Source organism: Pleurodeles waltl, chromosome 5 (assembly GCF_031143425.1).
Source record: "Pleurodeles waltl isolate 20211129_DDA chromosome 5, aPleWal1.hap1.20221129, whole genome shotgun sequence".
Lineage (NCBI taxonomy): Eukaryota > Metazoa > Chordata > Amphibia > Caudata > Salamandridae > Pleurodeles > Pleurodeles waltl.
Genome location: NC_090444.1, coordinates 246833718 through 246905806, shown reverse-complemented (window position 1 = coordinate 246905806; position 72089 = coordinate 246833718).

The window sequence follows — 72089 nt, the reverse complement described above, 5'->3', positions numbered from 1 at the left end:
AGCCCCCTCATGGATCTGGCGTCGTGCACTCAACCGAGGTTGCCCCCTTCCCTTCCCCCTGAGGTGCCTGTTTTATTTCTATCTGATGCCCCTGCAGTGTTCTCTCTGTCTTGTTCTGGTATCTTGTGTGGGCCTCCCCCATGCCTTTTGGGCCCTGTGATCCACGGACTGTGATGGTGGAATCCCTTGGACTTGTGTTCTTGGTGTATATAATTGTACATAGTATAAATGTATATATTTGTAAATATTTTTGATTTATGTAATTTAATATATCACAATTATTCGACTCATTTCCTTTTGTCCTTGCATTCTTCCAGGTGGGTTTGGGGGGTGTAACTGTAATGTATCAACATGTATTAATGTGTGTGTGTTGTGGTGGGTGAGGGTGGGGGTGTTGCGTGTTGCATGTGTGTGTCACTGTTTTTTTCCCTCCCCCCCTCCCCTGTGTCATAGGTGCAGTACTCACCGTGGTCTTCGCCGCCAGCGTTCGTGCTCCTGATAGAGGAGCAGGAAGAGAATGGCAAGTAGAATTTAGAGTTCGGGCTTTATGGCGTCCTGGTTCCTCGTGGGGTGTCTAGAGGTGAGCGTTTTCCCTTCGAAGTCCTGTTTCCGCCGTGTTTTTGTTCGCAGTGAATTCTCCCCAGAAAAATTGGCGGATTGGTGGGTTGTAATGGTGTGGGTGGTACATTGTCCTCCGCCTGTCTGTTGGCGGTTACTGCTGCGGTGTTTGTTTGTACCGCCGTGGCGGTCGGAGTGTTAAAGTGGCTGTCTATGTTGGCGGTTTCCGCCACAGTCGTGATTCAATTTTTTTTTTACCGCCGGCATGTTGGTGTTGGCGGTTTTACCGCCACTTTAACACCAACCGCCAGGGTTGTAATGACCACCTAAGTCCGAATGTAGGAAGTTGACCAGGACCTCCCAGCCAGCGTATCCGAAGAGGGCTCCACGGACGTCAGATCAAGCTTCAAGTTTGCCCCGGTCAAAAGATTTTCACCTCAAAAAAACTACTAAGTCCGAAGGTAAAAATCTCCACCGAGGGCTCCCGCAACGCGTATCTAAGGAAGAGTTCCAGGACGTCAGATTGGACTGGCAGGTTCGACCCGCTGAAGAAAATCTCCAGAAAAACGACTAAGTCCTAAGGTAAACTTTTGACCGAGGCCTCCTGCGGGCTGTAGCCGAGCCGGGCTCCATCGCAGTCGTCCTTAAACTTTGACTTTGCCCCAGTCGAGGTGTGACCAGATGACCAGATTGGCTCTTTTTGTTTCTATGCACTAGAAAGCAATAATTCTTTAAAAATTCATATCTCCGGTTCCCCTAATCCGATTTGATTCGGTTTGGTGTCATTTTAAAGCTAAAAATATTTACTATTTTTATAAATTGATTACGTATTTTAAACTGTTTCCTATGTTTTACTTAATTACTATTTTGTGATATGTGAATACTTTACGCTTGTCTCCTAAGTTAAGCCTTGTTGCTCGTTGCCAGGCTACCAAGGGTTGGGCCAGGTTTAATTTACTGAGACCTAACTGGACCTAAGTGGAGGTTGGTGGCCTATTGCTAAGTGTAGGTACTTACCTGCCCTTACCAATAACCCATTTTCCAACACCCAGTATTTGGAGCCATTTTGAGGATGCCCTGGCTTCAGTTGCACAATCCCAAAATTGACTGGGCAGCAAGGACAGTGACATTAGACTCTAAACATTGCTGGAACTCCTGTTACCAAGACAAACCATTACTAGTGACACCCTTGCATTGTGAATCCACACATAGTACGGCTATCAAGCCGGAGGACACACTGGCAATTCCTACACCATATAAAGACTTCCATGATGTCTTTAGTGAACAGAAGGCCACCCAGCTGCCCCACATAGGTCATACGATTGTTGTATAGACTTGATTCCGGGGGCAACGCTACCATGTAGTAGGGTGTATGCTCTTTCTGAGCCTGAGAATCAATACTTGCAAGACTACCTGGATGATCTTTTGGCTAAGGGTTTCATTCATCATTCAACATCACCAGTATCGTTGTCTTTGTTCTTCATGCCCAAGAAGAATCGCAAGCTGCACGCCTGTATAGATTATCGCGCAGTGAACAAAGTGACCATAAAAAATCGGTATCCTCTTCCGTTGATCCCGGTACTTTTAGATCAGGTACGTCAGTTGACCATTTATAGTAAACTCGACCTCCGGGCACCTACCACTTCATCCGAGTGATGAAGGGGGATGAGTGGAAGAAGGCGTTCTGAACTAAATTCGGACTCTTTGAGTACACAGTGATGCCCTTCGTGTTGTGTAACGCTCCTGCAGCGTTTCAATTTTTCATCAATGAAGTGCTTCAGGAGTTTCTGGATATCTGTGTAGTGGTATACATAGACGACATTTTGATCTATTCGTCTTCCACTGAGGAACATATAGGGCATGTAAGAGCGGTTTTACCATGGCTTTGTGAGCATCATCTCTTCGGCAAGCTGGAAAAATATGTTTTTCATGCTACAACTGTAGAATTCCTGGTATATGTGATCACTCCCAATGGAACTTCCTTGGATAGGTCCAAGGTACAGGCCAACCTGGTTTGGGTAGCCCCAAGATCCATCAAGGAAGTGCAACAGTTTTTGGATTTCACAAATTTTTATCTGAGATGTATACTCCACTTTGCTACCTTGGTATCTCCCATAACTCGTCTCCTACGAAAGGGGGTTAAGTTCCTCTGGGATGCAGAAGCTGAGAAAGCTTTCCAACATCTTAAAAACACATTCACTGAAGCACCCATTCTCCATCATCCGACCCGGCTCAGCCATTTTTCGTGGAAGCAGATGCTTCCCAAATTGCAGTGGATGGTGTCTTGTCCCAACGACATCTTGAGTCTGGGCATTTCCATCCAGTAGCTTACTTCTCAAAGGAATTGCTACCCGCAAATCAAAATTACACTGTGGCGGAGCGGGAACTTCTGTCCATCAAGCTTGCCTTCCAGGAATGGCGTCACCACCTACTAGGAGCTAGACACACCGTAACTATTTACACAGATCACCGTAATTTACAGTTTTTTCAAGCGACCAAGGCCCTGACACCTTGTCAATTACGCTGGCTTCTATTCTTTAACAAGTTTGACTTCGTAATCACCTATAGGCCCAGTACTACACAACAAAAGGCAGACACGTTGTCTAGGATGGGTTTCTCCTCTGATGTTGCCCTAGAACAGGTCAGAAGCACTATACCCCCAGAAAAAATCGTGGCTGTGTGCACTTCCCAAGAGTTCCTTGAGAAAATACAGGTAGCCCAACACAAGATTCCCTGTTCAACTGATGTGTATGAAAAAGAGGGTTTACTATACCATGCTGATCAGTTGTACGTCGCTACCAAATAATTACGGGATACAGTGTTACATTGGGGACATGATTCTGTCCTTGCAGGTCACCTGGGTGAGAAAAAGATGTTAGATCTCTGTCAAAGATGGTTTTGGTGGCCCACACTTGTACAGGATGTCAGAAGCTACGTCCAGACTTGTTCCACCTGTGTTCGGGCTAAAACCCCACATAATCCAGCCACAGGATTGTTGCATTCCGGTGGCTCTATGGCCTCCCATAAGTATGGATTTTATTTCTGATCTCCCAGCTTCCAATGGACACACTGTCATATGGGTGGTTGTAGATTACCTAACTAAAATGGCTGATTTTGTTCCATTAAAATTCCTCCCTATGGCTTCCAAGCTCTCTGATTTGTTTGTCCAAAACATCGTATGGCTTCATGGGTTGCCCACCGCAATTTATATCATGGTTTTGGCATAGCTTCTGTTCCTCTGTCGGTATGGACTTCCGCTTGTCATCTGCATATCATCCACAAATGGATGGGCAGACGGAATGTGCCAACCAATGGCTGGAGCAAATCCTGAGATGTTACATTGACACATGGTCCACAGAGTAGGATAAGGCTTTACCTCTTGTTGGATTTGTATATAACAACAGTGTCCACATGGCTACAGGAGAGTCCCCATTTTACTGTTTGTTTGGTCTGCACCCAAGAATGCTACCTATAACTGGGTGCCAAACATCCACAAGAGTCCCGTCAGTACATAAACACCATAAAGAGTTACGGGAGATTCAAAAACAAGCACAACACCATTTAAAACTGTACCAAGCTCAAGTAAAAAAACAAGCAGACAAAAGAAGGAGACCTTCTCCCTCTTATCAGATAGGAGATCAGGTGTGGCTCTCATAAAAAAATCGCCATCTTGTAGGATCCAGAAAATAAACCACCCGATTTCTAGGCCCCTTTCCTATTGCCAAAATCATCAATCCTGTGGTAGAAGAACTGACATTGCCGGATGATTTCAAGGTACACCCCGTGTTTCATGTGTTGTTACTCCGACCCTTTTCCCCTGATACCCGCGATGCCCCACCACCTCCCCCGGTAAAAGTACACGGGCAATGGGAATTTGAAGTGGCCAAAATTCTTGAATCCAGGCGCATCCGTGGTGTTCTACACTATTTATTGGCTTGGAAAGGCTATGGGCCTGAGGACAGTTCTTGGGAACCCGCGTCCACAGTTCATGCTCCACGTCTTACTAAAAAATTCCATCTCCTGCACCCTTCCAAGCCCCGCTCTTTGAGAGGGTCCTTGGTGGGGAGGACTGTCAGGAATCCCCAACGTGCCTCCTGCATTATCTGTCAGCATCCCCAGGGATTAGGATTAAATCATATCTCTTTTTTGGTTAAACCTTCATGTTTCTAAGTAAACATAATGTGCTGTGTTACACAATTGGATTTATCAATGCTTGTTTTACCAATGCTTGTTTGCTAATGTGAGCAGGTGTAGACATGTGCTTCTAATTGGGTGTGATGTAGACATGTGCTTCTAATTGGGTGTGGTGACTCATCTACATGTGGAAACTCAACTGCTTTCCTGATTCGCTATAAATAGCAGAGTGAAGCATGCCTCCTTGCTTGGCTTTGTTTTGCTTCCTGATCTCAGCATCTGATTTGGCAGTCAAGCCCCTGCTGTCATCCTCGTATTCAGGGCTTTTGAGGCAATTCCTTTCTTCGTTCCTGTACCAGCTGACACCAGGCATTCCTCCGGCACTCTGGAAAAGACTGCAGCTCAGTGACTAGTATTCTCCAGGGAGTTTGTTCTTTGAGCGCTGCGCTTTCCTAGAACAGCTGGTGTATTTCAGACCTTGTATATTGGCAGAGTGCTTATCTTGAAGAGACATATGCATTTCTGAACATTCTACATTATTATTGTAGTTACTTGCCTAAATGTGCTTCAGGAAATCTGCTTGAGCTCAAGTACTACAAAAAGTGACAGTGCAATTTTAAAAGGGCACTTACGTGACTTTTCTTTCTCTAATAGCATGACTCTTGGATTTAAATTGTGTCAGTCATGCCTGTATTTCAGGTTTGAGGAATTTGCTTTTGAAGGGTTTTTCACACACACACAGTGAAACCAAACCAAACTGTGCCACCCTAACTGTTTAAACCCAGAGTGGACATTTGTATTTCTTGGATTGTTTTTGTTCATTTTAGTTTCACCCTATGCATGCAGGAAAGTTATATGTGATATAATGAATGCCCTTGTTTGTCTTTCTTGTGCATGATAAGTGCAACCACAATTCTAATTGTAATGTGCAACAATGAAACTCTTTGAAGCCAGACCTAGTGTCGCAATACTTATTGTTATGGTACTCAGTTTGGGTTTTTGGTAATGCAGTGTTAGTAATTGTGCCAACAGTTATTATTATCCAAGAAAAGTGCTGGAGCATCCCGGTGTTCTTCTACCGCCCCGTACCCATATCAGAAAGAGAGATTCAGTTTCAAGGAAGTTGAGTGCACTAACTCTACTATCACTCTGTCAACAACGACCTGCCCCCCCCAAGATACAGGGTGCCTGGCTGGACCGGCAAGACGTGGCAGTGTTTTGTCTCTTTCTCTTCCACTCCCCCTTTCCTTTTGGGACACCTGCTGGGGTTTCTGTTTCCACCAGGAAGTGCCAAGAGGTGTTCCAGGAGTTCGGGGGCATACCATCGCCCCTGCAGACATCCTGCTTTTCAGGTGAGTGGCCTGTCTCAACACCGAATCATCAGGCAAAACTAGTCATTTCAAAACAAGTTTGGAAGGCAAGATACCAAATAGTATGCCGAGGCAGGACTGAAGTTGCCTGACACTTAAACCTAAACCTAAACCTAACCTAAATGAAAGCTACCCCTCATTAAAGAGGCGACCCCTGATTCTTCCCCTGCACCTAAATACACCCAGCTTTACAAAATATACATTTCTGTTCATGTTTTACTGAACTACTGCAAGCAACTGATCTGACTTCTGAACATCAACCTTCTCAGGCTGAAGACAATCTACCAACAAGCCCAAATGAGGCCTGCCACTATCTGCAACCCAAAGATTGGGCACACATGAAAGTTGACCAGTAAATGGCATTGCCTCAACCAAGGTGGTAGTGTCTTTTCCAGGTGCTGATAATGAGTACCAAATTAGATATAAAGTTCTGAGAACTGTCCTCTTGTATCCATGCAACCTATTGCAGAGGAACAAAAGAGCCTGAAGAAGGGGGCAGCAAACAAAGAGTCTCTCACATTTGATTGGGAAGAACAGTGCATCTCCATGGCAATTTTATCTCAGAATGTGAAAGAAACATAGGCTTTATTACTATAGAAGAAATAGTTTCCCATTCTTGATCTAGACAGATCCCCCTCCTCATCATTCAACCTAGCCACTGTTGCCCTAGGGTTAGTATGTGAAAAAGGAAATGACAGTATCTAGGTAGGAAGAAATATCACCCAGTGTCTTGCTCTCTCCCTAGCCCTGGCGCACAATCAGGTTGCCAAGCGCCCCAATTACACCTAGTGTAAAGGTATCTGTGTGGGTCTAGCATAGATTATGTACTGGAAGGGTACCCTTCAAGTACAAAATGCCATGCCTATAGAAACTTTAAACCTTTTCCCACTTTTTAATGTGTGCTGTACGGTATAGCACACCCTCAAAGTGGAAAAAATTAAGAGAAATAAAGGCTTTTTCAAATGTTATTATCTGCTTCAAAGTGGCATCTTTTGGTGCAAAACCCTGTGTTCTTTTGTTAGTAGATAGGGTTTTACATCAACGTCCAAGAGTGTGATTGCATGTAAAGGGCCTATGCGCCAACCATGGAATACCCTGTTGATGCAGAGTAATGCTGCTTTCCATATCACAAAGGCAAATTTCCAGTACAAAACAGGTTTTGCAATGGACATTACATTCCAAAACATTTTGTGCACGCTTGTGTCACATTTGCAATGAAAACCTGTTGCACAATATTTGTAAATCTGGGCCTATGCACGAGCAACCAATGAAAATATTTGGCATGTATATTGTGCACAAACATATTGTGAAAATATGATAGTCTCTTCATAATTCAAAATGTGTATTTCTTTAACATGCAGAAGCGTTTCACATTAGTGCATCAGAATATGAACTGCACAGACCGGCTTTTATTAAAAGTGATAGTTTTTAAAACATGAAGTAGAAATATTAAGGGCATTTGTGAACTAAAAGGCAAGTCATTAGTCACAATAAACCCTAAACATGGCCTATATTCTTATTATAGATGGAGCAACATTATAGTCTATTAAGTCAAACATAAGAGGTAAATGTATAGCACACATCCTGAACTCAAATATGTAAAAGTGCTCTGATATGTGATAATAAAGAAAAAGGAGGCTGTTAGACCTGACAGCCTTAGGGTGGTCACCCCTAACTTTTTTGCCTGCCTCCCTCCACTTTTTGGATACTGTTTTCACTGGTTCTTGGACTCGTCAAACTTTATCACTGCTAACCAGTGCTAAAGTGCATATGCTCTCTTCCTTAAAACATGGTGACATTGGTTCATACCCAATTGGCTTATTTAATCTAATTGTAAGTCCCTAGTAAAGTGCACAACATGTGCCCAGGGCCTGTAGATTAAATGCTACTAGTGGACCTGCAGCACTGGTTGTGCCACACACATAAGTAGCCCATTAACCATGCCTCAGGCCTGCCATTACAAGGCCTCAGTGTGCAGTTTCACTGCCAATTGGCATTTAAAAGTACTTGCCAAACCTAAAACTCCCCTTTCTCTACCTATAGGTCACCCCTAAGGTAGGCCTTAGGTAATCCATAGGGCAGGGTGCTGTGTAGACAAAAGGCAGGACATGTACCTGTGTAGGATAATGTAGATGCAAACCAGGTGCTTGGAAGAGCCACTTAGGCCCTCATTATGACACTGGCAGTAAATCCTGCTTACCGCCATGCTGACTGCCGCCAAGATACCGCTGCAATGGCGGATATCCGTTAACCACATTATGACACACACACACACCGATCCAACAGAATACTGCCACACACACAAATCTGCCAGCCCAAAGGTCAGTGCTAAAGTGGCCGTACCAACACCCATACCGTTATGACAACAAAACAACGCCCACCACATTATGACCCACGAATCCCCACAGCAGACATTCAACGGCGGTAAACCATTGGCGGTACATACCGCCACGCTCAGAATGGACACCCACATATAAAACAACACCACATTGGCCATACACACACCACATCTACACACCCACACCACTATAAAACACACACCCACAGTACCCACAACCCTTTGCCAACACCAATATACTGCAAGACTTAGCCACCGACAACACAGAGACAACTACAAACACATCACTGACACTCATACATCCCTCGCGCACCCCACATCACACACCCCACCTCATCACCCAACACACTCTCACCAACACACAACATTCAACACCCATGGCACCACAAAGTCACCCCTGTTTCACTGAGGAGGAGTTAAGAGTTATGGTGGGAGAAATTGTCAGGGTTGAGGCACAGCTGTTTGGAGCACATGTACAGCAGATTTCCATTGCCTGGAAGATGGAGCTATGGTGGAGAATTGTGGACAGGGTGAACGCCGTGGGACAGCACCCAAGAACAAGGGACAACATCAGGAAGAGGTGGAATGACCTACGGGGAAAGATACCTTCCATAGCAGCAAGGCATCAGCACGCCATACAGAGGACTGGCGGTAGACCCCCACTCCCTCCCCCACAACTCACAACATGGGAGGAACATGTCTTGGCATTACTACATCATGAGGGACTTGCTGGAGTAGCAGGATGACTGGACACTGGTAAGTCAACATTTAACACTTATCAGCCCCCATACCTGCATGCCTTCTCACACCCTCACCCTCACTCCCATCACTCCACTACAACCCACACACTGCACCTACACATATGACTAACCCCAATGCCAAATCCTGTATGCTATACCAATGCATGCCATACACAGCATAGGGAAACTACAATCCCACAATAAATTCACCATACACAAACAAAAGGTGTCAGGGCAACAGCAACCATAGAGAGGAGATAGGGATGTACAATATATGTCATACACATAAAGCATAATACATCACTTACATCCCCACAGGTACCCAAGCCAATGTCAGCGGAGAGGAGGTGCCACGACTATCCAGTTCCCCAACAGAAGATGCCCCCAGTGATGACAGTAACTCTGGACTTCTGGATCTGGATGACCTACCTGGCCCATTAGGGACTACTGGACAGCCGGTCACCTAAGCCCACTCACAGACCACCACTGAGCCTCCCCCATCAGGATCCAACACCAGAGCACCCACCCAGCGTACCCACACCTATGTCCCCAGGACATGTCAATCAGCAGTGTGCCCCCCTGTACAGGGACCCCAAGGCCACAACTTGCCCCCAAGACAATTAGGGACCTGGGGTCAGTGGCAGTGGGCACACCGCTCAGAGGCACAGGCAACAGGGACACTGGGAGGACTGCTGTGCGCCAGGGGAGGACAGGACCAGGGAACCTACTCACCAGGAGGCACTCTCCAAGATCCTGGGAGCCTACCAACATTCCCAGGACACGATGGGCCAGATCCTAGGCAATGTGCAGGAGAACAGGTGGCTACAGGAGGGACAGTATCAAGGGACCAGGGAGGACTTGCAGGTCATCAACACTACCCTGATCTCCATAGCAGGGGTGCTGGCAGACATGGCCAGCATCATGAGGGAGGCAACAGCACCCCAGTGGGCCCCTCTCACTAGCCAGTCCATTGACCAGCCCTCCACTTCCACTGCTGCTAGTGGGCAGGAGGCCCAGCCACAGGAACCACAGGCCACCAGCATCCCTACCCCTGCAGAAGGTGAACCACCCCGCAAACATTCCCTGTGACCCAGATAGAAGCCAGAGGCACTTGACCAGACCACCGCCAGGAAATGAGACTCTCCTGACTGTCCACCTTGTGTCCCACACTGTCACCTTATCCACTTTGAACTGCCTTTCCTCCCCTTCCAATGGTCACTTGAATACTGCACCTGTGCTACAAACAGAGTGGAACAATACCCTGGACTTTCCTCCATCATCACCCCATTCCATTGCACTGTCCCTTAATTTTTAGCACTGCAATAAACACCCTTGGACACAACTCGACTACTTGTATGTCATGTATTGAAAATGTATATTCATGGAGACAGTTACATCCATTGCAAATGTACTGTACATTGTGAGAGCATAGAAATAATGACCTGTAGCTGGATTTAGTCAGCACATCAGTACACATTTGTTATATCACCGACATCTGCAATATGACAAGCCATAGGTGACAAGAAGTAGAGGTAAGAGTAAGTGAATGCCATCTTGCCACAGCCACACAGAATACACCAATAGTCATAGAAATGTTAATCCACATGTCTCACCTGTGTGTCACTGGAAGTACTGACGGATTACTGATGTTCTGTTGTCCTCATCCTCAGCATCTTCATCCTCACTGTCCTCAGGGTCCACTGCTGCCACAGGGGCATCTCCAGTCTCCTCCTCCTGTAGAAAAGGTACATGGCGTCTGAGGACCAGGTTGTGCAGCATGCAGCATTCCACTACTATCTGGGAGACCTTCTCAGGTGAGTAGCTCAGGGATCCACCTGTCAGATGGAGGCACCTGAACCTGGCCTTCAGGAGGCCAAAGGTTCTCTCCATGATCTGTCTGGTTCGTCCATGTGCCTCATTATAAAGTTCTTCAGCCCTTGTCCTGGCATTCCTCACAGGAGTCAGCAGCCATGATAGGTTTGGGTAGCCAGAGTCACCTGCAAGTATTGAGAGACAACATTTAGCCACACACAATCCTATGGGGTTGTCACCAGAGGCATACACTAACATACAGTGGGTGGGGACTAGGGCTCACCTATTAGCCACACCCTGTGCCTCTGTAGCTGGGCCATCACATTTGGGATGCTGCTATTCCTCAGAACATCATGCACTGACCCACGATACTTAGCATTGTATTGGTCCGCTAGGCACACCATTTGCACATTCATTGAGTGGAAACTCTTACGATTCCTGAATACCTGTTCATTCTGGCGGGGGGACAAATGCAATATGTGTCCTGTCAATTGCACCAATAATATTGGGGATATGTCCCATTGCATAGAACCCTGCCTTCACTGTGGCCAAATCTTCCACCTGGGGAAAGAAATGTAACTGCACATGTGTTTCACCAGGGCAGACAAAACTCTTGCCGCTTGGAAAGACCTAGTTGACAGGAAATGGAGCACTGATAGCACTTGCACAAGAGGGGGGATCCCAGTGGGATCACTGTAGGAAGGTAGCCTCTTTCTAGCCTTGTTACCCCCACTTTTGGCCTCTTTGTGAGTATATGTCACGGTGTTTTTACTGTCTTACTGGGATCCTGCTAGCCAGGACCCCAGTGCTCATAGTGAAAACCCTATTTGTCAGTGTGTTTTATATGTCTCACTGGGACACTGCTAGCCAGGACCCTAGTGCTCATAATTTGTGGCCTGAATGTGTTCCCTATATGGTGCCTAACTGTGTTACTGAGGCTATGCTAATCAGAACCTCAGTGCTTATGCTCTCTCTGTCTTTAAAACTGACACTGCAGACTAGTGACCATTTTTACCAATTCTTATTGGCACACTGGAACACCTAGTATATGGTACCTAGGTACCCAGGGTATTGGGGTTCCAGGAGATCCCTATGGGCTGCAGCATTTCTTTTGCCACCCGTAGGGAGCTCAGACCATTCTTACACAGGACTGCCACTGCAGCCTGAGTGAAATAACGTCCACGTTATTTCACAGCCATTTTACACTGCACTTAAGTAACTTATAAGTCACCTATATGCCTAACCCTCACTTAGTGAAGGTTAGGTGCAGCGTTACTAAGTGTGAGGGCACCCTGGCACTAGCCAAGGTGCCCCCACATTGTTCAGGGGAATTTCCCCGGACTTTGTGAGTGCAGGGACACCATTACACATGTGCACTACATATAGGTCAATACTTATATGTAGCTTCACAATGGTAACTCCGAATATGGCATTGTAACATTTCTAAGATCATGGAATTGTCCCCCATGCCAAATCTGTTTTTGGGGTGCCAATCCCATGCATCCCCTGGGCTCCAGCATGGACCCCGGGTACTGCCAAACTAGCTCTCAGGGGTTTTCACTGCAGCCACCACTGTTGCCACCCCACAGACAGGCTTCTGCCCCCCTGGGGTCTGGGCAGCCCAGTCCCAGGAAGGCAGAACAAAGGATTTCCTCTGAGAGAGGGTGTTACACCCTCTCCCTTTGGAAATAGGTGTCAAGGGCCTGAGAGAGTAGCCTCTCCTGGCCTCTGGGAATGCTTTGAAGGGCACAGATGGTGCCCTCCTTGCATAAATCAGTCTACACCGGTTCAGGGATCCCCCAGCTCCTGCTCTGGCACGAAACTGGACAAAGGAAAGGGGAGTGATCACTCCCCTGTTCATCACCACCCCAGGGGTGGTGCCCAGAGCTCCTCCAGTGTGTCCCAGACTTCTGCCATCTTGAATGCAGAGGTTTGAGAGCACAATGGAGGCCTGTGAGTGACCCCTCCTGATAGGTGCTTACCTCACTAGGTGGCCAATCCTCCTCTGAGGGCTGTTTAGGGTCTCTCCTGTGGGTTTCTCATCAGATAACGAATGCAAGAGCTCACCAAAGTTCCTCTGCATCTCCCTCTTCGACTTCTGCCAAGGATCGACCGCTGACTGCTCCAGGATGCCTGCAAAACCACAACAAAGTATCAAGAAGACTACTAGCAACATTGTAGCGCCTAGTCCTGCTGGCTTTCTCAACTGTTTCCTGGTGGTGCATGCTCTGAGGGCTGTCTGTCTTCACCCTGCACTGGAAGCCAAGAAGAAATCTCCTGTAAGTCAACAGAATCTTCCCCTTGCTAACGCAGACACCAAACATCTGCTTCATCGTTCCTCTGGGTCCCCTCTCCTCTTGACGAGCATGGTCCCTGGAACACAGGAGATGGATCCAAGTGACCCGACAGTCCAGTGGTCCATCTGTCCAAATTTGGTCGAGGTAAGTCCTTGTCTCCCCACGCCAGACAGTAATCCTGTGTACGGCGCGAACTGCAGCTGCTAGGGCTTATGTGTACTTTTGCAAGGAATCCTTTGTGCACAGCACAGCCCAGGTCCCCAGCACTCCGTCCTACATTGCTCAACTCGCTGAGTTGACCACCGGCTTCATGAGACCCTCCTTTGTAGTGGTGAGATAACCACCGTGCTCAGTTTTGTTGAACCTGTGTTCAAGTACTTCTGCGAGTGCTGCCTACTTCTCCATGGGCTCTCAGTGTTGCTGGGCATCCCCTCTGTCTTCTCTTCCAAGTGGCAACCTCCTGGTCTTTCCTGGGCCCGGGCAGCACCCTTTTTCTTTAACTGCAACCTGTGCAGATAGCAAGGCTTGTTTGCGGTCTTTCTGCATGGAAACAACTCTGCATCCTTCAGGATGCCGTGGGACATTTTCTGTGCAAAGGAGAAGTTCTTGGCATCTTCCGTTGTTGCAGAATCTTCAGCTTCTTCCACCTGGAGGCAGCCATTTTGCACCTTCGTCCGAGGTTAAGTGGGCTTCTGCCCCTCCTGGACACTTTTGTGACTCTTGGACTTATTCTCCTTCTTTTACTGGTCCTCAGGTCCAGGAATCCATCTTCAGTGCTTTGTAGTCAGTTGTGGTCTTTGCATAATCTCCTATCACGACTTAAGTGTGTTTCTGGGGAAGTAGAGTTACTTTACTCCTACTTTTCAGGGTCTTGGAGTGGGGTATCTTGGACACCCTTAGTGTTTTCTTACACTCCCAATGACCCTCTACACACTACACTAGGCCTGGGGTCCCTAAGTGGTTCGCATTCCACTTTCTTAGTATATGGTTTGCATTCTATTGTATTCTACAGTGTTTTCACTACTTTTCTAACTGTTTACTTACCTGATTTTGGTTTGTGTGTATATTTTGTGTATTTTACTTACCTCCTAAGGGAGTATATCCTCTGAGATATTTTTGGCACATTGTCACTAAAATAAAGTTTTTTTTTAGTAACTCTGAGTATTGTGATTCTTATGATATAGTGCTATATGATATAAGTGGTATAGTAGGAGCTTTGCATGTCGCCTAGTTCAGCCTAAGCTGTTCTGCTATAGCTACCTCTATCAGCCTAAGCTGCTAGAACACTACTAATCTACTAATAAGGGATAACTGGACCTGGCACAAGGTGTAAGTACCATCAGGTACCCACTATAAGCCAGGCCAGCCTCCTAAAATGACGGATAGCGGATATCAGGTCAGGCTCCCAAGGGCACACAGCTCTGTGACTGTGCCTGTCCTCCAGTGTAGCCAAGTCCATCAGAGGTCTGTACACAGGGTTATGGCTCCAACTCCTATTCATCCACAACAGTAGGTATCTAAGGGACACAAGAGTGAGGAGGCTGTCACAATTGGAACAACAAAACCACAACTGAAGTCCACATGGTGCACTTATGTATTGGGACAGTGTAAATGTTGAAGTATGTGCCAGTCTAATCTGTGACGTAGTACTTGTCGATAGGCCTGTAACGCCCCCCTGAAATGGCTACCGCCTGTCTTGGATGGAGGGACAGGTGGAAGTGAGGTAATTCCACCGACTTTGGGCGTCATGGTGGAAGGCGGTCTTGCACCACCATGCAATTCCTCATTGGATAATATAGGGCTCTATGGAGTACAGTGGCCAATGGGGATCTACGCCAGCAGTGACATTGTACACCACCGCCGACGTGACTGCCATTTGATTCCTCACTTGTTTCTTGACCTTTAACAGGAGAACACCTACACTGCGTGTGCTGCTGTGACCTGTGTCTGGAACCTACCATGGCCTGTGTGACCGGGGAAAGGGCCCCCTGCCTTCACTTTGCAGGAGTTGGAGCAACTGGTGGATGGGGTCCTACCCCAGTACGGACAGTTGTATGGGCCTCCTGACCAACAGGTGAGTACACTCTGGCCACGATGCATGTGGCAAGGATGCATGGAGATGTGTTTGAAAGTATTGTGTAAGGGGGGTGGGGGATTGTCTGTTGGCAGTGTACATGTTGTGCGCTGGCCTATGTGTGTGCCATTGGTGATGGAATTGGGTATGGTGGGCCATTTGTGTGACAGGCTGGACTGTCTTGCCCCTGCAGGTCAGCACCCATCAAAAGAAGGGATTATGGCGTGCCATCGCCAAGGACGTGCGGACCCTGGGGGTCTATGGCAGGCAGAGCACCCACTGTCAGAAACAGTGGGAGGACCTGAGACGCTGGGCACGGAAGACCACAGAGGCCCAGCTGGGGATGGCCTCCCAACCAGGAAGGGGTGCTTGTCAGATCCTGACCTTCCTAATGGTCTGCATACTGACTATGGCCTACCCTGAGCTGGATGCACGCTTGAGAGAATCACAGTAGCCACAAGGGGAGTAAGTACAGTGGGTATCAGTACATATTTTGGCTGGTGGGGTGGTATCCAGGTGGTGGATGTGTGTTAGTGGGTGCCCCTAAGGCTGGGCCAGACATTGCAGCGTGGGTCAACTAAAGGGTAAAGGTTGGAAGGCAAATACAGGTAACCTAGCTTGTAAGCAGTCCATTTCAGACAGGGCATTGTGGGTCCCAGGTGTGCTGCAGTTGGCGGTGTGTGGTCCTCATCTTGCCTTAGTGACTAGCCATATTACTGGTAGTGCAATGCATAGTGCTTAAGCCTGTTCCCTGTGTGTGACGGTGATGTGCATGCAAATAGTGGTGTTGGTGCAGTCATTGACCAAGTGTATCCTTTGTCTCCCCCCTCTTCTTGTTTTGTCTTCCTGTCCTTGTGTGCATTAGCATCATCTGGCGGAGGAGCAGGGGCACTGGTGACAGAGGGGGCTGCATCCCACAGGACCCTGGAGGCAGAGTCCACCAATGTCGAGGGAACCAGTGGGACGGAGGGCGAGGGGACCACCACAGCGGAGTCTGTAGGAGACAACACAGACTTATATACCTCCTCCGATGGGAGATCCCTGGTGGTGCGGACACCTCTGTGACTACTCCAGCTGCAGGTACAGCTGCCACCCCCGTACCAGCACCGTCCTCCCAGTAGCCCCTCAGCGAGTTGCTCGTGCCCACTCACCTATGAGGGTGGGCATCTCCTTTGCCCCAGGCAACTCAGGCCCTGCCCCAGTGAGCCCTGCTGCCCTGAGTGAGGAGGCTAGTGACCTCTGAGATCCATCTCTGTAGGGCAATCAACCATTGTGAATACCATCCAGGGGCTGGCATCCCAGATGCAGCAATGCAATGCATTCCTGGAGGGCATTCACAGTGAATTGGCGAAACAACAGATATCGATTCAGGCTCTGACCTCCTCTCTGATGGCAGCCATTGTCCCTGTTTCTACCGTCCTCCCTCCAACTACCACTTCCCAGTCCCATTCTCCTCAACCCCAACCCATCCCAGGCACACATACAGATGAGAATGCATATAAGACAACACCCAAGAGTGGCACAGGCAGATACAAACACCACACTTCATCCCACAAGCACTCACGCAAACACCATACAGTTGCAGACACAACCACATCCACTACCTCCACTATCTCCCCCTCCTCCTCCTCCTCCACCTCCCTCCCAGTCACGTCCACACTCACACCTGCATGCACTGCCTCAACATCCAGCACCAGCCTCACCACACCAAGCAGCACACACCTCACTGGCAGACACCTCCACAACATCCATCCACTTGTCCCCTGTGTCCTCTCCCACTGTGTCTGTACCCCCCTCCGAGAGGCCACAAACGCAAGCACTCACACACCCAACAGCCATCCACCTCATACACGCACACTGATCATGCACCTACACCCAAGTCTAGCAGACGTACACCTCCAACAACCACTCCCTCAACCTCCACTCCCATCCCTCCTCCCGCCCTACCGTCCCTAAAAAGCTTTTCTTTGCCAAACTTGACCCCTTCCCTCCCCCCGTCCTGCCCATAGAACCAGGGTGCCAACCAGCCAGCCCAGTACCTCAGTCCACGGGGACAGTTGGTGCACTTCCTAGTCGTGGAGACAGGACTGTGAGGGATTCCATTCCAACAGCCAGAAAAGGGAAGGAGCAAACAACACCTACAGCCAGGAAGGGAAAGAAGCCCACAACACCTACAGCCAGAAGGGGAAGGAGTCCACAACAACTACAGCCAGGAGGGGGAAGGAGTCCACAACAACTACAGCCTGGAAGGGGAAGGACTCCACACCTCCTGCCATGGAGCGAATGAAGCCCTCAACTCCATCAGAGGCTGGGAGGGTGAAACCACCACCAACACCACCACCGCCAACACCTGTGGTCACGAAGCCCTCACCGCCAGCAGAGGCAGGCCAGGAGGCGCCGTCACCTGTTGCCACAGAGCAGCACTCCACACAAGCTGAGGCAGTGCAGCTATCACTGCCAGCAGAGGACATGTAGGCCATCTGCCAGGGACTGCTGCACAAGGGGCCCCCTCCAGAAGCAGTGGGCATGTTCCCCACCCGAGAGATTGTAAACTTGCACTCCCCAGAAAAGAGAAATGGGCATGGAGCCCCCTCCAGAACCAGTGGACATATTCCCCAGCTCAGAGACTGTAACCTTGCACTCCCCAGCACTGAGAAATGGGCATGGAGCCCCCTCCAGAACCAGTGGACATGTTCCCCAGCTCAGAAACTGTAACCTTGCACTCCCCAACACTGAGAAATAGGCATGGAGCCCTCTCCAGAACCAGTGGGCAAGTTCCCCAGCTCAGAGACTGTAACCTTGCACTCCCCAGCACTGAGAAATGGGCATTGAGCCCCCTCCAGAACCAGTGGAAAAGTCACCCACTCCAGATACTGTGGCCTTGCACTCCCCAGCAAAGAGGAATGGGCATGGAGCCACCTGCAGAACCAGTGGGAAAATTCCCGTATTCGGCTAAGGTCCCTCCCCGCATCCCCCTGAGGTGCCTGCCCACCTGCAAAATGATGTCCCTGCAGTGTCCTCTCCAGATGTGTCAGTATGCAAGTTGAACCTTGGACTGTGCCCTGTGGCCTTGTGTGCCCTTATGACTTTGGACTGGGCATTGGCCCTTTATGAACATTTGTATATATTTGGTTCATGTGGTGGGTTTTGCTATGCTGATACATTGTCAGTACTTCCGAAATCTGGTCCTTGTTTTATTATGCCATGTGTTGTGTGCTATTGGTTTATGTGTGTACCTGCTTGTGTGTATGGTGTGTGTGTCGGGTGTGTGTTATGCCTGTGTGTCTCTATCGTTTTTCTCCCTCTCTCCCTTGTGTGCTAGGCGGCTGTACTCACGGTCATCGTCTTCGTTGGCGTTGGTGTTCCAGGTGGAGCATAACGCAGAAAGTCATTGGAAACACTTGCAGTTCGGGTTCCATGGCGGCATAGTTCTACCCTGTGTCTCCAATGGTGAGTATTTTCACTTCTGAGCTCTGTTTCTGCCAGGCTTTTGTTGCCGTTGGTACCGCCCCGGAAAAGGTGGCGGTTTGCAGTGTCTTAATATGCTGGGCGGTACTTTGTCTTCCGCCTGGCTGTTGCCGGCTACTGCCGTGGTGTGTATTGTTTTTGCCCTGGCGGTTGGTGTGGTACATTGGCTATCTATGGGAGTTATCACCGCCATGGTCATAATTTGGCGGAACTTACCGCCAGCCTGTTGGCGGTATTACCGCCACTTTACCACTCACCACCAGGGTCGTAATGAGGGCCTTATTGCTTTTAAGAACTTAAGACTCTTTTTTATCATTTTTTTAAGTGGTATTTCAACGTGTACTTACCAATCCTGATTGTTTTGACCTGCATTTAATCAGAAACATATTCTATATTTTTTCTAAACCTGTTTAGTGTATTTTTGTGGTGCTTATACTGTATTATTGCATGATTTATTGCACAAATACTTTACACATTGCCTTCTAAGTTAAGCCTGACTGCTCAATGCCAAGCTACCAGAGGGTGGGCACAGGATCATTTGGATTGTGTGTGACTTACCCTGACTAGAGTGAGGGTCCTTACTTGGACAGGGGGTGACCTGACTGCCAACCAAAGACCCCATTTCTAACAGAGGTTCTGTCAAATAAAATCTAGGATCACAGAATTTGGACAAGCTGAGAAGCCCGTATTGATTTCAAGTTATTTGGTTTCTCAATTTTATATTCAGCTACTAGATGTACATCTGGCGTTCTCCCTCCTGTTTCACATCAAAGGTCGCTGTTTTAGCTTTCATTCTTGTCTCTCTATGAGAAAAATTGACACAGACATAGCAGACCCAACTCAGAGCCTCCAGACCCAACTACCAAGCCAAGACTGCATTATATGGGGGTTTTCAAACCTCAACGTCCCCAAGCTACACCCTTGCATAAAAGGAGGTACACACATTGATTGTGCTAACAAGTGGCAAACACTCTTCAACTCGGGAGTGAATTAAAGTGACTGTATTAACATTCTGCACGTAGCATAATGCTTCTGGACAAACGCTGGTGCTATTATGTCAAGTAGTGTGATCCCTTCTCCCTATAACTATCATCTTCTTCGATTACCTGCCTAACTTAACATAGGTTAATCATGTAACTTGATTCTAGAAACGTTTGATAACGCTATAAATTGTGTGCTGCCAAAACCTCACAGAGCTCCTCGTGTTGATGACTGCCAGGAAACCTGTGCTTAATTTTCATGATCACAACTTTTAAACAGATACATTTTTCAGTCCCAATCAAAATGCAGAGTACTGAAGTTTTCTTCTATCCACTATTAACTCTTGCATACTTAATTAGTCTTGCAACACGCATGATTTCCCTAAATCACATTTGTTTTCGGGTTTAACTCAGACACACCATTTCTGAAGAGTCCTCATTAGTCAGTCTTTCAAATTCACAATGTTTTCATGGAATATGCCATGAGGAGTTTTACGCTCCAGGTGGAGTCTTGTCACACAGCTGGAAATGGCAAGTTATAAGGAAGGATCTGGAAGAATAAATCGGAGAAACGGGCACTGGTAAACAATCTCGGTGGCCTAGGACCAAAGCAAGTACAGGCTTATAAGCAAACTGTATTCTTTTTCATTCTAAGCCGCTGTGATATAATATGACCATGCCTATCCTGGTTCTTACAGAGAGATTCTCTTCATGTGAAACAACTCATGCATAACCCTTAACAGGGATACACATCCCAAAAATGCAATTTTTATTAGCTTACATTTTCTTTAAATCACAAGTTTTTAATTTGAAAAATATGTTTGTTTGGACCTTAGACTTTAAAACATTACACGATTCAAACAATCGTAATGTGTACACACCATAAAATTATAAAACAATCATTTACCATATACAACCATACAACATCTACCAAAAGCACTTTTAAAAAAGCCACTTCATATAAAATCTTTTTGGCGTCTTGCTATGTTTTAATCCCATATTTCATAAAAACAGGTTTTTAAATTCGATGTCTCAAATCTATAAAATATAAGGTGCCCAGTAACATCCCTTACTAAGATGCCATATGAAGTGACTCCCATTTCTCCTACCACCTTATGAGTGTATAGATGAGGTAGGCCCATGATTAATCTTAATTGAGCAGTACTCATTGTATTGTTTGGTAATTTCTGCCAAGATGCCGCAAGTAAACTGTAGCGTTCTTTCGTGAAACATATTCAAGGCTCTTTGGGGCAGATTTATGGAAAGTGGTGCTGCAGCGAGTGCAGCACCACTTTCCCTGCGCCCCTTAGCACCTCCCTAATGCCACCATGTTGTGCGCCGTATTTAAAACACGATGTACCATTGCGCAGGGTAGGGGGCAATAGCGTCATTTTTCATGATGCTATTGATGTACTCTGCAGGAGGAGCGCCAAAATATTGGTGCTACTCCTGCAGAGTACATAGGGCCCCATTCTAAAGAATGGAAGCTCCCGTTTAACACCTGCTCTTAAGCAGGCGTTAAAAGTGCCATAAAAAATTGCTCCATTTTTCCAGCTCCCCTAACAGGGGAACGCCCCCTTTGCATACATTATGCCTGGTACAGGCATAATGTAGCGCAAAGGGTTACATAGTGGCGCAATGCAGGCATTGCACCACCCTGTAAATACGGCACAGGGATTTCGGCCTAGTTGGGCCACATTAACTTAAAAAATAATGACTTTAATGTGGCGCAAGGTGGTGCTAGGGCATTATAAATATGCCCCTTTGTTCTTAAGACCATTAAACTCACATTTAGGGGCACATGAACGTACCATTTTTCCTGTCGCAAATGACCCGATTTGCAGATTGTACAGAGCCTATTTTGTGATTCTGTAATCTATTTACTGAATCGCAAAATAGGTTTTTGAGTCACAATTAGGAAGGGGCATTCCCTTCCTAATTGCGAGTCGCAGCGCGATGTAGCATTGTTTTGTGACCGAGAACGCGGTCACAAAACAATCGCAGTTAGCACCAGTTTCAAACTGGTGCTAACCCATTTGCAAAGGGGAAAGGGTCCCCAGGGGACCCCTTTCCCTTTGTGAATGACAGCGAAAATATTTTTTCAGAGCAGGCAGTGGTCCCACGCACCACTGCCTGCTCTGCAAAATTGAAAAGAAAACTTGTAATTTTTGTTTTTGAAATCTATCTTGTTGTCCTTTAAGGAAAACGGGTTGCATTGAAAAAAAATGCTTTATTTAAAAACAGTCACAGACATGGTGGTCTGCTGTCTCCAGCAGGCCACCATCCCTGTGAGGGCGGCCATTCCGAATGGGGTCACAAATTGCGGCCTACCTTATGAACATTCATGAGGTAGGTCATTTGAGACCCCATTGCGAATCGCAAACAGTGTGAGGTACACTGTTGTACATAAGGTTTTGCGCAAACAAGTCGCAAATTGCGAGTCGCAAAACTCAGAGTCGTACATCAGGCCCTTAATTCCCTTTTTAAAGGATGGCTTGATGCCTCAATATTAAAATGATCTGACTTAAGGCCACTTGGTATCTGGGCTAGATGCCCCATACTTGACTGGTTCATTCTAGTTTGCTCCGAATAATTTATTTTGTGCCATAGGTCAAGATTTTTAACGATTTGGGGCCTGATTTAGAGTTTGGCAGAGGGGGTTACTCTGTCACAAATGTGGCAGATATCCCGTCCCCCGAATTAGATTTCCATTATAGTCTATTGAACTTGCAATACGTTTGAGACAGAGTAACCCTTTCTCCAAACTCTAAATCATGTCCAGAGCTCTTAGTTGTTTCTGCCAAAAGCAGAGTTTAGCGACTATAAAAGTGTAGACTTTTAGGTTGACTTTGAGTCTTAGTGTTTGGACCATAGCACAGACCCAAGAGATTTTTAAGGCAACACCTTTCTGTTGTCTCCCAGGCAACCTTTTTTTACCCAAACGCAATACGTATACACCATATGACATTGCAGGAGGTGTCATTGCATCACACACAGACAACACTGGTTGCATTGATGGTTCCCTAGAAATCTCTTTCAAATTTCTTTAACCCTCCTAGCATGGTCATGATTGCCCTCATGGAGGAGGAGGTCATCCGGTCTACTGGATGCGCAGGAAGTCAATTGTACAGCTGCTCGACCTCACTGCACCACATCTGGAGCCAACGGTTGAACGGTCCACCAACATCTCACCGCTGACCAAGCTCCTGACTGTGCTTCACATCCTTGCATCTGGATTCTTCCAGAGCAGAGCAGCACAAATGGGTGGAGTATCGCACCCCTTCCTGTCTGTATTCCTGCCCTCTGTTCTGGATGCAGTCATCCGCCTCACACCCCAACACATCCTCTTTCCCAATGGCCAGGAATTGCAGCAGAAAATTAAACAGGCCTTCTACGCAATTGCTGGTTTTGCCCATGTCCTCTGAGCCATGAACTGCACACATGTGCAACTTGTACCACCTGCTGAAACAGAACACGTGTACCGCAACCTGAAGCACACACACTTGATGACTGTGCAGGTCATTGTGGATCACAGCGGCTTAATCCTCAATGTGCTGGTCAAATACCCAGGCAGTGTCCATGATGCGTACATCTTCTGCAACCCCTTCACCGATCAGACGTTTCAGGATGGACAATATGGGAATGGCCTGCTTGGAGGTAAGCAAATAGCAAGAACCTAACAGACACAAGAAAAAATAGATATGGGGGACAGAATACACAGATCAATCTGCCTGCACAGATAGGAACTGCATGTTGAGTCCTATCACACAAACATGCACTCTGCTACTGTACGCATATCTAATGCTATTCACCCAGACATACAGGTAAACACATCTCAACATGGTTTTGCATAAGTTGATGTAAAGGCACACAGCCATGCATGGCAGACAGGAAACCTGCTGTACATGTATGTGGGCAAGGGGGGTTTACCATCTACACTGGAGGGGTGGTCACATGCAACACACATGGGACATCAGCCGTGTCAGGCCCCATACATCAGGGTTTAGTGGCCTCAGTTACCAGGCTCTTGCGCAACTTTGTGCCACCAGAGCAACATTTGTATGATGCTCTGCTGGCACAGTGTGCCAGGCCATATTTAAAAGGCCATGCAAAACCACCTTGCGTGGCTTATCCTGGCCTTGTAAATATGGACAACTTACATGCACAACACTATGTGAAAGGTCATTCCATGGGTGTTGCTTGGGGTATACCGATGTAACAAACATGAAAGACAAACCTAACTGATGTAATCACAGATTTGCAAGTCTGGAAATCTAGCACAATTTTATGCCATCTCAAGGTTGGTGTAACAGTGACGTAACGGGGCACTATGCAGCACATATAGAAAGAGGTAAACATCTCTGGTGATGGTTTTTGTGCAGGAAGGTGTCCCGTCCTGTACAAAAACAATCATCCACATAATGCAGGAACCCTTGCACCATGGTGCAAAGATGCCTGCCTTGGTGCCAGGCATGCATTTTTGCATCAGTGGATGGGAAGAGATAAGAAAGGTGCCATATCTTGTAGATATGGTGCATACCTGCCTTTTCCTGGTGATGCATGGTAGCACAGCAGTGCACTTGCTGAACTACCCTGTGCCCTGGGCTTCATAAATGAGGCCCTAGGTGCTCGATGAGAAAGCAAAGCACATGGCTAGGTGACATGTAGCAGTACAAAAGTCGAATGCAATGTTAATTAACTACACACAGACATCACTCGCCATGCTATTGAGGCAGCAGCCTTAGCTGTAAGTTGCACCTGTACACACAGATTCCATCCTGAAACCTACGAAGTACACCTACAACCCCTGATGCAAGTGTGAATGTGTACTTGAGAGGCAAATTCTGTTTAAGTACAGTCCTATGGACCCCAAATTGACATGAGGACCAACTTAATGTGTACCAGCTCCCCTTCTAAGAGATGTAGTACAGTGCAGGAAGTTGTGTAGCTGTCCTATAGAAGACCACACACAAATCTGCAGGATACATGTCACATGTGAATACATTTTTTACAAATCTGTCTCACATGTACACAACGTTACAACACGTGACATGCAAATATGGATTGGGAAATGGCTGTTGCCACATCATGTCACTCTGTTTGGATGTGTGAAGGCATACTCTGTGGATGGCATCATGTCAACTGTCATGGACAAAATAGGGCAATCAAAGGCATGGGCAAATGTTATGTAGGGCAAGAACAACATCTGTGGAGGAGCCTGGATATATAAATGTGTCTGTGTCAGCCATCTCTGGCATGTCACACCAACCTAGGCTGGATATACAGAAACAATTCACAGCCACATTCTGTCCCACCACACATGTAGTGGCAGCACAAAACATTGAGTGGACCAGAGTGACGGGAATCAGACATCATCCAACCCTGCTGCACAAATATGCCTGTCAGGAACTTGATTTGGATGATGTAGCTGCCCATGTACTGCATTGGACCTCACATACAGCCAGTGAACAGGCCTATGGACATGGCAATACACTACTATTATGTACATACCATGTGTTCATAATTGGGAGAAGTTTTTGACAATACAAATACACATGACACACGTGCAGGCTGAATGGAAATGCAGTGAACCATATCAATTACTTTTTTTCCTCTAACATTACAGCTGACCAAGGTTATGGCATCTAGCCAAGGGTAATGACACCTTTTGCCAATCCAGTAACCAACATGGAGAGGGGCCATAGCCAGGCACATGTCTGGACCAGGAACATTGTGGAGAGGACCTTTGGCTTGCTAAAAGCCCGCTTTCGCTGCCTGGATGTATCAGGTGGGTGACTGTTGTGTCCCCCAATCATGGTCTGCAAGATGATTGTGGCATGTGCCATTTTGCACAATATTTGTGCTTCCTGAGGAGCAGGAGCCTCCCAGGAAGAGGAGGAAGATGACATGCGAAATCATCCAGACATTCAGAACTCTGCTGCCAGTGCACGGGAAAATGCCCACATTGTTCAGCATTTCTTCAACTGACTACATGTGGAATAAAACATGACTGCCAAATATATGAATAAATGTTCATGTACAACATATCTCTCTGAGTATTTGGCACAGTCCCATTTCCTAAAGAGTCTACATCTAGGAAACCATGATTTTTGTCCAGCCCTTAAAACTGATGAAAATATAGGCAAATTATTGTATGACTATCCGGCCTTCACGTTTAGAAGAAGTCGGTCCTTGAAAGATATGTAAAGCCACAGTTTAACATCCAGTAATGAAAAAGCAAAGTCTATTCAAGGTTTTTACACTTTTGGTAAATGCAAAGCTTGTAAATACAGTTTTAATTGTAAGGAGGTGTATTTTCCGGGGACACTAAAACCATTTATAATAAGAAAGCATGTCTCATGCCTATCGGATTATTGTATTTATGCTTTAAAATGCCCATGTAACAAATTCTACATTGGTAGTACAATACACATGGCGAAAAAACGTATTCTGGAACATATGAGAGCAATTAGGAATGAAGACAAATCATATCCTGTGACAAGAGATTTCAAGGAATATCATGACAAAAATGTAAATAAATTACAATTCATGGTTCTTGATAGGATCACAATGAGAGTGAGGGGTGGTAATAGGACTTTGGATTTAAGAAAATTTGAATAAAGGCTGATTATCAAATGTAATACAAAGGAACCCACAGGAATGAATAAGGATGAAGAATTATCCGTACATCTGTATTAACTGGTCGTGAAACTAACATTAGTTTTTTTATATAGCATTTGTAATTATCATATGATTCATGTATGGTTATGATATTATTAATGTTTCCCCATTTCTATTTTCCTTGGCAGGAGGTCAGATTGATCAAATAAAAAAGCAAAAGAGCTATTATATTGATAAAATTAAAGGATTATGTGAACGGTATAATTAGGATGAAGACCAATGATACTACAAGAGGTATGATCATTTAAGTAAGACATTAAGGAGTTGATGTAATTCAGAATAATTGTAGTCCGTTTTTTATGTTGATGTTCATGGTATTATTTAAAATGGAAAGGGAAATGGGGCTGAGAATATCTCTGTGAGGAAGGTAGCTTTGTCTCCTGAAACGCGTTAGAGAGTTACTTTTTGCCGTTTTTGTTTGTTCTGCCTGGTTAAATTCATTTTGGATCGTGACACAAGTGGCTGTGACATTGTCTTCTTCTTGAAGAAGTATTTTGTTGAATTGAAAAGGGTTCGCAACCCTGTTACAGCCAGCCGCGTTGGGGCTGACTGACTCGCGTCTTTTTCTCATATATATATATATATATATATATATATATATATATATATATATATATATATATAGAAAGAGTGTGCCTATGTAAGATTACACATAGCATCACAACCAGTGTGTGACAAAATTACCTGCCCAGTCACAGTTTGTGAAAATCATTCATTTTCCATTTACTACATTTTGTCACTGAAAATGGTGTGGACTGACCTTGTATGTACCCTGGGTCTGCTAACCAGGCCTATGTCCAATACTCTGAACAATAGGCATGAGCTAAATTGATACAAGCACAATTGCCAATGACCGACTCCTGTAAGTCCCTAGTAGATAATAGGGTAATGTTGAATCGCACTACCTATAAGTCCCTAGTAGATGGTAGGTCAAGGTTCAATTCCACTATCTATAAGTCCTTGGTAGATAATAGGGCAGGATGGAATCACACTACCTATAACTCCCTAGTAGATAATAGGGCAAGATGGAATTGTACTACTGGTAAGTCCCTAGTAGATAATAGGGCAAGGTTGAATCCCACTCCCTATAACTCCCTAGTAGATAACAGAGCAAGGTGGAATCGCACTACCTTTAAGTCCCTAGTAGATAATAGGGCAAGGTTGAATCCCAGTACCTATAAGTCCCTAGTAGATGATTGTGCAAGGTTGAATTGCGCTACCTATAAGTCCCTAGTAGATGATTGTGCAAGGTTGAATCGCACTACCTATAAAGCCCTAGTAGATGATTGTGCAAGGGTGAATAACAATACCTATAAGCCCCTAGTAGATTAAAGGGCAGAGAAGGTTTGACTGTCTGATGTATGTGGTGCCAGGTGCAGACCCCATGTCCTGTGCCAAACTCCCTGTGTTCCCTGATGGGAGGCCCCTGGATGAGGGAAACATAAGCAAATTGCACCATTCATATATCGATATACATGTGTGCTAAGGGTCTGATTTACAAGCCCCTTGCACCATCGGAGTGTCACTCTTGTGATGCTCCAGTGGCACTGTGCCCTGCTCCAAATTTATGAGGCGGTATCAAACCATGAAAAGTAGCTTGACGCCGCCTTGGAAACATGGTGCAGGGCACAGTGCAAACGAAGCATCATCCAAAAGTGAAGCACCTGTGGTGCTAGAGGCTTGTAAATGAGACCCTAAGTATCACAACACTCGTGTGCACCATGCACTGTAAACCCCCCCCCCCCCCCCCCCCTTTGCGTGACAGCTTGCTGTCTTCACTTTGGGACACAGCACATATTGTTTGATGTGTGCGCAGTCCTACATGTGGGTGTACGGGCCACATTCCACCGCTTCAGAATGTTGCCTCATGTGCCACCTATGTGTTGGCACTTCAGTCCTTTGCTGGGGGTAAACTCAGCAAAGGACTGAAGTGCCAACACATAGGTGGCACATGAGGCAACATTCTGAAGGTGTTGTGCCCATGAATTATAGGAAACGTGGCCCATGCATTGTCTGATCCTTGTAAGGCATATACTCTCACCCTTGCACACTTACAATACATATATTGGACACATGGAAAGAGAGGAGCATGTGGAACACAACTATTCACAGGCAACACAGCAATCCACATGACTGTAAAAATTATTTCCACATGACACCATACATCTTTACACATATCACAGTCATTGACGCATTGTCCAAATGTGTGTTCTTTGAATCCATTGCGTCTGTCAAAAATGATTCACCCAATGCAACGTGTTGGAACGGCCTCATGATGCCTTGTCATGTGACATGAAAAATTCATGCATTGGTGCATAGCGTAAAAAAAAAACCTACGCATTGGCAAAAGGTGCATCATCACCACAGGAAGTCAGGTAATGGACCTGCAAGGCTGCAAACCATTAACTGCAATGTTACTAGCACTTTCTCTTACAGTCACAGTTTTGTGTCTGTATTGGAGAGGGGTTGTGTGTGGTTGGAGTCTGTTTGAGGAGTGCTGGTAGAGGTGTCTTTTGTGCTGTCTTCTGTCTCTGGGGTGTCCCTGATGTCTGTTTTGTCCTGTCTATTTGTGATTTGTATTTTTTGGGATTGTGGTTTGGGACATGTCGGGGAAGAGAAGGGCCCGTCACCTCAGTGCTAATAATTTGGGAGGATTCATCTGGCTCATCACACACTACCTCTCTAATATGGTGGCCATGGAGGGAAGAGTCATCCAGGGATACTGGACAGAGGAACGCAAGCTGCGGTGGGGGAAGGTACTGCTCCACATGACTTGTGTCTTTGAGGTTGAGCACACAGCCCACCAATTAAAACATCGATGGGCAGACATCATCCAAAGGGAACATCTGGACCACTGGGGAATCAAGGTTGGTTGAACTATGAGTGAGTACAAAACCTATGTGGCCGACTCCTGTTTGGCAATTGCAAGAACTGTTGGCCATAGGGCATCCTTTACCAAGCTATGGCAAAGGGTAGGGCTGTGAGTAGTGTGTATGTGTCAAACAGCATCCATGACAAGGGCAGCAATGAACCATTAAGTAGACAAATGGCATAGTCTTGTCTTTGTCCCCAGTGTTTAGCCACTAAGTTCTGATATGCACCAATGTTGACACACCTGTGTCCTGATGCAAGGTACATGGTTACCAGGGAAAACTGTCCATGCCCACTAAGGGCCTGACACCTGTTGCATAGTGTTAGAAATGGGGTCTTTGGTTGGCAGTCAGGTTACCCCCTGTCCAAGCAATGACATCCACTTTAGTCAGGGTAATGGAGAAACACACTTAGATAACCCCTGCTTACCCCCTTGGTAGCTTGGCGCAAGCAGTCAGGCTTATCTCATAAGCAATGTGTGAAGTATTTGTACCAACACACACAGCATTACAGTGAAAACACCACACCAGTTTAGAAAAATAGGTAATATTTATCTAAATCAAACAAGACCAAAATGCCAAAAATCCAACATACACAAGTTAAAGTGTGAATTTTCAAAAGAATAAGAGCCTTACTCCATAGATAACAATGGAAACGATGATTTTGCACAAAGTACCTGGTTAGCATCAAAAATAAAGCCGCACTGGCGAACGTGCATCGGAAGAGGCAGCGAAGCGTCAATTCCTTCCTCGCAAGGGACGCCGTATGTCGTTTCTTCTCTGGTCAGGTTGGCAATGAATAATTTTTCTCCCTTACAAGAGAGCGATGCAGCGATTTCTGGACGGGGCACCTCAAATTCGTGCAGAGTTGGGTTGACTTTGACGCCCAGGGACAATGGGTGGAAAATCCTGTTGCACGGTGTTGGAAAACTTCGCTATGTGGGGTTTGTTTCTTTATCAGCAGCTGCAAGTGGGTGTTGCGCATCGTTTCTCCAGCCATGATGCGTCAATCTCCCAAGCATGATGCAGGTGTAGCATCGATTTTAGCCCTGCAGCCGGCAGCGCGTTGCAGATGGTGCATCATAAATTTACCCGCACGGCGTTCTATGCGTGGATTTTCAGCTCTTGTCTGCCAACTTCACCTTTCAAGGGCCCAGGGACTGGATAGGGCACCACTTGGCAGGGCAGGAGTCTCAGCAGAGAGTTCAGATGTTAGCAGAGGAAGTCTTTGATGGCCCTGAGACTTCAAAACAGGAGGCAAGCTCAGTTCAAGCCCTTGGAGATTCTTCTCAAGCAGGAATGCACAACAAAGTCCAGTCTTTGTCCCCTTTCACAGGCAGAAGCAGCAACTGCAGGATAGCTCAACAAAACACAGTCACAGGCAGGGGCATCACTTCTCCTCAGCTGTTCAGCTCTTCTCCTTGGCAGAGGTTCCTCTTGAATCCAGAAGTGATCTTGAGGAAATCTAAATTCTGGGGTTTTGGGTCCACTACTTATACCCCTTTCTGCCTTTGAAGTAGGCAAACTTCAAAGGAAAGTCTGTTGTTCAACAGATCCTGCTGTTCCCAGACCAGGCCCCAGACACACACCAGGGGTTGGAGACTGCATTGTGAGAGGGCAGGCACAGCCCATTCAGGTGTAAGTGACCACTACTCCCTCCATTTTAGCACAGATGGCTCATAGGATATGCGGGCTACTCCCCAGTCTAACTTTGTATCACCTTCTAGAGGGGATTCACAAATAGCCCAATTGTCAAACTGACCGAGATAGGGAATCCATAAACAGGCAGAGTCACAGAGTTGTTTAAGCAAGAAAAGTGGCATTTTCAAACTAACAATCTAAACACCAACTTCACTTAAAGATGTAATTTAAATTGTGAGTTCAGAGACCCCAAACTCCAAATTTCTACCTGCTTTCAAAGGGAATCTGATCTTTAATAATATTTAAAGGCAGCCCTTATGTTAACCTATGAGAGAAATAGGCCATGCAAAAGTGAAGACTGTATTTAGCAGTATTCCACTGTTAGGACATGTAATACACATCAGTACATGTCCCACCTTTAACATACACTGCACCCTGCCCATGGGGCTACCTAGGGCTTACCTTAGGGGTGCCTTACATATATGTAAAGGGAAGGTTTAGGCCTGACAAGTGGGTATACATGCCAAGTCGAATTGGCAGTGCAAGACTGCATACACAGACACTGCAGTGGCAGGTCTGAGACATGTTTGCGGGGCTACTAATGTGGTGGCACAGCCAGTGCTGCAAGCTCACTAGTAGCATTTGTTTTACAAGCCATGGGCACCTCTAGTGCACTTTACTAGGGACTTACTAGTAAATCAAATATGTCATCATGGATAAACCAGTTACCAATGCAATTTACACAGAGAGCATATACACTTTAGCACTGCTTAGAGTCCTAAAGCCAAAAGAAACAGGTCAGAAAAATTAGGAGGAAGGAGGCAAAAAGTTGAGGGATGACCCTGCAAAAATGGCCATTACCACCCCCACCAGCTTAAAGCCAGGGGAGACCAATCAATACCTTGATGGACTTACCTGATTGGGGCGAAAGAACAGGGACCCAGGCCCACAACAGCAGGGGCATGTTCCAGTTCTGTGCCTTTCTGACTCCAATTGGATCCCTCTGTCCATATTCTCAGAATCCACTAAGTTAACCCATAGGGAAACCTTCTCCTCATCTGCAGATCTCATCTGTGCAGCACCTAACCTTACTTTGCTCACAGATGTATCCCAGGGGGCAGACAGTGCCACCATTGGTAACACAGTGGTGTGGCACGCTCCATCCCCGGGGTGTGACTTCTGCCCCCCCACCCCAGGGCCAGTCTTTGTCCCCTTTCACAGGCAAAAGTAGCAACTGCAGGATAGCTCAACAAAGCAAAGTCACAGGCAGGGGCAGCACTTTCCTCAGCTCTTTTCCTTGGCAGAGGTTCCACTTGAATCCAGAAGTGATCTTGAGGAAATCTCAAGTCTGGGGTTTTGGGTCCACTACTTATACCCCTTTCTGCCTTTGAAGTAGGCCTACTTCAAAGGAAAGTCTCTGTTGTTCGCCAGATCCTGCCTTCCCCAGGCCAGGCCCCAGACACACACGAGGGGGTTGGAGACTGCATTGTGAAAGGGCAGGCACAGCCGATTTAGGTGTAAGTGACCACTCTTCCCTCCATTCTAGCACAGATGGCTCATCAGAATATGCAGGCTACACCCCAGCTCCCATTGTGTCACTGTCTAAAGGGGATTCACAAACAGTCAAACTGTCAATCTCACCCAGACAGGGAATACACAAGCGGGCAGAGTCACAGAATGGTTTAAGCAAGAAAATGCTTACTTTCTAAAAGTGGCATTTTCAAACAGACAATCTGAAAACAAACTTTACCAAAAAGATGTATTTTTCAGAGACCCCAAACTCCTGATCTCTAACTGCTCTCAAAGGGAAACTGCACTTTAATATTATTTAAAGGCAGCCCCTATGTTAACCTATGAGAGAGATAGGCCTTGCAACAGTGAAGACTGAATTTAGCAGTATTTCACTGATAGGACATGTAAAACCACATCACTACATGTCCTACCTTAAACATACACTGCACCCTGCCCAAGGGGCTTCCTAGGGCCTACCATAGGGGTGCCTTACATGTACAAAAAAAAGGTTTGAGCCTGGCAAGTGGGTACACTTGCCAGGTTGAATTGGCAGTTTAAAACTGAACACACAGACACTGCAGTGGCAGGTCTGAGACATGTTCACAGTGCTACTCATGTGGGTGGCACAATCAATGCTGCAGGTCCACCAGTAGCATTTGATTTACAGGCCCCTGGCACCTCTAGTGCACTTTACTAGGGACTTACTAGTAAATGAGTAATGCCATTCAGGGCTAAACCAATCACCAATACAATTTACACAGAGAGCATATACAGTTTAGCACTGGCTAGCAGTGGTAAAGTGCACAGAGTCCTAAAGCTAACACAAACTGGTCAGAAAAACCACATTAAAATTGCCTTCTATCAGCCAAGGTGGATGTGACCATTCTGCTAGACTTGAAGATATAATTCAGAGAAACAAGTCTTGTTCAGTATTTGGTGTGTATATGCTGCCTAGGACCAACATTTCCCTGTCGAGAGACCCTTAGACAAAGACACAGCACGCATTTGCTACAATTTTAGTGGTTTGTGCCTCAAAAGGAATTCCAGCCCTCAACCAGACAGCTGTCCCACCGGCAAACCTCACATATGTAATGGCAAATAACTGACCTCTCCATTTGGTAGGCAGTTTAGTGGCCACTAGGGCGGAGAGGTGGTTCTCCTGCAGGTAGACTATATTCACCTTCCGCCAATGAAGTTGTGCTAGAATTGTATGTCGCTTATGGATTGACCCCCATACCCTTAACATTCCAAATCAATATTTTATAGTGCTGTAACGTAGTTGACATGGTAACATTTCACAACCAGTCAATCTGGTGGGAAACCTCTTGATGTATATATGTACATGGTAGACAGAGAAACAGAGTAACAAAATGAAAATTTCCCAAATACCAGGTCCAACAGAAACCACTCATTCAACCAATTCAATCCACCCCACCCCATTTCAAATCATCCCACTCCAATCCAATCCACCCCACGCCAATCCAAGCCACCCCACTCCACTCCACTCCAATCAACCCCACTTACTCTAATCCACCACATTCACTCCAATCCACCACAAACTATCACAATTCACCCACCTCATCCACTTCAGTATGCCCTACTCTAATCTAATCCATCCAGCCCACCCACTCCAATCCACCCTACTCCAATCCAGTCCACCTTACTCAATCCAATCCACCCTACTCAATCCAATCCACCCTACTCAGTCCAATAAACCCCACTCAAAACCAATTCTCCCCAATCCAATCCACCCCACTCCATTCCAATCCACCCCACCCCAATCCAATGAACCAAATCAAATCCAAGTTCACCCCATGGAGTGATTGGTGGAGGAAGGAAGCAAAAAGATTTTAATAGGTCTGTTTTATGTGGCTCAAATACATTCATTTTTATATAATGCTTTAAAATATTACTTGCTGAAAGCTTCACATAACGAGTAGATGAAGAAGCTGTGAATAAAACATTGATCATTTATGGGACTGAATGTCAGTGAAATACATTTAATCCACTCAAAACAACTGCCTTTAGAGGGTACAGTGTTTGTTTCTGCAACTGATCGCCACTAAAACTTCTGATAGCACTTTAGTTAAAATGAAACTGTACACATTGGAAATCCTAATATTAAAATGTTTTTCACCACCTTTGTGTTATTTTCATTTGGTTTCGAAATGTTCAAAAGTTTGGATTTTGGCTATATTACTATTTTTCCTTCCACTCAGTTATGTGCATTATTGATTTGAAATGCTTTGCCAGCTTCATTCTGAATGCCACTAACACACTGGACAGCAATTTATTCCAGTTAAAGTAAAAACACAATAATACCCATTTATTAAAAAAAAGCCCACTTCTGTTGACTTTCCAACCAGTTTGCACTTTTGTAAATCCTTGTGTTTAGTTTCCGTTATTATTTCTTACTTCGCTATATCAAATGTGCTGTTCTCTCTATATGGTTGGCTTCAGCAGTGACTTACAGTGTGTGCAACGTGGGAAGTTTGACATCTTGCTGTTTGCGGCAACTTCGTTAATGTGTATTCCACATATGCCGCTCTTTTCAACAAGCATCATTTTCACTTGATTATCTTGTCCCTGTTTCGTTTCACAACATGTCTAGAAAAAATTCGAATGTTTCACACTACTCCAGACTTTTAGGTGTACTCTTCCTTTTTAGGGTCGAGCGTAAAGTGCTTCATCCCTGTTTTCTCTTTGGGCTTTTAACCATACCCATGTCACGCCTGTCAATTTCATTGGCTCGTGGACTTGCCTTTTACAATTCACTTGATTTAATTAGTGAAAGGCATGCATACGTCATGCCTTTCCCGGTGTTTAGCCCTCCTTGAGCGCACTGGCCAACTACTGAAAAATTAGAGGCTCCATGTTTTCAGTATGGTTTCTGGACTACTTTTTCTCTTTAGTTCATAGGCAGCGCTATCTTGCTGGACAGTAGTCGTGCGCTTTGCATTACATCGACCCTGTTATATGGCTAATTGCACTTCTGCCGGTTATGTGGCTAATTGCACTTTTGTCGATATGTTTCACTGTGAGTGAACTTCTGTTTCCTTTTGTGTGTCTCCGTCGCGCTTCATGACAACTGTCGGCTCGCTTATGTGAAACTGTTTTACTTTTCAGTTTATGTGGCAAGAAAAGTTCAGTTAGGAGTTTAAAACGCGAATAGCTCTAACTTAAGCAAACATGAGGCCCGTTGTATTGCGAATGCTTGATTACAAAGTGTGAATCCCTTACAAAAAGCATTCTAAAGTGCACATTTAATATTTTTTCTTATAGAAAGCTTCTTGCAACAAACTGGTGTTGCTTTCTTTTTGGTGGGGGAACTCACATTTATGCATACAATTTATTTACTTATTTTTTTCCCAATTATGTGCCAAATTATGTTTATGGAAATTAAACACAGCAATATTTTCAACTTATTTATTTTCAGATTGCTAAACAGTTTACTGCTATATACGAAGCTGTATGGTTTTGGTGTTTGAAAGTGCACACATTGGAAATAATCTTACTGGTCTACGGAACTTTAAAGTTCAATACACTTTACATACTTTTTTGAAAAAATAACTCATTTTGCACAGAGTAATAAAACTGTGAAGGCAGTACCCACAGATAATTATGACTGAGCTTATCAAGATGGCTCCACCCCTATCAGGGTTAGCCCCCCACCTTCCGAAGTCTATGTCTAGTCTTGTCCTGATGCCTTCTGTATACATTGTGACAAAAGATGAGGAGCTCTTAGTGAAAAATGTGCATTACCGGCTGGATACAGCTGCACTGCCTCATTATTTCACATTACCCAAAAATACCCATGCTGCACTGCACATGCTGGAATGCCAGCATCAGAATCAGTCTATCTAAAATGCCAAGAGTGCATACACAGTGCTGTGGTGCTCAATTCCTCTTCAGTGCATGCTCACATCTAATATCAGGGCCTCGAAGTAAGAACAAATTCCTGGCAAGTAATCATCTTATTTTATTTTCTTCACATCGTAATGTCATGCGAAATTCCCAAATTACCATGGTACCCCACTTTCAATCCTGACTACAAAGATTGAGATAGCTGAACTCTGTACGCATTGCATATACGTTCTTCGAGGGGAGTGGGGAACAGGTGCGACTCCTCCGCTAAGGTGGAAGAGTGCTGCCCCCGCCACCAGCAGCAGAATCTGCAAATCTTGTACAATAAAATGATAATAATGATTGTAAAAGGGATGGGGCCATGGGCTGTGATGAACCCGTTGGGGGAGTGCACAGCACTCCCCCTCAGTGCTCATGTACTGTTGGCCCACAGTCTCGGGCTGGCCAAACATACATGCACACTAGGCTTTCTCCAATCCGGCACTATGCTGCCGGGTTGGAGACAGCAGGAAGCTTGGACACAGCAGGCAGAGACTCCCACTCTGCCTAGGAGTGCCATGGCTTGGCACTTCGACTAATTCGAACACTGCTGTCATGCTGCCAGCAGCATGACAGCAGCATTCAGATTGGCCACAGGCCAGGCTGGGAGCCTGTGCCTGGGGCTGCAGTGAAGGCAACAGGAGCAGTGCAGTGATGGCGGCGGCCATGATGATTCAGGTAAGTGGTGCTCTTTTTATTAAATTAATTTTTCTCCCCCCGCGCGATGCGCCGCACTCTGAGCAACTCCTGGTGGGGAATCCTTCAGTATAGTCTTTCAGAAGAAAATCTATGCTTGCACATTAATTTCAGAAGCTACGCTCCCTAATTGATACAAATACCTTTAAACCTTTTGAAAGTGGATTGTTGTATTACATTTGTTTTTGTTCAGAAGGAAATAAAAATTATGCTTGTGTATCCTCACTGATACCGAAGGTGATTGTGTTGATATCTCTGTAACAATACTTGCTTGTACACTTGCATGTCCTCAATAAAGACTGCAAAACACTCAACTGCCTCTAATACAAATAAAGGCTGCCTCAATTTACATAAAAAAGAGCCAAAGTGACTCTGATGTAGCAAGAAAAAAGCTAGGTTTCTGTCTCTCATGCCTGTGAAAGGTACTTAAGCTTGGGCAACAATGCTGGCTCTATTCCCTCCTAGGAAGTCGTGAGTCTCATATTTATTTTCCCTTGGTCAAAAACTCGACAGCCTGTGAAAAAGCAGGTTCGATATGGTGGTTCATATCTTTTGATGACGAATGCTCTGTTCGTCTTAGACTTACCGTTGTGCAGCATAGAATCCTTCTGCCTCTATGGAGAATCACCCTGCCCCACGGTTCTACCTATGAGCAGTATAATATCCTCATGCAGCTTTGATGAACTCACTGTGCAGTGTTTCACACACAGTGTACTAATATTATCTTGGAAGGCCGAGTCTACCTTGCTGGGATTTACACTTGTTGCTTGCAACATCTCGCATTGTGTCAGCAGTGTAGGTTCTGCTCACTAAACCATTCTACTGGCTTTTGAACGATGGGTCCTCGTTTTTTTTCTGTCCCCTTGCTTACCCAGCCCCACCCAGTCAGCGAACATATGGCCCAGGTTTGGCTGGACCAGCACACCATTTGCCACATTATGAAGCTCTGCCTATATGTTTGTGGATGTCTGATGCGTTGCTAGGTGTTTGTGTAAAAATCCCTTCTGTCCTGTAACCATCTTTGTGTAGTCTGCATTTTTATTTCAAATACCCTGCTCGCTGAGCATCAAGGCCAGTTTCCACAGTTCTATGGAATATTTGTGGAAGGAGATGTGGATGCCACGAAGACACAGTGCCATCAAAGCAGTTCAGACCTGTAGTACCAGTCACCTCATTTGGGCATACTGCGATCCCTCATTTTACTTCCATTTTCTAGTTACTAATCCCTCAGTACTGATGACGCAGAAATGAAGGTTTTACATTTATAGCGCATAAACGTAGTGCCGCAATAATCAAGTGTGACTTTAACCGAACTAATAAAGATTGTACGGGGACAAATGTGCCCTCAGAGTAGTTTGCCAACATTTATAAGCGTGCTTTATATAACGTGATGTATTAGAATTGTACTAATCTGACATAATCGTAAACGTGTGCTATGATTTGCTTGTTTGAAATGTTTTAACTTAGCATAACTTTAGTGGAGGCTTTGGCCTAGTTGCCTTGTCTCACGGTTTAGATGCTCGTGTTTTTCCAATGTGCTAATAAACGTGTATTCTTGCTTGAAGCTGTACTTTTCCAGTGAGATCGGTTCACATGCTTATCTTTAAGGTTTCGTGCCAGCCTGGCATCTTCTTCTTTGCTCCAAGGTCAATCTGCAGGTGCAGACAATGGACGCTCTGAAAGTGAGTTAATTGGTAAAATATGTTGCAACTTACATTCCTGACTCCAAGGATAATGTATGCCTAGGTAGAAGCTTGTGAACTGTTGTTTTTGATTGGACAATTTGAAGCCAACCTATGAACCCTCCAATGGAAGACCCTACTGGATTTGAACTGTTGATTATTTAAACCTAGTGCACAAGAAGAAAGCAGCCATTTGCCATTTTTTGCCATTACAGACATTACCCGGACATCAGCCATTTTTTTTGCTATTACGGACATTGCCCATTAGACATTTGCCATTACCCGCCATTTTGCAGGACATTGCGGCCATTATGGCCCATCTTGCCGACCTCGTCATTTTGCCATCTTCTACGATGCCAATTGATGTTCGATGAGACTTTGATGCTTTCTCTAATCGAGAGAAAGAGACTTTAAGTAATTCTCGCCCTAGAGACTTTAACTTTGATTTGCCCCTTTGCATGAAGTAGTAGTTTTATCTTGCCGCTGTGAGGCAATTGCCCCGTCCACCCTGCCCCTTTGCCCCGTCCCATGCTGATCGAAATCGGTACCTGTGAGACGAAGACTTCCTTGAATGCTGATTGAACTTGGTAAATATGAAAGGAAAATGTACAATTGCATTGTGTTTCTTTTTAGGTAACCAACTGCTGATTTTTGATAAGAGCCCTAGTTAGGAGTTTTCCAAATTAATGTTGCTAAATTGTTTTTGCATGAAGTCCCACATGCAGATGCTAATTTGAGGTTAGATGAGGATTCATTTGTTGCACGATGCAATTTGAGACCTTGTTATGCTGACTAATGTATGCAATTAGCCCTTTACAGATTATAGTTTTAGTGGTTTGCGTTGCTATTATCGAATGCATTGTTATTCAAATGCTGCATAGATTGCATCTTTTTCGCCGTTATGGACAGCTATTAAAGTTCATTTACATATATCATTTGGTGTTGAGACACATTTATATCGTGCTAGCTTTGTTAATATAGGGAAATAAATGCATTAACTTTGAATAAACTGGTGTGGTTATTCATGGCCGAAAGGTCATGGTTTCGCCGAAATGTTTTCTGGATTAATTGTGAAGTGTTATGTTGATCAGGGTATTGCTTATGTTCGTTATTGATTATTGATTTGATTAAATTGATTACTCTCGGGTGAAGAGAGCCCCACTTGGTCAAAAGATTCATCGACCCAAGAGCGTCCAGATACAGGTAATTTATTAGGTTGGAACGCTCTATCAGTACTATTGTACTGTGGGAGTTAGACTCCAGTTTAACTTCAGATGATTGCTTGTTTTCATCTTGTATATATTAATACAATGACATTTATTTACTCAAAAAGTTGGCAAGTGTGTGTAACGGCTCTGTGCATTCTTTTACTAACTGAGGCTATTATTGAAAGGCTACGTTTTTGTGATTCTTGCTTGTCCCTTGGCGCTCATCAGAAACAGCCTTTGTTATATTTGGCTGCGTGTGCTCAGTCTGATTTGTTATTTCGCAGGTGCCTAGGAACAGGTGATCCTACTTTCAACTTGAGTGTGTGTTTTTATGGGACACCACTTTAGAGTGAACCTTTGTGTTTTATTTGAAGCCTATTTACTGTGTTTAGCCTTAAGTGGCGCCTTGAAGGCATGTCAAAGAACTGACGAGAAGTGTACATTCAGATTAACTGTAACTACACATGTAGTAATGGTAACACCTGTTTATTACAGCGCTTGGGAGCTCTGTATTAAACTTCAAGGGTTGTAAAACTATCCTGTCTTTCTTTCTTTCAGTGCATGCAGTGACAGACAACACAACAGTGATCTGTGCGTGCACAGGGAACAAACACCCAGGCAAGCGCACATATATGCGCTGCCTGTGTGGTGCACGGATGCATACAATCTGTATGCACGGAAGACGTTTGTGAGTGTGTTCATGTGCTGTGACAGGTTGCATGTGTGGTTGTTGTCTGTGTACGTGTAATTGCTTATAGTGCTGTCGTTCTTTACATGCACAAAAGCGAAGCCAGACCCATTGCCTTTCCCAATGCCCGTTATTTATATTGTAAGAACGATTGTGAACTGTTGATGCCCATGCCCTGTCTTGCATACTTGCCATTGTTATGCAGGCTTTAGAACATAAAAGTCTGGTGGAATTTGCTGTCAGTGACTTCATGTGCTTTGCTTATGCTTTTTGGAATGGGTGCGCATAGCTTTGCAGGTTGATATAGCCGGTTGTAATGATTAGCAGGATGTTTTGTTCCATTGTTGCCATGGAAGCATTGGAAAGCTTGCTGATGGTTATTTTATTTTTATCTGTGACAGTCAAAAATGCTTAGTAATGCTGCCTAAGTCAGGGCATTCCTTTTACAAAACACCTTTTGCCCATAACTCTCCATGTTCGGGTCCTAGGAAAATGGGACCACCATCACAATGTTCAGCATGATGCACTCTTTCTGTCAAGAGCATCTCTGGGTCCCCACACTAGGTTGGGGGGCGGTGCAAAATGATGACTCCTCTCACCAGTCAGTGTCTTTTTAAGCTTTGTTTTACAGCTGGGAATAGCTTGTATTTTAAGGGCCTTGTTTGTAATATTATTCTAGTAGCCCTGCTAGCATACCCACTCGGCCTTCAAATGTGTACTGCTCTACACCCTCTAGGGGCTAAATATATGGTTACTCTGCATTATTTTGTGACATTCTGTTTTCATGTGGTTATGCTCTCTAGGGGCTGACTATATGGTTAAATGACCATGGGGGTCATTCCAAACTTGGCAGGCGGCAGGAGCCGCCCGCCAAGCGGGAACCGCCAGAAGACCGTACCGCGGTCAGAAGACCGCGGCGGTCATTCTGAGTTTCCCGCTGGGCTGGCGGGCGACCGCCAGAAGGCCGCCCGCCCAGCGGGAAACCCCCTTCCACGGGGATGCCGGCTCCGAATGGAGCCGGCGGAGTGGAAAGGGTGCGACGGGTGCAGTTGCACCCGTCGCGATTTTCAGTGTCTGCTATGCAGACACTGAAAATCTTTGTGGGGCCCTGTTAGGGGGCCCCTGCAGTGCCCATGCCATTGGCATGGGCACTGCAGGGGCCCCCAGGGGCCCCACGACACCCGTTCCCACCAGCCAGGTTCTGGCGGTCAAAACCGCCAGAACCAGGCTGGCGGGAAGGGGGTCGGAATCCCCATGGCGGCGCTGCCTGCAGCGCCACCATGGAGGATTCTTCAGGCCAGGGGAAAACCGGCGGGAAACCGCCGGTTTCCCTTTTCTGACCGCGGCTTTACCGCCGCGGTCAGAATTGGCCTGGATGCACCGCCAGCCTGTTGGCGGTGCATCCGCGGTCCCCGGCCCTGGCGGTCTATTACCGCCAGGGTCGGATTGACCCCCCATGTTTCTTACAAATGTTATTTTTATAGTGGTGCCCTCTAGGGGCTGTTCTGAGCATTACAGTCAAGATACTACAATATTTGCTGCACTCAGAAACTCACCCATAATGCTTTCCTTTTACAAAGCATTTTTGCTCATAACCCACCACACTATGAGCTCTTTCTGTCTAGGCCATCTCTGGGTCCCCACACTAGGTTGGGGGGAATCCCAAAATAATAATATAAAAATGTATAATAAATAATGGCAATATTTTCATTTTTTGCTGCAGATAGAGGAAGAAGGTAAATGGAATTGCTTTAGTTATATGTAGGGCCACTGGAATTATGTGGCAGAGAAGACCAAGTTATGTGGCAGGGTTGACCAATTTATGTGGCAAGAAAAGTCCAGTTATGCATTTACAATGCCAATAGCTCTAACTCAGTCAAATGCGAGACCTATTGCATTGCAAATGCTTGTTATCTTATGCCAGCATTTGGTGTATGCCGCTCTTCGCGCCAGCTCTTGCTTAGGCAGGCTGAACTCCAGTCTAATTTGTGCAAGCGATGTGAACTTGGGGAGTTTAAAGATCATTCTATAGGCACCCACTACATTACTATCTAGGGTGAACGCTTCTCTGCCTCTCATGGCTTTGCTGCTGTAGGTGACTGTTGGGACCAGGTAAGCCTGAATAACTTGGAGAAGAGGAGTGAGGTTAGAAATGGCTATGGTATTCTTTACGTTTTTGAGGATTAGTGCTAATGCAGTTCCTTTCTTCCTCAGTACTGTTCCTTTGGTGTGCCTTACAACAGCAAAGGAAGTTTAGAAATATTGTCCACACCACTCACCTTTGGTGTAAAGCATTGCATTTATTATCAGCTGGGCTCCACACATAAGATGTGGGGCATGTGTTCCTTATGCAGGTTTTTTTGTTCAATGTATAATAGAACTATTGAACCTGCTAATTTTAAAGATATGGCTGATGTAACCTGTGCAGTCTACTAATCTCAACAATGGTTATTGATAAATAAGCCAAAGTCATCACAATTATTCAACATGGTTAGGGACTCTGTACATTTCATTAGCTCTTTTCCAGGGAGGTTGAGATCTCTTGGTCAGGCAGCAGCCTATCTGAAAAAAGGAATGTCATGCAACTCAAGAACCTTTCTTGAACCAACATACAATCTTTACTTTAACATTCACTTTCTCTTTGAAAAAGGTGATACATTGAACTGGCTTACCACACAGGTACTCAGGATTTCAGGTTCCTGAATGGATTATTTAAACTGCAGCTGTAATTTTCCTCTGTTATCTGCCATCCACTTTGGCTGGTGACAGCAGGCATTATGATGCCACAACTCAACTGTAATAACATATTTCAGTTGGGTATCTGTGGCATTTCTTTAGTATAGGTTGCTAGAGACTTAAGAACCCAACTGTAATAAGGAAATTAGAGAGGGGCTTGTATAGGGGGAGTGCAGTCTCCTATACACCATACCCTGTATTAATGTCATTCATAGTGGTTCACCAAACATCCTAATAATAATGATCACATCTCTTGAGAGTGCTACACTAATACAAGAGTTGGTTCAACTGAAGACAGGTCAAGTCATGAATGGATCCAACTGATGTCAATAGGAGACCCCACGCAAGGGCTCCCAATGCCCTTGGTTGGATAAGTTCCTGTCACTGGGACTAGGCCCAGCCACAGAAGTGGTGCAGCATTTGTATTGGCACAAGTGGGTCAATGCTGTGTGGTAGGAACTTTGGGGATTCCTGTGAATTCCGGAAGTTTCCATCACAGAAATGTACGGAAAGTGCATGATTTCAGGCAAAGTGTGAGGTTTGCAGGGTATTGTGGGTTAAAAAAAACCTCGTGGGATCCTTCCAAGTCACCCCTCCCTGGATTTCCCTAGGTGTCTAGTTTGATAAAAAGTACAGGTTTGCTAGGTTTCCCTAAGTGCTGGCTGAGATAGGGCCTAAAAACTACAGCTAACCACTCTGCAAAAAACAGGTCAGTTTTGCTTGGAGAAAAGGGATGTATCTATGTTGTGTCTTGGGCCATGTCCTGTTGCGGCCTACTCACACAAGTGAAGTACTATTTTTATCAGAAGACATAGAAGAATGCTGGGTGGAAGGAAGTTTGTGGCTCTGCGCAGATTCCAGAAATCTCCATCACAGAAATGTGAGGAAAATGTGTTTTTTTAGTCAAAGTTTTGGGTTTGCAAGGGATTCTGGGTAAAACAGCCTGGTTGGAGCCACACAAGTCACCCCATCCTGGATTTCGCGAGGTGTCAATTATTTAAAAATTTATAGGTTTGCTAAGTTCCACTAGGTGCCAGCTGAGATAGGGCCCAAAAGCCACAGCTACCCACTTTGTAAAAAAGGGTCAGTTTTGCGTGGAAAAATGTGATGTATACGGACACTAGACCTAACTACACAAGTGAAGTACAGTTTTGATCAGAAGATTTAGGAGATTGCTGAATGAAAGGAAAAGCGTGGCTCTGTGCAGATTCCAGAACCTTCCATCACAGAAATGTGAGTAAAATGTGTTTTTTAGTCAACGTTTGAAGTTTGCAAGGGATTCTGGGTAACACAACTTGGTGAAAGTCACCCCCTCCCTAGATTCCCCTAGGTGTCTAGGTTTCAAACATGTATAGGTTTAGTAGGTTTCCCCAGATGTCAGCGTAACCAAAACCACAGCTACCCACTTCCTGTTGAAGTCACCAGGCCTACCCACAGAAGTGAGGTACCATTTTTAGACTTAGAGGAACTCATAATACAAGAACAGGTGTTATTACCAATTGTATTTCTGTGCATTTTCACCTTCCAAATGTAAGACAATGTGTAAGAAAGAAGTAATTTTGAGACACACCCTCCAATTCACATGCTTGTATGGGTACCCACACATTCAGAGATGTGCAAATAACCCCTGCTTCTAAACTCCATATCTTATGCACATTTCGGAAATACATTGGTTTCTTTAATACCTACTTTTCACTATTTATATTTTACCATATTGCTGTATACCTAGTACACAATGAAAAACCATTGCAAGGTGCAGCTCATTATTGGCTCTGGGTACCTCAGGTTCTTGGTGACCCTATAAGCCCAATATATATCCCTGCAACCAGAAGAACCAGTGGGCATAATGGTATACTGCTTTCAAAAAGCTGGAAAAGTCAGAAAGAGTTACAGATGAAAACGTAGACACAAGTAGCTGTTTTCTTAAACTCATTTTCAATATTTTTTTATTTCAACCATTACGTTCAATAAGAAAGCCTTGAAGGATCTACACAAATGACCCCTTTCTGAATTCTGAATTTTGTCTATTCTTCAGAAATGTATAGCTTTCTGGGATCCACCATTGGTTTCACACCTATTTCTTCCAATAGCCAGAAGGAGGCTTGAAGCAGAAAACGTAGGAAAAATGGACTATGTCCTTGTAAAATGGCTGCCGGTGTATACCCCCACATTATGAGTGTGGCAGGTTGGCCGTTGCCAACCCGCCACATCTCCACTCATACCGCCATGGCGATATGAACCGCTGAGCCAGAGATGTTGATCTCCGACCCGGCGGTCCACAGAAAACCGCAGGCCGCATTATGAGCAGCCCTACCGCCATGTTTACCGTGGCGGTAGCACTGCCATGAAAACCATGGCAGTGGAGATACTGGTGACAGGGAATTCCTTCCCTGTCACTGGTAGACAGCTCCCCCACACCCCCAGCAGGCACTTGAACCCGCATATATACATAGAGCCCCCCTCCCCGTACAGTCACCACACCCCCACACCCCTTTCCTGCATACATGCACACACACCCACACGCATCACGCATACACCCATTCACCTCCACTTCCATACATGCATTCACTCACACTCATCCACACACGCAATCACTCACACTCATCCATGCACGCATTCACTTACACATACTCACATGCATTCAGGCACACATTCACACTAACCTGCTCACATTCATACACACTGACATGCAGAGACGCACTCGTAGCAACATTCATACACGCATTCACTCACATGCATACAAGCACACACACAACCACAAAACTCACAGACGCATTCACACACGCGCACACACATTCAAACACACAGGCAGACACCACACACAACACCCGACTTACCTTGTCTGGGGAGGAGGTCGTGCGGCAGTGAACGGGAAGAGGTACTGCTACTGCCTGCCAGCAGGACACCACCAGACTGTATTAATGGCCATAATACAGCTGGTAGCGTCCTTCTGGCAGGGTGGTGCAGGTGGTAGCACCGCCCAGGTGCCTCGACCGCCAGCATGGCTACTGCTGGATATCTGCCCTTAATGTGGCGGAAATCCAGTAGCACCCATATTATGGCGGGCAGAAGACCGCCAGCACTGGCAGTCTTCTTGTGACCGTGGCATCGACGGTCTTAGGAAAAGACTGCCGATGTCATAATGAGGGCCTTGGTATTTACAATGTAGAACATTTATATATTTTACATGCACTGACAGTGAAATACCTCCGAAGGTGTTTTTTATTGTGGCAAGGCTGACTTTCCCATAGGTTAACACTGGTTCATACTATTACATTTATTACATGTTAAATTCAGTTTGGGGTTAGTTAGAAACATGCTCCAAGGACACATTTTAATGGTAATTTAAAATCCAACTTAATGGTCAAGTCAGGTTTCATATTTCTATTTTGGAATTACACTTTTAGAAAGTTGTCATTTTTCTGCCTGATACCAAAAGGTTTCCTTCAAATCTCCAGTTGTCACTTGACCCCTGATGGCTCCTTGGTTGTGACATGTGTATTGTTTTCAGACTGTGGGCTCTGGGTGTGCAGAAGGGACTTCCCTTTTGACAGGATGCCATGGGGTGCTCTGTCAAGCCGCTTCCTAAGCTTCAAAGGATGCCTACTTTGTACCTGGAAGATGAAGCTCACACCTATGCTTACCTCCCCTTTGTCTCTCAAGTTAGGCTAGCACCAAACCCAGTGGGGGTAGAGGAACTGACCCAAAATGGGTAAGGAAACAGACAAAGACTTGCTCTCCACCCACGGGCAGGCAAAGGACATAAAAGTGGACATCACAGATCTCTCCTCAGAACATTTGTGGACCTGTGAAGAATCAGAAGGTCTGCACTGATTTCTGAAGAGCCTGAAGGAAGACTGGACCAGCTTGCCTTTAAACCAGGACCCCTGAAGTGAACTCCAAGAGTCAGTTGGCTGACCTCTAGTTTGAGCCACAGGGACACAACGGGCTTCCAGAGACCTATCACCCTGCAACTGCCCAGCTGACCAGGTCCACCTGGACCTGCCCTGGATCCTACTGCTGGCCTCTATTGGAGTGAGTCTTAACCCTCAAGGGATACCCCCAAGTCCTGGACCTCTGGCTAGTGTTGGAGTGTTCTCTTTCTGTCTCAAAGAACTTGTCAACTTTCTGCTCGAAAAACTGACAAAGACCAGGATTGCTGTCGAAGTCACAACTTTTCACATTGAATCAAAGGATGGCCTCAGGTTCCTGGTTTGTTCGTTTAAAGGAAATCTGACTTCCAGAAAAGTTTCTAAGTTCAAATGTAAAGGGCTTTATCAGGACAGATGCACAGACTTTGGACTTCGCACTCTCAGAGTTTTCCAACCTTTGTCTACAGCCACAACTTTAACAACTCACCGTCATTGAGCCCCGCTGTGAATCCACTTAGCAGCTTGACCTGCCGACATGTTGACAACCACTTTTTCTCCATAAATGTTTGTCCGGAAGAAGGAAAACTTTCCAGTGGGACAAACCTGGTCCCAGTTTTGACCTGAGCTCCATTGCGGTCAGCCTTAACTTTTGATTTTGATCTGGCCTATCACAATTGTGCTTTTTTAGCGCTATTGTTAATTCAATCAAACAATGGATTTATAAAGCACGTCTTTTTGCCCTGGGGGTATCCAGGTGCTATGGTTTATTGCTGTGGGCTGATGGATTCTCGTCAAATAGCCTCTTCCTGAAGTCAGGGAGGGTGAGAGTGATGTGCAGGAGGCTGGGGAGGTAGTTCGAGGTTTTGGCAGTGAGGTAAGAGAAGGATCATCCACCACTGTAACTGCCGTGAACTCTCAGACTTGAGTAAAGGTGTGAGTTGGGGAATGGTGCTCCCTGGTGGGCCGGGGTAAGAAGAGTCCATGGTTGATGAGTTTGGGTCCAATGTGGTGGAGGGCTTTATATGTGAGGGTAAGAACCTTGAATTTGCACCTCTTGTGTACGGACTTTCCAGTAGAGATCTCTGAGGTTGGAGCTGATGCAGGTCCACCTGGGGAGATACTGGGTTAGTCTTCCTGCAGCTTTTTGAATGGTTTGGAGGTGGAGAATGAGCAAGGCCAGGAGTCCAACATAAAGGGCATTTCCGTAGTCCAGTCTGCTGGTGATGATGGCCTGGGTTACTGTCTTTCTCATTTCAGTAAGGATCCATCTGGAAACAGGAAGAGGCCACTGCGCTTATCTGTCATTTGAAGGTGAGTTTGCTGTTGACGATGATGCTGAGGTTGTGGGCATGGTCAGTCAGGGATCGTCCGAGCTGGAGGGCCACCAGGAGTCATCCCAGGGGAGGTGTTGTTTACAAAGATGATCACCTTGGTCTTGTCTGTGTTCAGTTTGAGGTAGTTGGATCTCGTCCATTTGTATACGAGAGTCAAGGCGTTGTTGAAGCTGGTTTTAGGGGAGGTGTGGTTTTCGGAGAGGGACAGTATAAGTTGAGTTGAGTCATCAGCGTATGATATGATGTTGAGTCTGTGGGAGCGAACAATCTTGGATAAAGGTATCATGTAGATGTTAAAAAGGGTGGTGCTGAGTGAGGATCCCTGGGGGGCATCGCATATGATGCTCTTTGGTTCTGAGGTAAGGGGAGGGAGGCAAACTCTCTTGGTGGTTCCTTTGAGAAAGGCGTGAATCCATTTGAGAGTGTTGCTTTGGATCCCGATGTGGTGTAGTGTGGCGGTGAGGGTGTGGTGGGAGATGGTATCAAACGTGGCAGAGAGGTCGAGGAGGATCAGGGCCACCTTTTCCCTGTGGTCAAGAAGGGATCTGAAGTTGTCTGTCCCGGCGATCAGGGCAGTCTCAGTGCTGTAGTTGGTGTGGAAACTGTATTGGGAGGCGTCCAATAGATTGTGTCTTTCCAGGGGAGGAGAGCTGTTGGTTGATGGCTCTTTCCAAGACCTTAGCTGGGAAGGGAGAAGAGTATGGGTTTTGTAGGAGCAGCTTGACTGCTGCTTGCTTTCAAGCTTGGGGATGGAGGCGGTCCTGATAGAGGTGTTGAGGACGGGCGTGAGCATGGTGCTGATTTCCTTCTGTCCCAGGTTGAAGATGTGCTGGGGGCATGGGTAGTTGGGTGAGCTGGAGTGGGTCAAACTCATTATGGGTGCTGTCTCTTGAATTGACAGAGGCTTCCAGTGAGTGATTGGGTGGTTGGGAAGTCACTTTGATGGTTCAGCAGGTCGTCAGTGCTGGTGGGTTGGGGGTCAAAGTTGCTGTGTATGTCTGTGATTTTGTCATGGAAGAAGTTGGCTAGAGAGTTTAAGAGGGTGTGACAGGGTTAGATTGTGTTTTCAGAGGCTGCTGGGCAGGAGAACTCTTCAATGATCTTGAAAAGATTCTTCGAGCTGTTTGTGCTTTCCTCAATGCAGCTGTGTAGGGTGACCTTTTTTGCTTCTCTGGGGCAAAGATGATATTTATTCGCTGTTTGTTTTTTAAGGTGGTGCGGTCTGCATGGTTTCTGCTGCTGTTCCACTGTCTTTCGAGTCATTTGCAATCTCTCTTGGTTGAACCACCTGGTGGGCTTGCTGGATCTTCTGGCAGTGAAGTTCCTTATGGATGCAACTTTGTCAGTGCCGTGGAGGATCCATTTGGATAGATCGCAGGCATCTTGCTTGAGGATGCCGGTGAGGATGGGTTTTGCTGGAGTGGAGGGTGGTGGTCCATTGGGTCACTGTGATTTTGCCCCAACTGCAGAGGGGGGGAGAAGAGGGTGTGATGAATGGCTCTGGTCTGCCGGTTATGGAGAAATGTAACAGGTGGTTGTTGGTCCATGTGAGCTCTGTTGTGTGGGAGAGCTTAATTCTGTTACTGTCTGTAAAGATGGGGTCAAGGATGTGTCCTGCAGCATCCGTGGGGCTGGTGACTAGCTGTTTGAGTCCGGTGTTGTTTGGGTTGTCAAGGAGGTTGGTCATTGGGGTCATCTATGTGGAAATTTTGATCTTCCAGAAACATGTAGTGTGTTGAGTCTATGGCCAGGGAAGGCAATGACATCGGCAAATTCCTTGCAGAAGGTGGAGCAGGGGCATTTGGGTCTGTAGGCAAAGGTTCACCTGATGGTTATTCTAGCGTTGATTTTGATTTGGAAGTTGAGGTGTTCCATAATTTGAGACATATCATCCTTGGAGGTGGTACACGGGAGACTATACTTATGCATAATGGTGATGCTTCCTCCATGCTCGTTTTGGCTGCCTTTGTGGGTCAGATTGTAGCCTTGCGGGGTTGTGCAGGAGATGCCAGGGGCCAAAACCGGTGTGTGCCAGATCACGGTGATGAACATCAAGTCCGGGCTGAAGGTGGTTACGGTGTTCCATATTTCTATGGAATGCTTGCAGACGGGTCTTGCATTGAGTAGTAGACATTGGAGCTGTTTCATAGGCTTGGGGGGGCAGGGGAGTGGGATCAGAGTGTCACGTTGGGCACCATGTTGCATGGGCTCTCATCATCCTAGTGAAGCTGCTAGATTCAGGCAGCAGCATCACCTGAAATGTGGGGAACTGAGTCCAATGCGACACCGGGTAACAACTGTCAGCCTAATCCGTTTCTGGCCAAATAGCAGTGCCTCATCTCTGTCCGAGTACAGGGATGATTTTGGCAACTGGGTGCATGAAAAGAATGACTTCTCAGGGCAATTGTGGTGTATCAGATCTCATCCTTTTCTCTCAGTTACATCAGTCTCATACATGCAAAGACAAACAGAGGCAGAGAATGGTTCAATAGGATTTATTGAAACAACTGTGTCTTAGATAAAATGGCATGAATTGCAATCATTAGATTGATGAAACCTAATAGAAGCAAAATGGTGACAAGAAAAGTGAAACACAGGAAATGTCCCACTGTACTATCACTATGCGTAATATATGCGGTTCCTAGCTAAGCTATGTTAGAGCACAGCGTGATCAGCTATAATCTGCCCTTCAGGTTTCCCCCCAGGAAGACATCATCCTCCATACCTGAGCCAGCAAGCCTGATGTCTAGAGAGACACCATCCTCATGTAGGCCAGGAAACCGGTAGTCTCAGTAAGCAGCTCTAGCAAAGTCAATCAGCATGCGGTCGTGGTCATCTGACTGGAATCTTCCTCTAACGTGCATGAGACAGAGAAGTGTTTTTGTAATAAAAACAACTAATTTTCTGGGAAAATGTCACCACGTAAAGATGTGTATGTTTCTGTGAATGCTGGAGACACAGTCTACCACTTTGCCGGCAACTCTATCTTGCTGCAGTCTTGAGGAAATCACAAAGTGAGAAGAATATCTTGCTAAGAAACGCAATGTTTTCCTAGGTGAAAAAGCACCTAAATAAAGAAAATAAAACAGCACCACGAATGGGGCCGATGCTGAAATAATAAAACTTCAGAATAAAATGTCACTGTGCTAAAGTGCACAAGCGGCAGGTCTAGTTGCTAAAGTAATGTGCCTAGAAGCAGCACTAAAATGGCTATACAAAAGGAGTAGGTCTTAGTATTGCAGGTGAAGTGGCATTGGCGGCAGGCAAAGGGTCCGACCATGGTATGGGGGAGGTGAGGCCACAGTTGTTGTCTCAGTTCCTGGGCTGAAGGATCCGGAGCTTAGTGGCGGAGTAACAGTGGATAGTGGGAGAGCCAGCGTTCCTGGCGCTGGATGCGGTTGGGGCATGGACAGGCACAGACAGGTATGCCTTTGATGCACTTTCAGTGCACCCACTGCACTGCGACTGCCATTAAGTAGGTCCTGGAGTAGGAGGGGTGCAGTGGAAGGAGGACGGTGGGGGGCAAAAGGCAGGAAAAAATGGCAGGAGGGTGGGAGGGCAGCGAGGGTGGGGGGCAAGAGGGGAGCAACAAAAAAGAAAAGCGGGGTAAGCAAAACACCAGACAGGCCAAACGGCACCCTGCACCTACTCAGCAGAGTGGGCAGAGGCACCAGGCAGCGGGCAGAGCTTGCACAGGACCTGCTCAGTGTGGTCGCGCTGGACCACCATTAAGTAGATCCTGGGGTTGGAGCAGCGCAGTAGGAGGAATGGCGGTGTGGGGCAAAAGGAGGGGAAAAAAACGGCAGGAGGGTGGGAGGTCAACAGGGGCGGGAGGGCAACAGGGGCACAACAAAAAAGAAAGGAGAGGCAAGCAAAAGGTCAGACAGGCCAAATAGGTCCCTGCATCTACTCGGCAGAGTGGGCAGAGGCACCAGGCAGTGGGGGGACCTTGCACAGGACCTGCAGAAACTTTAAAAATCTATATCTTCGTTTCTACGTATTGGATTTTAGTCATTTCGGTGACATTTTGTTTATTAAAGTAATTCCCTATTCTTTCTAAATTGTTGTGGGATTTTTCTTGTGTTTTTACCTTCTTACTGTTTAAGTGCTGCATACATACTCAACACACTCCTCTACGCTAAGCCTGAATGCTTTGTGCCAAGCTACCAGTTAAGAGCAGGCTTATTTAGTGACTTTACTGGTTCACTGTGACCAGGGTTATGATTATTAATTGAGGTCTCCCCCCCCCCCTTCAAACTAATCGTGCACTTTCTTGCTGTCTTGTCCCAGGAGCAATAGTCTAGCCTGGACTGCCAGGCCAGATCGCTTCTCAAAGGGAACGCAAACTACCCCAAACTGGTGCATCTGAGCTTGGAGTGTGGGGGTGACTCGTTCACCTTCTGTCGCCTGGTGACTTTACTGTCTACATCTCCTTTGACCGCAGCGTACGCTCGTTTATAAAGTTCACTAAATGTCACCACAGTTTTCTGTCTTTGGCCAAAGCAGGAGTAGGGGAGGAATAAGACGAATTTGCACAGGAAAAGGAGCAGGCCTATTTGCGCTGTCAGCATCGTCCTTTGATCTATGGAGCATCCTAAAGCCGTATTAATTAAGCGTTCAAAGGACAGATTCTGACATTTGAAAATACCGTGTCACGGGCCTTCAGAACCAGCCTATCTGTGCAGCCGGCTTTGCCCTCAGACTGCATATTTATAGTGAAGGTGAGTTAGGCTGTTTCTGATTGAAGAAATGCAAAGTCAATGGATAATGGCTCAATGACGATGGTTTTCAATTCTTCAGTAAAATAAGTGAGCATACAATTTAATGTGAACTACGTTAACACATTTAATTGCCCTTTCATGTGTTTTAATGATGCATTTAATGCTAGGCCACGATAATAAGCAGCGTAGGTAAATGTTCAGAGCAGAGATCACTACCCTTTGGCTTACTAAATCAGAGCAGAAATATTTCATGAATTCACTCGACCATAAATCAACGTTTGAATGATCTGCAGCTTAATTGCTAGAAGCAGAATTGCAATGAATTAACGGCTTTACTACCCAAGGCTAAAGCATTGAGCTATCTTACACAGTAATACATTTAAAGCAATATGCATGTTTTGTGCTGTGGTATATTTTACTGCCTGCTCCATTTTTGGACTTTTTATTTACCTTAGGGCCATTTTTTAAATCAGATACGTTGTGGCTGTATAGGGCAAGTGGAGCTAATTTATCTTGGCAGATACGTTCTCTAGTTATCGACAGGGATATTAACACATTGTAGTTACTGGTACTAAATATTTGGCAAGTACAAGTTGATGAAAACTGTAGACTTCGGGCCATCACAAGCTCACTTCACAATATGCGAAACGTGTTTGAAAATTAACAAATACTCTTTGGCAAACCACACGCTGTCATTTTGTGCTCGACTGCATCCCATTTAAAAATAAGAGCAGATAAAATGTCACTCAGCCACAACGTATGTAAGTAATTAAATCATTTAAAGCTTTTAACCTAGCCAGGAACCAACAAAGAGCTATACAATGGCAATGACTCATATGGCATCTTGTAGATTTAGGACTGAGAACATAAAGACTCTTAGAGGTTAGGAGCAAGGAGCGCAGCTCCAGTTCAAGAATTTTAAAAACCCCAGGAATTTTTTTAGCAGAGACTCTTTTCTTGAAACTCTCACTATAGAAAAAAAAGTAGATGTCTAAACCCAAAATCAGACAAGAGAAATAGTTTTTTGTGGATGGAAAACGAATTATATGTGTCTATTGTAAACCTACAGGAAAAGGTTCTTCACCTCTGCCATGACTCACCTTCTTTTAGTCATTCAGGTGTTCGATGCACTAAGAACTGAATGCCAGATTACTTTGCTGGCTTTAGAGGTCATAACGTACACAACTATATGAACAGTCCAGTGGTATCTACATGCAAGCAAAATCACGATGAGCTAAACCTACTTAAATGCTACCAGTGATACCTACTCCCAATAAACCAGGCAGCATGATTTTAATAGACTTCACTGTTGATCTGCTGTCTCCTGAACACCACAGAACAAAAGACAAATGCATACAGCAATGGACATAGCTGAAATAATTGTGAGTTTACATGGGCTTACAGCTAGCATTATCATTGATATGGAACACAATTTATATAAAAGCTATAGCCAGCTCTTTAAAAAACACTTGGCAGACATGATCAAAATTCCTGTAGCTTCCATCCACTAGTGGTTGGACAGACTGAAGTCGGTAGAGTGATGATCGCTGAACACTGAATTCATGTACAGCATTACATTACACTCCTCACTTACATACTCACCATTTTATTCCTATTATACTTTCCATACCTGCAGGTGTCCTCTCTTTCCTTGGAGCTCTAGGATCAACTCTGTCTTGTTTTTACTTCCATATATTCAAGGCATTCAGGCATATTTAATACTTTACTCCAGCATGCTCAAAGAGGCATGTAAGAAGTATACTGATGGTCACCACATTTCACCACATTCCAGCCTCGTTTTGTTGGTCCTGTTTGTGTGTGTTAGACCTGATATCTTTGGTGATATACTAAACATTGCTAAAGTGCTTGTGCTCTCTTCTTAAAACATGGTAAAATTGGCCTCCACTTGATTGGCACATTTAATTTACTTGCACGACCATGGTTAATGGTATCACATGTACGCAGAGATTACAATGTAATGCTAATCGTGGGCAGCAGCACTCATTGCGCTAACCGCTAAAGTAAGCACTGTAAAACATGTCTCAGGCCTGCTACTGCAGCCTGTAGTGCAGTTTTGAACTGCCATTTCGATCTGGCAAAACAAACCATTTCCTAGCCTAAACCTTCCTTTTTATTAGCTCATAGGGCAGGTTACATGTATACAGGGCCCCTGTATTTGACACCTACTCCAGTTCAAACATCTCCAGTACTACGGATTGGATTTTGTTCATTTTCATGCCATTTTGTTTATTACATTTATGATATTTTTCTCAATTGTTTTGGGTTTTTCTTGTGTTGTGATTTCACACCATTAGTGTTTGAGTGCTGCATAAATACTTTACACATTTCTTTCAAGTGAAGCCTGACTGATTATGTGCCAAGCTACCAAATGTTAAGCATAGGTTAATTTATTGACTTAAGTGGTTTACCCTAACAAGGATTGTGTTTATTATTTGAGGGAGCTTCCATTCCTTTCAACTGTTATTTTCAATTGAGTATCTGTTTGCATCTGTTTTCCTAGCTTCATGTTTCCCTCCTTCATCCTTCTCTGCCTGGTTGGTCTTTTTGTCCTCTTCCTTCTATGGTAATGAATGGGTGTTTGTAGTATGAGGTTGCTGGAATGTTAGATTTCGGTTTTGTCATGCTCAACTACAGTTTTTCGCTGACTAGAAATTGTACGGACATCAGGAATGTTCAGGGGAACCAGTTTCTCTTATGCATGCTCTTGCATTGTTTGTTTTTTCCACAAGCAACACAGGGGGCCCTTCAGTGGTGTGGCGTCGCTCAGGATTCAGTCTCAGGTACATATTCTTTGTTATACACCATTGGGCTGGTTCCGGTGTCATGGTTGCACTACTCTGGCAATCCAAATCAATCAGGAACTATGCCATCATCCACACTTCTCTGAACCCATTGATGACCACGCAATGGATATCCATGCTGCTCAACAGTAGCTGGGGGAATGATGCATGGGAAATGAGAGAACGAAACAGAAGCAATCAATAGTTTCAACTCGTTTGTTGTTACTGCCTGACTCAAACTGCACTGCAGATGAATTGATATCTACAGCAAGAAATAACTCTTTTAGTTTCACTAGCTCCACGTGTCAATAGCTGCAATAGTGTTCAGAATCGCAAATAGGATGACTCAACCATTAAAGCATAAATAAAAGTCTAAGGGCCTGGTTTAGATTTTGACATGCAGTGTAGTGTCTGTTGGGATGGTGGAGGGCATTAATCCTACCATTCTGACAGTACCCTTTTTTTCAAATTTAGAGATGGCTGCTGGCCCTGTGGTGCTCTGTACCTTGAAATAAACCACTATTGTTAGAAATGGGGTTTCTGGTTGGCTAGGGTACTCACCTAAGCCAGGCAGATGCCACCAATCTAGTCAGTCTAAGTAACTTACACACCAAAGATAACTTGTGCTCACCCCCTGGTAGCTTGGCACATAGCTGTCAGGCTTATCTCCAGAAGTCATGTGCAAAGGGATTGCACAACACACTTACACCAATGACACAATAAACACAAAACAAAAGAGGCTCCATACAGGATTGTATGAAAAATATGATTCTTATATCATAAATACACCATAAGACCAAAACGATGTGAATCATGCTACTGTGCATAGTATGCAAATCCTAATATAATACCCATTGTCCTGACAATGTAGAGCAAAGCAACCTATGTCATACAATCAGGGAATAAAGTAATATAGTATCCATTTTCCTGCCCACTTAAAGCAGAGCAACTCATGTTGTACCATCAGGGCATAAAGTGATTAACATATCAGACCTATCACAGTGTACACTAAACAAGGACATGAGTCATCAAGTTAGTGTAAATAATGACTCCCATATGTCACCAGAAAGCCATAAATTACCAATTATTCCCACAACAGCATAGTTGGAGTGCACTTGCACTCCTATTACATGGTATATGGTAGAACTGGATTCCTGGTGGTGCACAGGAGTACTGGCTTGCCTATCAGGCACATGACAGTTATTTCTTGTGAGAAACCCCTACCGTGCCTTCCTGGATGCGGAGAGGGTTCCAGATGAGGAGCAAGACCACCGTTGAGTTTCCTCCTCAGGATGTGTCTTCAGCAAAAGCCACCCCATCCCCCAGGTATGCCACGTTAAGGGGGAGAGTGCTCTCACTTTAGGGGAAGGCAGGGGAGACCTTCCCGTTAGACCCCCCCACAGCAAGAACTGAAGTTGTGACAGCTACCCGTGAATGTACAGTGCAGCAGTCAGAACCCCGGGGAGCCCACAGTACCTTAAGAAGCTCCTGGTGGCTCTATATGCCAGATGGCGAAGAGAACAAATCTCGGCGGGTCTACTTTGGCCCAGGATCACATAGGCAATGCTGAAGTCACTTCCACTGGCTTTTCCTCCCTACTGTGATGCCCCCTGAAGCAGGCCAAACTCACGATCGCGACTAGTTCCTCGCCATTGTCACCCCTTAACAATGGTGGTCTCGAGCAGCGTGGAGCACTGCCTGCAATCTGCTGGATTCGGGTCACAGGGCAGGCAGGTGGACTGTTCTGGGCTGCTCTCTCATCCTTGAGAAAAGCCCATTGGTCTACCGTCTACAAGGTATTGCAGGGGCGGGGAAGGCACTCTCACACCCCACTCCGAGCACTGGTGACTCTTTCTTCTGCTCAGGTGCAACACTAGAGGGCACAGAGTACTTGTGTCCAGTGCTGCCCTTGGCTACAAAACTACACCACAGCCCCATACGCTAACCAGGGAGGAGTGAAGCACTTAGTTGGAAGGACACAGGACAGGCCTCCACCCCTGGGGGAACACTCAGTGACACAGAGGAAGGCCAGCTCACCCGCTAGATTGGGAAGTGGCAGTCACTCTCTCAATACAGTAAACAGCAGACAGCAGGACAGTCCAATAAGGCTGTTTAGTAGGAATGGTGGCGCCCACTGGCTCACAGCAGTATCTCAGTGGAACTTAAAGAGATCAGAGTCAAGGCACAGCTGGCAGCAGGGCAACACGTAGAAAAGCAATCCAGAGAGTCCTTTATGCCATCCAGCAGCAGCAGGTAGCAGGGTAGCAGGGTGGCAACAGAAGAGCAGTCCAGATGAGTCCTTTGTGCAGCTCAGCAGCCCTTCTGACAGAAGTTCAGTCCCAGTTCCAAAAGTGCTCTCCCAATCATGGGGTCAAAGCTCCTGTACTTTCCCTCCAAAATACCTATGTTTAGTGGATGCCTTCAAAGAAACCCTTTCAAGTGAAGCACAACCCTCTTTCAACCCAACCCTGTCCTCATACAGCAGTCGGGATTATTCAGCCCATTGTGTGATGCCAGGACACAGCCTATTGACATGTAAGGTGTGAACGACCCTCCCTTTCTCCAGCCCAGGATGACTATCAGTATGCAGATGCCTCTTCTGACCCTCCCAGCCCCTCCTGTGTTATGGCTGTCTCGAAAGCATGCACCAATGGTAGCTGTCAATCTACCCTACATGTGGATTGGAGTCAGGCTGCAAAGCCCTAGAGTTATAAGCACAGAGAAGTGCCCACTTTCTAAAAGTGGCATTTCTAAAATAGTAATGTAAAATCCACCTACACCAGTAAGCAGGATTTCTCATTCCAATCCAAACATACCAAACATGCCCATGCTACTACTCACAGATCAGAAATTACCACTTAGACATATATAAGGGAATTCCCAATGCAAACCTATGAGAGTAGCAGTAGTGAAAAATGAAATAGGCTATTTGTCACTACTAGGACATGTAAAACATATAAGAACATGTCCTAACTTTCACATACACAGCACCCTGCCCACAGGGCTATCTAGGGCTTACCTTAGGGGTGACATAGGTGTAGTAAAAAGGGAGTTTAGAGTTAGGTAGTTAGTTTGATTTGCCAAGTCAGTGTGGGAGTAAACTATGCACGCAGGCACTGCAGTGGCAAGCCTGAGACAAGTTTGAAAGGCTACTTCTGTGGGTGCCGCAATCAGTGCTGCACACCCACTAGTAGCATTCAATTTACAGGCCCTGGGTGTATGGTATACCACTTTACAAGGAACTTACAAGTACATTAAATAAGCCACACAGTGCAATCCAAATATTCTAAGTTTTAGATGAGAGAAACATACACTTTAGCACTTATTAGTAGGGATAAAGTGCCCAGAGCCCTAAAGCCAACAACAAGAGGGTCAGAAAAATAAGAGGAGAAAGGCAAAAGGTTTGGATATAGCCCTGCAGAAAGGGCAATTTCCAACAACTGTCATAACATTTCTCTTCAAAGTACAAATAGCTGGTGGACAGCCTCCCTCGGTTTTGATAGCCATTCACCAAACATTTTTTGTTTTTGAGAAACAAACTCCCAAAGTGGGAGTTTGTTTGTAGAAAACAAAAAAACTAAAGATTTCCTCATCCTGGGAGTTTCATTCTAGGGTGTAGGGAACATTATTTGTTTCTGTCCCTCACAGCCTGGTAAATCCTGGGCATTATACTTTGTTGGTCATGTCAGAAGAAGCTTTCCATCAATGGAGCCAATGGGGGCTACATCAACAGAAAACACACGGTGTTCCTGTCTCCAAATGAGGTGGGTGCTCTGGGTGTTTGCTGGACAACATACTCCCTCATGTTTCCACTGGATTACCATGTCTGCCAAACTCTAAATCAGGCCTTAAATCCTTGGTCTCCAATGTTTACCAAGAGTGCTCAACAAAGAATATGGCCCTTGTCAACTCTCATTGCAAGCACAATGAATTATAGTCTTGTGGCAACAAGATTCTGTTTGCAACAACTAAGTATCATGATTCCCTATCACAAAATTGGCTGAACCTTGATGAACCTATATTCAATGGATCCAGTATTCCACCAACATTGTAAGTATTGAGAGAGTCCCTTGGCACTCTGGAAAATGTTTTTTTCATAGTGCAGGCATTGAAACTGCAAAGCCTCACACTAAGTGCCATCTACACTCTGGGTGTACTGCTGATATTCTCTGGAGTGGAACACTTCAGCACCATAAAGTTCAGAGGAACACATCTTCGAGGATGCCCAGTATTCACAGGTGAGCATGGGCCATGGGTAGTGACACACCACATCCTTTTCCCAAATGCTTCTCTGTAGCTCTAAGTACATCAAGGTCTAGAGGCTGTGGCAGCCATCACTTTCATGGAAGCTGTGATTTATGACATTTTGTCAGTGATGCCCCTTCTAAAGCAAGATGGTGGACATCCTTCAATTCCAGAGACAGTTAACTCAGTACAAAATGGTGGGGACAAGGGGAACCTGCCCTATGGATTTCCTGTTCCCATGCAGGTCAGGCTGCGAACTATAAGTAGCTGCCTCAATCTGTAGTGTGTCACCTGCTAAACATGTGCATTGTTGGTTTTTCTGGTGTTTAACCAGCTTGCATCTGGCTCCCTGTTCCTCACATTAATACCTTTGTTATTTGCATGGATGTTCCACTTTAGGGTCTGAATAACCTTTCAGCCTTTTCAGTTTCCTTCTCCTCAGGTTGGACCAGCTACTGAGCCTTAGTTTGCATTCCCTGACCCTGGTTCAGGTGAAGATAAGGTAAGTTTCTGTTTTTGCCATAATATGACTTCCTTGTTTTGTCTGTGGTGTAACCATAATCTTATTCTACAGGTGGGTTTGTCCAGGCCAGAATGGGGAAAATAACAGTATTACGCCTGTGCTCTACCAGTTCTGTACCACTGCCTTCCAGGACAGGGCTTTTTCTTATTTTACCCTGTTTCTCCACTGTCTTGTGCACCAGTGAGAAGTATATACCTCTGCCATGCCGCTTCTTTAGATTATAGGGAAGCTGAGGGGTACTCAGTAGTCTCATTCCCTACTTATAAAGTGAAGTCCATTATACAATGAGTGACAGGATGGCAGTGAGCTCCCAGCTTGCTTCAGCCCTGGCTGCATTAAGTCCACAGTTGCTGATGCCTTCTACAGCACACAACCGTGTTGCCCATGGGTCAATGACACAATGAAAATGTGAGACAGGATTGGAAAGGGTGGGAGTTGTCATATATGGAGTCCATCTGTAGGTAGCGCTTACCAGTGTAAAAAGAAGTATGCAGAGGTTAGTTACAAAATCAGCGAGAGGCAGAAATTCTGGAGAGGAAAACTTCAATTCTGCATTTAATTTCCCAAGAAAGAATATTGTTCTGGAGTGTTTCAGTACTTTGCTGACACATTATTAATTTTATGCTCTAATTTTCATTGCAGTCACTATGTGTGAGATGAATTCCATCTAGAGACAGGAAACTTCAGGAAAATGCTGCAAATGAAACTCCTGCTCACCTCTAGTTTGGCATCATAAATGTGCAGCTAATCCCAGCATCCTACTATTTTGTTTCTGTCTCAGACGTACTGGGACCCATTCTGAGATAGAACTCCCACCGTCACCTCCTTGCTTCTATTTTTCTGCCATGCCTGGGATTGGTAGGTGATATAATGAGGGAGCTGGCAACTTGGGAGTGCATCAATTGATCCCTGCTTCTCAGTACTTGTCAGTGTGCCTCTTACTGATGAGTGCACATGGAAAAATCATGTGAAGCATGGAGTTTCTCTGCTCCCTTCTACTACTTGCTAAAGCTTTCATGATTCCTGATGGCTTCACACCTGATGGTAATTCTTAGTGGTGCAAGACAGGGGAGGTGTTGCTCCCTACAAATGTAAGGATATTGGTGTCTTAATTCTGTGCATGCACGTTCAACCTAATGATCATCACAAGTGTGCACATGCATAAATATTTGTTTTGTTTGAAAGGTAATGTTGGATAACAGCTCTCAGTAATTCTTCCTCCTGAAGGGATTATGTGATTTGTTTTTTTTATTACCAAAGTCTGGTGGTTTGGGGGTACTTTGTAATTAATAACGATCTTGCTGTCTCTATGTTACATCACAAGGAAGTGTTCACACAAAAAGAATATGCAGTGCAGTCTTCAGCCTCTTCTGATTCTCACTTTTCTCCTGATCTGAATATCGCACATCATAGGCCTGATTCACAAAGGTAAATTACACTTTTGAGTACATTCACATTTTTGAGTACGTTTACTACTTTTTTCTTTATAATTTTACTAGCATTTCTTTAGAGTACAAGTCCAAAGAAATCATGGATGCTGTTACAATCAAAATTGAATCCATGTGAATGAAGGTATAATTTGCTGAAATGCAGCATGCCAGATTGAGTTAACAACAACCGACTAGTACCCACGACTACAACTCCACAACCCTGCTAGACAACCTCATGAACCTCAGACTCAAGCAACTGGTCACCTCACCCACTCAGTCAGCAGGAAACACGCTTGACACAATTTTCACCTCCAGCAACCACTTCACCTTTACCCACACAACCGAACTCCACTGGACTGACCATCACTGCGCCCACGTCTCCTTCATGAAACCTCCCACCCACCACTGACAACACACCGCACCCTACTGAATGTGGGACAAGGTCGACAGAGAACACCTGAACGCCAAACTCATACAAGCTCCACCCCCCATCACCAACGACCCCAACATTGCTGACCACAACCTCACACAATGGTTAACAACTTGCACAGACTCCCTCACCCCACTGAAAAGAAACAACAACACCCGCACCATTAAGACCGCCCCCTGGTTCACCACAGAACTCCAAGCCTCCAAACGTGAATGCCGCAAAATTGAGACCCCTCAATGAGCAATTTCTCCACCCTCAAAACAACCATACGCAAACACCACCAACTCATCCGGACCACGAAACGGTCATTCTACAAAGAACGCATAGATAATAACTCTTACAACAGCAAGGAACTCTTTACCATCGTCAAAGAGCTCACCAAACCCAAATCCAGCACCATCGACCCCCCTCACACCAAAACTCTTTGTAACTCCCTCTCCAACTACTTTCACCTCAAAATCAAAGACTTACACAACAGTTTCACAGCATCTGCACCCACCATCACCACCACCGACACCACCGACATGACCGACAGCACAACACCCCCCCCCACAGCAACCAACTACACACCTGGACCCCAACCAATGATGAAGAAACCGAAAAAAACATGAACTCCATACACTCAGGCTCCCCCACAGACCCCTGACCCCACCTCATTTTCAACAAGGCCAGCAAAATCCTCGCTCCCCGGCTCCGCGCCGTAATCAACAGCTCCTTCGATGCGGCAACCTTCCCAGACACCTGGAAGCATGCCAAAGTCAACGTGCTCCTCAAAAAACCCAAAGCAGACCCGGAAGACCTCACAAACTACTATCCCATCTCTCTTCTCCCCTTCCCAGCCAAGGTCGCTGAGAAGATAGTGAATGCCCAACTGTCTCACTTCCTAGAGGAAAACAACGCACTCAACGCCTCCCAGTCTGGATTCCGCAAGAACCACAGCACTGAGACCGCCCTCATCGCCTGCACAGATTACATCAGAACCAGAGTGGACAAGGGCGAGACCGTCGCTCTCATCCTTCTGGACCTCTCTGCAGCTTTCGACACTGAATGCCACCAAATCCTCTGCGCATGCCATTTTGACGCAGGAATCCGACACAAGGCCCTAGACTGCCTCACCTCCTTCCTTGCCGAAAGAACCCAAAGAGTTTGCCACCCTCCCTTCCGGTCCCCAGCCACCAAGATCATCTGCGGGATCCCCAAGGATCCTCCCTCAGCCCCACCCTCTTCAACATATACATGGCACCCCTCACCAACATCCTCCGCCCCCACGGAATCACCATCATCTCATACGCAGACGACACCCAGCTCATCATCTCCCTCACCAGGAACCCTTCCACTGCCAAGACAAACCTACACGCTGGATTCCTCGACATCGCCAAATGGATGACAGCAAGCCACCTCAAACTCAACACCAACAAAACAGAAATCATCATCTTCAGTCCCAACAAGACAGTATGGGAAGACTCCTGGTTGCCCACCACCCTCGGACCACCCCCAACACCCTCCACCCACGCACGCAACCTCTGCATCATCTTAGACTCATCTTCCTCCATGGCCCAGCAAATCAACACCATATCGTCCTCCTGTTTCAACACCCCTCGCATGCTATGGAAGACCTTCAAGTGGATTCCCTTAGAAACAAGAAAAACGGTCACCCATGCCCTCATCAGCAGCAGACTGGACTACGGCAACGCCCTCTACGTTGGTACCACAGCCAAGCTTCAGCAAAAACTCCAGCGAATCAAGAACGCAGCCGTACGTCTCATCCTTGGCCTGCCTCGCCAAGAACACATCACGCTCACCTCAGATCCCTACACTGGCTGCCCATCAGCAAAAGGATCATCTTCAAAGTCCTTATCCATGCTCACAAATCCCTCCACAACACTGGACCAGCCTACCTTAACGAACGAGTAAACTGGAACCTGGACCTGGAACTCCCTCCCCACCAACCTACGTAAGACCCAGGACCTCCTAACTTTCAGAAAGCACCTCAAGACATGCTTTTTGAGCAGTGAACGGCAACCCTTTCCCCTCCACCTCCCTTCAGCGCCTTGAGACCCTAACGGGTAAGTAGTGCACTTAATACATTTTTTGATTGATTGATTGATAGTACAAGCTCAGCCGGAAACATCATAGATCACTGAAACCGTAAAAAAGGAAGAAACAAAAACAGCACAACCCCACCCACAGCCCCCAACTGCCCCCACCTCTCTATACTTCATCATCTAGTCCAGTCAGTGTCACTCAGTGGCTCCTTTTGTTATCCTGTTGTACTATCTTAGGGCAAAAATAAGCAGCTCATTCCCCAGGTTCAGCTGCAGACCAATATACCACATGTACATACTAAAGTGCTCATATCAGGAGCCTCACTTTGTTTGCAGTCGGGCCCTCAAGGGGTCTGGCGTCGGGAAGGTCAGTCAGGGCATTCATCATGGCTCCCCATTAGAGCAAGATCATCAGTCAGTTTCTCATCAGGCCTCACCTTTTTCATATGTACCTCCTCCAGCCCTGCATATTCTATTAAATCTCATTGCCATTCCATTCCCAGGGGGCAGTGGGCTCAGTGATCTGATGGCAACACACCTCTTAGCTAGGGCCAAGCATCATAAATTTCCACTGATTTATTTCCCTATTGGGGTGCAGACCCAGTAGGCACTGTTTAATTGTGAGGGAAACCGTCCAGCCCGTATTAGCGCCACACACCATGGCTATCTCTCTGACAATGCACCCATCCTGGGCCTCCTGCCAAATATATAGCATGTAGTTGCTTGAGGGAAAGGTAAGCAATAAAGGTGATATTGTACTGTATAAACATAAAGCATGCATTGATCAGCACCTCTCACAGTCCACCATGTATTCGGGCCCATTCCATAGCTGTAATATGGTCATCCCTAATCTGCTGCCAAGCATCCTCATCTTTCAGGGTTGCCAGTGGCTTATGAGCCCACAGTGCTGGATATAATGATTAGTTTCTGCCCTTCTGCCACATATAACATGACGATTATTGTTTGCGTGGGTGCAGTGGCTTTGGGGAACAAAGGCCAAATTTTTCTTGTGTTCTGGAGTAACTGTTCAGGTCCCAGCCCAAAAGCCTCAAACTCAACTTGCATGGTGATAAACTGGGCTTATTACATCCACCGTCTCACTACCTTTCAATGGCCATGTTTTGAGATATCTGTGCAGAGGGTCTCATCATCCAGACATCTAGATCTGACACTATCACTCCCTGAACCGCTCTCTCCCAAAGTTGGCATACCAACCTAATCACATGTGGCAGAGTCTCAGGCACTCATTTCCCTCTCATTAGAAGGGCCCCTAGACTACTATCGCCATATGTACCTGCATTAGAGACCTTTCCCAGTTGCCCCCCTCATCTATAATGGTGGCATGCTGGAGCTCGGCTGCTAAATAGTATAATTCGAGGTCTGGTACCTCCATTCCCCCTTTGACCCATTCCAGTTTAAGTATAGAAAATCCCACTCTTCATCTTTTCCCTGTTCAAAGGAGCTCTACCAGAAGCCAATCCAATTCTCGGAAACCCCACATGGAATCTCATGCACAGTGTCCTGAAACACAAACAGACAGGGGAGTAACACTACCATATTGATCAGGGCTATTTCCTTCCATCAGAGAGAGTTTTAGAGTATTCCACAACTTAATAGAAGGACGAAGGTTGCTGATGACCCTCCACAGGTTCAGAGCATGATATTGTGGTGCCCAGTGTGCAACGTGGAGCCTGAGACAGCAGAAACACTCTATTTTACAGGGCAGCCCTGCGTTTGGAAGGGATTCCCAGGTTACCACTGTTCAACTGTCCAAGTGGGAACAGGGTGGATTTTGAATGATTAACATGTAGCCCCAATATATCCCCAAACTCTTTCATGGCACACAGGAGAATCTGGCTGACTAATGAAGATATATCATTGTGTTGACTGCATAGAGAGACACAACATGAACTGGCAAGCCCACAGGGATTCACCAACCATGCAGCACCTGACGGAGCTGACATGCCATTGTCTCCATTGTCAGGGCAAACAGAAGGTGGGACAACAGTCATCCCTGCCTAGTACTCCTTTGGAGTAATATCTTGTCAGAGACATGTTTCTCAGTCCTCACATTCACTATTGGTTGTGTGTATAGCAGCTTTATTCACTGGACATATTTAGGCCCAAATCCCATTCTCTCTAACACTATCCAAACATACTCCCAGCCCATAGAGCCAAGGGCCTGTTCTGTATCTAGAAAGGCCAGCGCATATTGATTCTTTTCAAGGCAAGAGGCATGCAGTAGGTGCACTAAGTGCTGCAAGTTGCAGAGTGTATTCCTATGTGGGATAAACCCCAACTGTTCAGCATGAACCAGTTTCTGGAGATGCTAAGTAATCACGCCACGAAGGACATGGCTGAGTATTTTTTGATCCACATTTAACACTGAGAGGGGGCGGTAGGATAGTGCATCCATCGGGTCCTTCCCTGGCTTTAGCACCAAAACAATGAGGGCTCCTCTCATGGAGTCCGGGAGCACTGCTCTCTCCAAGGCCTCCACGTAGACCAACAGTAATCTGTCATCAGGAGTCCCAGAAAAAGCCCTGTACAGCTTACTAGGGAGTCCATCCCCCCTCCCTGGAGCCCTAGCATTCATAATGGAGGCTATTGCCCACAAGATTTCTTGTTTAGTGAGCAGTGCCTCAATCTCCATGCCCCACCTCCTTAAGCTGTGCCAGTGCCAGCACAGTCACATAGTTAATGACCAAGGGCTCTGAGGCCGGTCGGCATGGAGTATTCACCCCTCTGAGGTGCTCCACAAATACATCATTTATGGACTGCTGTTTATAGACCTCCCATCCTATCCCTAATAGAATGAGCAGTGTGTAGTTCTCATCTTTGATCAACATGGCCAGCATGCATCCTGCCTAATTCCCTCCATATGTAGTCTCCACCTGTGGGAAAGCCACCCATGTTGCTCCAACCAATCCCATAGAGCATATAAACACTGTTTGGCTTTAGCCCATTCCCGTCGTGCTCCCTGATAGATCAGATTGGCTGCTACCAGTGCCGCCAGTTTCCCTTCCTGGAGCTTCAAGTTTGATGTATACCTGTAGAAGCAGCCATACACACTCTTTCAACACCACGTTCATCGCCTCCCACTCCACAGCTCTGTGAAGCTTACCACCCCAATTGAGAGTAAAGTAGGCAGTCAAGGCTTCTGCTAGTGCCTCCGGGTAAGATGCGGAGCCCTGATTATTGGTGTGGTGGGTGGAAAAGCCCACCTGCCAAACTCCTGCAGTCGGGTTACCACCTATGCAGCAGCCCTCTCACAGCTCCTATTATGAGTTTCCCACTGGGCCAGCAGGAAACAGCCCACAACCTTGACACCAGTTCGTAATGAAGCTGGTGGCAATGATGTGGTGTGTCTGGCGCAACAGCACCTATCGAGCTTTTCACTGTCTGCTAATCAGACAGTGGAAAGCCCTATGGGGCTGTCCTTGGGGGCCACTGCACTGCCCATGCAAAGTGCATGGGCAGTGCAGGGACCCCAATAGGGCCCCTGGCACCCCGTCTCCACCAGCTTTTACATGACATTGCAACCGCCAAGTAAAATCCGGTGGAGAGGGGACTCGTAATCTCCAGGGCAGCGTTGCAATCAGCGCTACGCTGGCGGTTTGGGACCGCCAGACTTGTAATGAGGGCCAGGGTCTGATAGGGCCTCTACTTTCATTCGCCACTACGGCACTCTGGGCACCGGTCTAGCCAAAAAGTATGTAATCAGAGGAGGCAAACGACCCAACAAGTATCTAGCAAAATAAGCTTTGTCAGTAAATGGAGTACAATAGGAGAATGCAGGTGTTTGTGGGTGATGGATCCCCCATATACTCACCACTCCTATGCTTGTCGTCGCCTGTTTGTGGGCTTCCGTCATATTGGCCAAGTTTACTAATTTCAGTATTCACAAACTGCACTTTTGGAGTAACTTCTACTTTTGCAGAAGCTTAGATTTTTGTAGTAAGTCCAGCACTACACAAGTCTAGGCACTGGTACTGCAACACCCTCCCACAAAATATATGAGAGGTAGGGACTTAAAATAAAAACCTTCCGGAAATAATTTTAATAGAAAATAAATTAAAATATTTAATAACCTATACTGAATTAAAAAAATAAGGTGACAATAAATGTTATTCATTTTTAATAACATTTATTTTTACGTTCATTTTTAAATTAATGTATTATTTTTATATATTTTAACATTCATTTAAATTTCATTATATTTGTAGCTATTTTAAATACTTTAATCTCATTTAGCATTATTTCCTACGGGATTTTATTTCAAGCCCCTAGCTGTTATTTTCTGTAGGAGGGTGGTGGTTATGTGTAGTGCTGGACTTACTACAATAGTGGAAGTTAATACAAAAGTTGTAAGCTACTACAAAAGTGCAGTTTTTGAATACTAAAAAGATGCTTTAGTAGTTGTTGTATCAACAAAGTAGGTACATTGCTAAGGATCTCCTTCCTGTGATGTTAGATCATATATACATAGACATAGGTTTTCATGCTTCTGATGTTCCTGCTCCTAAAATGTCGTCCATTACTTTGTTCCAGTAATCCTACGTTTCTTTCAGTATAGGCTTTCTAGTCATCTTCATGTTCTGGATGTTATGCTTCATGAATGGAAGCATCTGGATCACAATACTTTACCTCATGTAATTGATCATTTATTTATTCATCAGTGAATCTGGACACCAACTTGCCCAACTTTATCTCTGGTCTTATTGATATCCAGTTTTGTTAGTTGCACTTCTTCATTTAAAGGACCTTATGTAGGATTTCTGAAGCTGATGTAGAATCTCATTGCAATCTTCCTCTGAAAGACCAGCATAAAGATGCTACTTGTTCTAGGGCTTTGCACGGCAGGAGAGATATTGGCTCTTGCATTCCACTGGTAACTGTTCTGCTGTGATTTTGCTTCCTTTTTGTGTGTTTGACTACTTCCTTGCCACTGTTTATCTAAATACATTTTTCTTCCCTTCCTTGGAACTTTTGTTAAGTTTACCAGGTAAAGGCGGGGTCATTGGGCTAGACACGGTGAAGCAAAAGGCGGGGTCATTGGGCTAGACATGGTGACAGTTTTTGACTGTTTGGCCGGCTCCCAGGTTTCTGGGGATTTTTTATAATGTGCAGGGGAAGGGATTTCTGTGCCTCAAATGTGTTTCAGTTTTTTTAATATTACGGTAGAGATCCCACTGTACCCACTCATTCTTTTTTACAGGTCAAGTCCCCACCTTACCCCTCTACCTCATGCTCCTCTGTACATTGTCTTCTTTATCTCTCCTTCTGCCGTATTGTGTGTTTGCACTGTGAGGAGAAGGCAAGTAGAAAGGTGAGGGAGTGGTATTATAGAATATGCATACCAAATCTGCTTATGATGCTTGGTTTCTCTAACTAGTGAGGATGGGGCTAAGTCATCAAAATGTCCTCTCCTTTCCCAAATCGAACCAATGCTGTGGCCACAATGTATGATGAGGGAGTGGCATTCTCCCAATCTTAACAGCCTTTGCTTCAAAAGGCAGGTCTCATTTCAGATTGGGGGCCCAATTATGATTTTGGCGACCATACTACCAGCCTGCCTCAGCAACGCTGGAGAAAACACCACCAAGCTGGCGGCATCTCGACTGTAGTATTACGAGTTGCCCGCAGGGCTGGCATTGTGTGGGCAGTGCAGTCATGGCGGCGGCACGCTTCTGCTCTGCAAAAGAGTCAGTAGTCAATGCCGGCCCATACTGCGGTGCCTCCAGCCAGTTGGGCGCACTGTTTCCTTGTATCATGTTGTGCAAGTGAAACAGTGCGCACACCAACCTTATGGCATCAGAGGTCACTACTTGGGCACCAGTTATGTTACACATTTGCTCTAGAGCCATTTATTTGGCTTATTACCTGCCTTTCTGCCGACTGTCACATGGAGATGTTCCCACCATGAAAAGGATGGCGGTAAGGCAGTTCGTGTTTAGCATGGCGAGAAAATTGCCAGGACCATCTTCCTTGGCCGCTTCTGCTTCTCCTGCAGCCACTGCGGGAGCTCTGATATTGGCGTCAGTCTGGAGGCAGTATTCCCACACAGATCCTTATTGGGGGGTCAGACCGCCAGATATGTTACACATTCGCTCTAGAGCCATTTATTTGTCTAATTACCTGCCTTTCTGCAGACTGTCACATGGAGATGTTCCCACCATGAAAAGGATGGTGGTAAGGCAGTTCGTGTTTAGCCTGGTGGGAAAATTGCCAGGACCATCTTCATTGGCCTCTTCTGCTTCTCCTGCAGCCACTGTGGGAGCTCTGATATTGGCGTCAGCCTGGAGGCAGCATTAGCACACAGATCCTTATTGGGGGGTCAGACCGCCAGATATGCAGGCGGTTGGACTGCGGAAAAGTGACGGCAGTTCCCTTACTGCAGAAGTCGTAGTTGGCCCTTAGGTATGGGTTGTGTGGTGTTGAGCCTACTCCCTAGTGTGTCAGGAATTGTCAGGAATCTCATAGACTTACAGGCTGTGAATGCAGTCCATAATCTTCAAAATGGAAACACCGCAGAGGTTAATTCTACTGATGGCATGAATCACACTACATAAAACAATCACTCTATAGGATGCATTCTTTCAGATCCCAGTGATAGCCAGCCATTATTGGTTCCTCAGATGTTGTGACCAGGCAGTCACTTTTAGTACTGCGATTCAACCTTTGTCCTCTGCCTCAAATTGTAAGCAAGATGGTTGCTCCATTTTTGGCAGTTCTCCATCATGAAGGGTGACCAATCTTTATTTGAATGTATGTCACTACATCAGCAGTCACAACATCAGGATTTACTTCTTTGAGGCCACTACATCGATAGTAACTATATCAAGAGAGTCACTATATCACAACCATCGTTACACCAGAGGTACTTTTTTAATACTGTTCCACACCTATATATGAATGAAACAAGAACTGATGTTTAACAGCTGAAAAGGCACTGAAATTCACCAGTCATAGTTTTGTAAACAAATGGTAAATTGCTCCCCCATGATTTCATTTGTGACGTTATTTAATGTGTCATGGGTGATGTAATATGCGAGATCATATGCAGTGAATAGTAGGAGCACAAGCTATAGTTGACTATACTATAACTGGTAAATATATATATATATATTTTTTTAACATTAGTTTTTGTCTCATTCCATAAACTAAATATAACAATACTTTAGCCTTCATTTTTTAATGAATGTCTCAGGTTTTTTAATAGAAGTTATGATCTTATTAGCATCCCTAACGATAACGTCACTGTAACCACCTTTTACAGTGCATTTCCGTGTTTTTATAA